Here is a 56469-nt window from a genome sequence, read left to right as displayed (position 1 = left end):
GTAGGATAGGCAGGGATGACATCGTCCATAACCAAATGGTCTTATTGACAGCAAAGCACAACAAAGCCAGGGGAAACTGTCTTTTATGTTAAGTCAGAGCCATCTTTTCCAACCTGAGTGCACAGAACAGAGAGATTAAAGGAAGCCCACTGCAGTCTGCTCCACTCAGACCCAGAGTCAAGTTTGAGTTCTGTACTCTGGGGCTTTCCCAAAAAAGCCACCCCCTCTTGGTCCTTTCCCACAGAGCCACCCACTCACTCCATCTATTTTCTCCCACCCCTTGTTTTTTTCTTTTTAAACACTTTGTTTCCTCCCACCAGGATTCCACCTTGGCTCAGCATCAGTCATCAGAAATATGCCTTTCTGTTTCTGCACTCAGAAAGTGGAAAAATAGGTAGAGTGGAAAACTCTTGGTAATCACCTGGCCTTAGAGAGGTTCTGTAAGAATGAACAGTGTCAATCACACCGCCGTGATCACTGTCGCCCTTAATGCCATGAAGTTAAAGTAGTGCCAAAGCGCTTCTTCACATGAAGTTCCTATTTATTAAAGGTACCCTTTGGGGGCTGGAGTGATAGTACAGCGGATAGGGCGCTTGCCTTGCACACGGCCGACCTGAGGTTCGATCCCCAGAATTCCATATCATCTTCCCAGAACTGCCAGGAGTAATTCCTGAGTGCAGAGCCAGGAGTAATCCCTGGGCATCTGGGTGTGACCCAAAAAGAAAAAAATAAAGCTACCCTTTGTGTTTCCTATGTGTGTATAAGGCCCTTGGCAGGAAAATCCCATGTCCCTAATGTTTACTTGGCATTTGCTGTGTCCCACAAAAGGTATGGAGGAAAAGAGGAGAAAATATCCAAGATGTTTAATGCTTTTGGTCCATATAAATAATTTCATAAGCTTTTCAAAAATCATGTATAATATGCCATGTTCACAGTTTAAGTCATTCTACTCATTATTTTCATATTTTCAGTTAAAATTCTTTTCTATAGGCAGGTACAGATATACAGGTATTCTTTACTCAAGCTGGTCAAATTTCCTTCTCTTCTAATTTGGTCCATCCTTTCCAGCCTTATGGTAATCAGATTGTGCTGAGATCATGCCATATACCAGGCAACACATATCCAAACCTCCCCACTCCTGCCAATCTCAGAAACTCAGGAAAATTGGTGTCTATTTTACGCTCATTAGTCTGCATGTCTGCTCTGTCTGCCCAATATTAGAGGGACTCACTCCCATGCCCATCCTCCACCCCACTGCAGGAACAGGCTCAACTCAGGCCAGGCCACCTTCAGGTCTGAAGCCCTCATAGAAAGAGCAACAGGTACCCAAAACACAGTCTTCTCCAGTCAGAGGAAGAAGCTTTCAGAGTCTAAACAGAAACTTCTACTTTTTTCTTAAGACAAGATTGACAAGTATTGTTATGTCACCTCCACCCACATTCCATTGGCCCAAGAAAGTGACAAGGCCCAACCCTGAGTCACTAAGTAGGAGGGAGTCTGCGATGCATGAGAAATTTGGGGATGAGATAAATAACTGCTGCACTGAGATCTAATCTACCACAAGCCTCTAATAGCTTTATATTTGTGATTTGGGGGCTGATATAACTTAACCATCTGCTAACTTGCCTGCTTCAATTAGGTTCATCCTTCAAATCCTAGTCCAAATATCACTATATCTATCACTGTCTGACGTCCAACACAAAAATCTGTAAAACCCCAATCACACTTACCACAGAAACAAGTCACCTCGTAGCCAGGAATCTGTGTGTGTTGCCTCCTGTAAAATTATTAACATACTTTTTAAAAAGGTATTATTAACAATTTTATAGCCAACCTTACAATGTCTTTCACCTAGTACTCAGAATATGTTATGCAAGGAAATGAATCCATACGGATACACATGAACACTTAACTGTGTGCACATAAAAGAGAAGATACACATGAAGGATTTCACGTCATAGCACCAGCGAGAACTTGATTGATTCAAATCCTCTTTCCTTCTCCTTGACTGTATGCACTCCGGGAAGGAACTTAACTGCCCCCCGGCCTCATCAGTTTCCTCAACTGTAAAAATAGAGGTCATCATCATTCATGTAAACTGTTGAGTACAAGGCAAATACTGAATAAGTGCTGCTATTTTATCATGACTATGTAGACTATGGTCAAACATTTTCTCTTATTACACACAATGTGATGAAAATATTTTTAAATAAGTACATAATGACAGGGACTGAAAGGGAACATGTGTTAGAGTAGTAGGGTTTTAACTAAAACATCCTCGTTTTTATTTCCTTCATGCAGAATATGGTTTTGTTTATGCAATTTTAAAAAATTAAACATTTATTTCCCTTGGTGTGTAGCCAACTCTGGGGTGGTGACACCCATATGGACCTACCGCTCCATTGAAATGACTCTTCGAACAGATGCTACATGCTAGACCCATTACAAATGCTTCTTGTGTATTTCTCATAAGAACCCTGCCAGCAAAGTATTAGTATGCCCATTTTATATATGAGAAAGATGAGGTTCTAAAAGGTTGGATTCTTTTTTCCAAGGAGTTCATCAGAGGGAGAGCTTTGTGATTCAGACTTCCCTCTCTACCCCACACTCCTGTTCAGCCGACATTTTATGAGTCATCAATAGTGTGAAGAATGATCCAGAGGCACACAGACAGGTGTTGGTTTCAATATCATCTTATAATAAAAGAAATTCAGGTGAATTAATTGGAGAATGCTGAATCAAGGACTAGCAAAAAATTGACAAGATGCACCTAAGGCACCTTGTATTTTCAGAAGTAAAAAAGTACTAAAAACTTACCAAAAAATGAAAAGCACACCTGAGGTGGTACCTTCAAGGGATGCAAGAGGTCCTTGAAAGAGCTTCCAGGAAAAGCTCAATGAATAGCAAGAAACTTAGTTTTAGGTGATAACCAAAAGTATATATCCATATTACTATGGATATAATATATGAATAAATGAGTAATGAAAGAAACATAGGAGGATAGAAACAGACAAATTCCCTGTGCAGAAGACACAAATAGTTTAAGTGGACAGCTGACCGTCATGAGGGTGGGGGTCGGGAAGAGCATAACTCCTCGCTCAGCTAAGTGAGAACTGCCTCCCAAAGAGCGGAGTATGGACAAGAGTTCAAAGAGTGACCTTGGCTCTTTCACGCCCAGGCTCTCTCTCGAACATGCATCTCTCTTTCTGCTTCTTCCACTCTGGAGAAGCCATGTTCTCTCTTGAACACATATTCCTCTTTTTTTTTTCCCCTCACATCTTTCGGAGTAAATTTTGTTCAATAAAAACTATCTTATTTCACTAAAAATAAAACAAACCAAAAAGGGGGGTGATCTTACAGTGAAATCTCTAACAAGCATTACTGCAAGGTTATCCTCAATAGTAATAAGACATGTTTAATGTAGGTACCCTTGACAAGGGCTGGAGCGATAGCACAGAGGTTGGGCTTCGCCTTTAACTTGGTCAACCCGTGTTCGATTCCTCTGCCCCTCTCGGAGAGCCCAGCAAGCTACCAAGAGTATCTCGCCCGCACGGCAGAGCCTGGTAAGCTACCCGTGCGTATTGGATATGCCAAAAACAGTAACAAATAATTCTTTCAATGAGAGACATTACTGGTGCCCGCTCGAACAAATCAATGAGCAACGGGATGACAGTGACCCTTGACATGATGTCAAGAAAGACACTTTACTCAGTGATACTCCACCACATTCTACCAGTAAGGTGCCCTACAAAATGCCCAAAACAACCCTACGAACAGTACTCCTCAAAACTGTCAATGCAATCACAAACAAGAAAATTTTAGAAACAGTCATGGCCAAAGAAACTGAAAAGACATAATCAATAAACTACATAAGACTAGCTGGAAGTCTAGAGCAAAAACAAATACAATTGTAAACTAAATAAATCTGAACCAAAGAACCTTAGATAATAGTAATATATCAATGCAGGTTTAGTAATTGGAATAAATATGAATATAAAATGTTAATAATACAGAAAAATGGGTGTGGATAATATAGAAACTCTCTGCCTGTCTTTAAGAATGTTCCGAAGCTATTCTAAACTTCAAAGTTTATTTTCAAATAATACAGAGTGAAGATGTGGGGGTACCTTACGTTTGTCCCCAGAAGCATCTGTAATTCAGGCAAAAACACTTATTTCCTTGGTAGTGCTTTAAGAATACTGCCCACTATTCACAATGGCCAAAATCTGGAAACAACTCAAGTGTCCAAACAGCTTGATAGAGAGCTTGTGTGTGGCCAAGGGTGGAAGGGAATCAGAGGGAGAACCCAAAGATTATGGTGCAGACAAGTATATACTCTGAGGGTAGGGTTGACAGTGAGGTATGGGGTTGGAACACTGCATGCACGCATGCACAGAACTTTAACATGAACAGTACTTTAAATCATGGTAAATAAATTGGTAGCACTGTAGCAGTCCCATTGTTCATCAATTAGTTCAAGTGGGCACCAATAACGTCTCCATTGTGAGACTTGTTGTTACTGTTTATTTGCATATCAAATATGCCACGGGTAGCTTGCCAAGCTCTGCCGTGCCTGCGTTATACTCTTGGTAGCTTGCCAGGCTATCCAAGAGGGAGGGAGGAAATGAACCCAGGTCGGCTGCATGCAAGGCAAATGCTCTACCCCCTCTGCTAATGCTCCAGTCCTTATCACCCCCATACTCTACTCTCATGTTAAATAAAATTTTTAAAAAATATTTTTACCCCGGAAAAATGTTTTTAAGGAATGAAACTGGTATATATACACAATAGAATACTACGCAGTCATAAGAAATAACAAAATCATGCGATTTGCCACTATGTGGATGGACCATGCTAAGTGAAATTAGTGAGAAAGAGAGGGACAGGCAGAATGAACTTCCTCATATTCTGGATATGAAAAAAAAAACATGATAAGAAAATGACAAATACCCAAAGGCAACAGAACCTGGGAACAGAACTACTAAAGTGAGCTTATCATGGTAGGGGGACAGGGGCAGGGGGAGGGTTTACATGTAGAGTGTGGGGGGATGCTGGCTCAATGGAGGAGGGAAGAGGTTACTCTGGTGGAGGGTATGATACTGGAGCAATACAGGACACCTCACCACTAACAGAACTGTAAATCACAGAGCTTAAGAGTTTTAAAATATTCTTTGAAAGACTGCCTGACCAAATTCTGGTTCAACACCACTTTGAAAACTGAGTTATCCAGTCAAGCAGATTATCGGTAGCTGTAAACGAGTGACCAATTTTTCAGATGAAAATGCAATTTATTCCATGGTTATCTGATGACATAAATCAAAATCCCCACTATTAATTTTTCTCATGGCACATATTGTGAATAATTATTTTGGCAATTGTGGTTCAATATCTTGCTTTCGTGAGTATATGAGAAAATATGAGCAGGAAGGACTTCTTGCATTGTGTATTTCCAGAATTCAGTAGGGCGGCACCTATGAGGTGTCCTGAATGGCATTATAATCTAGTGCACTTTCAGAGTGTGGGACATACTCTGTATGTGGGAACCCCCTGGGGGGTTCTGGAATAAGAGGAGGCAACAGTAAATTGGTTGCAATTGGAGCTCTCTCCCTGTTCGCTTGAAGAAGGTGGATTTCCAGGATGGCACTGATTAATTTTTTTCCTGAAAAGGTGGGTGGGTAGTAGGCCCACTCACCCTACCTTAGGTAGATTCCCCAAAGTAAGTTTGGGAATCTCTAGTTGGAAGAACAATAAATCAACTCTACTCTCTATAGCCCATGAAGAATGACAAATCTTGGCTTTCTACAAGAGGAAAAGCCAGTGGGATACCTGTTACCCCTTCTTCCAACCTTCCCAGTCTCTCGATTCACTCGCTAACAACTCCCCTCAAGAACTATTAGTTCAAACAAAATCCGAGTTACAAGTTTCACCTAATAGAATCAAAAGGAGTTCTGGAAAACAAAACGTTTCTGAAAATTCAAGAAAATAATCAGATCCACATCTTTTGTTGTATGTGGGCCATCTATCAGCCTCAGAACTGAGCCTATTCCAGGCATCACAAGAAAAACTTGAGCTTCTGAAAACCACAGGAAACAGGCAGCCAAAGGCACTGTGGGAGAAAACCATATGCATAAAACAGATTTCATGAGGGGTGCCTGGTATTAAGTCTCTCGGGTACATCAATCTTCATTATTGTTATTTTATTCTATCAGTGCATTCCAGGTCACAGCAAGTTAGTAATTTTGCCATATCTTTCACTGCCTGGCTTTATGTAAGTGCTGCTAAGAATAAAATTAAGCAGTGGGAGAAAAACATCAGTTTGCTGTCTAAATTTAGAAAACTTGATGAATAAATCTATTAAATTCATTGTGGGGAAGAGAGAAGAGCAAATCATTCCTTATTGGAAAGAAAAAATAAATAGAAAATAAAAGGTGTCTCTCTTTATAATTTAGAACAACAGCTTTAAATGTAAAGCGCCCCCACCCTCTTTTATTTACAAATGAATATATTGGTTGATTGTGTATTTTCATTCATGTAACCCTCAACTTGAATTTGAAAAAAAAAAACCACTAAAAATTAAACATTTATCCATGGTAAGAAAATCCCGCAGAAAATAGTTGTGTGAGTCCGAGATTCAGTGTGTCTCAGGGAGGGGCCAGACCTTTATGAGATCCTAGTCCTGTCATATAAATCATCTTCTGAAGAACATGGAAAGCAGGTGCCCCAACAGGCTGCCCTTCAGACATCTGGCAGGCTTTTATCCTCACACTCCGCCCTCCGCTCAACATCTGGCACCCTGCACCCCCCTTCCCAACTGCCTCCCAACATCTGCCACACACTTCTCTTAACCTCAGAAGCAAATCCAGTCAAAAGCTCAAAAGCACAATGTTCCAAGGGTGGTGACCTGGAGTCACAAGCTGGGTGGGGGTGGATCTGGGGTTGTTTTTATTTTTTATTTTTGCCCCCTAAACATTAAGTTAATACACAAGTATGCTTTCATGTATAACTGGTTCTCACTGAAAAGCTTGCTTAAACTTGAAACCCAAAGTTAACATTAAACTCTCAAAGTGGTGGTTGGGAAAATTGGAAATAATGGTGGTGGGAAGGTGCGATGGGTGGTGGGATTGGTGTTGCAATATTAAATGCAATAAATCATCCTGAACAACTTTATAAAAATAAATATTAAATTTAAGAAAATAAATAAACTCTCGGACTGAAGCGATAGCACAATGGGGAGGGTGTTTGCCTTGCATGCAGCCGACCCGGGTTCAATTCCTCTGTCCCTCTCAGAGAGCCCGGCAAGCTACCGAGAGTATACCGCCAGCTCAGTAGAGCCTGGCAAGCTACCCGTGGCATATTCGATACGCCAAAAACAGTAACAAGTCTCACAATGGAGATGTTACTGGTGCCCGCTTGAGCAAATCGATGAACAGTGCCGTGCAGTGCTAAATAAACTCTTAAAAAGTTTTCTGAATCTTTTTTGGGAATTGGAGGATACAGTTAAAAAATGATGGTGCAGGGGGGGGGAGGGGAATGTACTGCAAAGAGTGTGAGTTCTAAATGGGTGGGTGGGGAGAAATGGACAAAATACCTATGTCTTGACTGTTAGACACAAATCAATTACAGAAAGTGTCTTCAACCTTCTCCAAAAATATTTTCAACCCTTTCAAAGGAAATGAGAACTCTTCAAATTTCACAGTATTGTGGAAATTCCCTCTTAGAGTCTCTCACACCTTAGGTCACTTCCTGATTTGCAGGGACATCTTAAATCTAACATGTTGTCTCTTCTGGATCTAAAGGAGAAGATAGACTTCCTGGGTAGGCTCTTTCTGAAACATCTCTCCTCACTTCAAATAAATCATGTGACTTAGGTTTCCTACTCTGAATCTTGTCTTCTGGGCCAAAGCACTCTGGGTAGTTTGTTATTAACCATTTCATAGTATTTATCTTTGTGTTATGCCTGATTGAATTCCACCTCCAGTCATTTCCTTCTTGCAGCCTCCAGCCCTGTAAACACACACACACACACACACACACACACACACACACACACACACACACACATCCCTGCCCTCCCTCTTTAGGATCAATCTCTAATTCCTTTCCTCCAAATGAAGAGATGCCTAGTCTTTCTTTTTCAAGGCGAACATGGATAACGCCATGTAGCCCTTTTTGTTCTGGAACAGGTGAACTCCTGAGGCTGCAGATGAAATAGATGTTCCAAACTTGGAGCCATTCTGAGATCTGGATGGCCGCCAAGCTGCTGGATGTATCAGCAGAATCTGCAGGCCAGAGCCCAACGAAAGTATTTGATCATTTTATTACACAGTTAAATTAGTAATCACTTCTAGGACATTATTTAGATTCTATTGTGGTGTGCAATTTCTTGTTTAAAAGTTTAAATATAATTAGTGAGTGTTCATTAGTTGAAATTCCTTGCACATGTTTGCCTCCTTTATTTTCTGTTCATACTTTATTTTTGTCCCTTAAAAAGTGAAAAAGCAAAGATATATATACATATGTGTATATATATATCATATATATATATCTTGTTGCATCTATTGTGTTTATCTGTGGCCCGCACCTAGCAATGCTCAGAGTTTACTCCTGGCTCAGTGCTCAGGGATCACTCTTAGCAGTGCTAAGGGCACCGTATGTGATGCCAGGGATAGAACCTAGGTCAACTGAATGCAATGTAGTAACTTACCCACTGTTCTATCTTTTAATTGTTACCTGACATAGAAAAATCATTGTGTTTATTAAAATCACAGGAACATCCCATAAACTAAAATAGGTTGGCGGTAGACCAGAATCATAAATGGTCTTTGCCTGTCAAATATATCATTGGCAGGATGAAGATGTGAATAAACACTTCAGAGAGTATACGTCAAGCCAAAACAGACAGCATACTGGGAAGAGCATTTGCCTGGCGAGCACCTTCTAGTCCAAGCTCTCCACTTTCGTGTGGTAAAGCTTTGCCTCCCCACCTCTCTGGATCTTGGTTTTTCTCATCTCAATAAGTAGTTTTCTCAGCATAAAATTTTCTTGAATTTGTATTATGAAAAAACAGTACATCCACAAAAGTAGAGCGAATGGTATAATTAACCCAGCTTCAAATTTTTTCAATATATCTTGTTTCGTCTGTGCTGCCTTAATTTCCCCCATCCTTTCCTCTTAATGTTTTTGAAAGCAAATCCTAGACATCATAACATTTCATCTATAAATACTTGAGTATTTCTAGGAGATAATGGCTTTTTTCCCTTAACTACATTATCATTATTACATCAAAACAAATAAGCCAACAAAACCAAAAACAAAAGAACAAAAACATTTAGTAATAATTCCTTTAGTCCCTTTCAACTCTAACATATCAAAGTCCAAAGCCTTATTCAGTTACAATGACACACTCCTAACCCTGAAACGTTTTACTCCATTCTATAAATGAAGAAGAATGTTAGCATTTTTGCCTGATAGCTTCACTGATCTCCAATTCCAGGCTCCACACCAAAGAGAAAGATGAAAACCGGAGAGAGGAGTGAGTAAAGAGACAACTAAAGGTTCAGATGTTCAAAAAGAAGGCTGATTCCTTAGGAAACATTAGAGAACCAGAATTGTTCTGACAAAAAGGAGACCTGCTGATTGAGTAAATGAGAAGAATCATTCGTTCACATGTTTTTTTGGTCATTCATTCAGCACACACTAATTGAATACTTGCCTTGTGCCAATGACAGTGATTATTGATGGGATGCAGATCTGAATATGACCCAAAGGACAGCCCACAGTAAGTGTGCCAGTAAGCTGGTCTCTCTCTTCAATTAGGGAAAAATTAATAGCAATGGCACTAAATATGGGTTCGAGCATACTAGAAAAATATTAAAGTAAGTTTCTAAGAGATTCTGGAAATGTCTTTTAGAGGTAAGGGAATTTTGTTTTAATTTAGGCTTAAGATGCATAAGGGAAAAATTACGTTTTAAATGATCTTTGAATCCTAAGGTTTTATAAACCTTGATTTAATGCTTTGGCAAGGAAGTGAAAGTAAAATAGGTAAATGGTGTGGTGATCACTATTATCTGATGTTTTACATTTGTCTAATATTGGGGATATTCCTATACATAAAGAGCAAAAATCACCCTGATGATTGAGGTTTACTTTTCTCTGGTACTGAAAATATCAAATCGAGCCTAACCTCACCTCTCTAAGCAGAAGTCCTAGGTGAGTGAAACACAATTGAAGACACGGGGGTTAAAGTTCATTTCAATCTTCCTTCTGCCAGTGTTCCTGGAACGGGGATATCAGGCTCCATTATCTGATAACTACAGGATCTATAAGTTCCCTGCTCATCACAGCCATTCTGATATCAGCAGCTTGAAAGCCCCGGATTGAGAAAGACCACATGAGGTGACTCAGACACCTGCCACAGGAAAGCCTAAGCCAAACTGTGATAGAAGAAAGGTTTTCCCTGATTGACCCCTCTCACTCTTCACCCTCTCCTGCGCCCTGACCTCCACATTGATTAGCTGTAGAGACCCTCCCTTAGAGCTCTGGCTCCTGATTTTTTATTCTCTTCTTGCCTCCCCCTCCGTCCAACCAGAATACTGTCCCTGGCTCTGCCCCTTCACCTAGAGCCATCCTTTTTTACAAACACTAATACTTTCAGATAATGTAGCTATAACAAAAAACTGCATTTATTTTCTCCCCCACCTGCCTAGTACCATGTTTATGTGAACCCTAAAAATAAATCAACTGACTATTAAAGGAAACAGGACTGTGCACAGAATTGCATTTACAAAGAGCTCCCAAATACATTGTCCATTTGAGTCTGATTACAGTCACTCCTACAATTGTTAGCATTTAAGAGATTGAGAAACTGAGGTCCAAATTATATAGCTTGCCACCAGTACCCAACGGTATTTCTGATTTGAAGTCTTTTTTTTTTTGCTTTTTTTTTGGGGGGGGGGGTCATACCAGTGATGCACAGGGGTTACTCCTGGCTCTGCACTCAGAAATTACTCCTGATGGTGCTCCAGGGACCATATGGGATGCTGGGAATCAAACCCGGCTTGGCCACGTGCCAGGTAAAGGCCTTACTCACTGTGCTATCGCTCCAGCCCCCATTTGAAGTCTTATTTTAACATCTGAAAACTGGAGTGTTTATTATCTCACTGCCGGAGCAGAAGCAGAGCCCCGTGTTGCTTATTTGGGGGGAAGAGCTCACCCTCAAGTCTACCTCCTTGTTCTCAGACCCCAAGTGTCTATAGGATTGTTGGCATCATGGTTGCCCTTATTCATTTGTTCTGTTTTCACAATCTTAGTATCTCCATATAAGGACATGCCTTTGTCCTAAGAGATCCTTCATATGGATGTTTTGCGCTTTTGTGGTCCCCGAATGACATAGAGGCCTCCAAATGGCATCAAAACAAGCACCCAGACACTCAACCTAAACCCCAACAAGGGCTTCACAGATCAGTTGTTCTGTAAGAGGATGAAGTCAGCCATCGAAGAGGGAAAGGCTCTGCTGTGTACGAGGAGCGACTTGATTGGCTTGGTCAGAGACTCTGGAAGATTAAAGAAAATAAGTCACAGAGATGACAAATTGAAATGGGTCCTTTGGGATTAGCCAATTAAGACAAAAAGAGGTAGTCAGACCCTTTATATAACAGACAGTACAACACCAACCAGGGTCAACTGAGCTGCCTCTAACAGTGATATACATAGAGGTTAGGCCTGAGATAGTTTGATTCACATACGTTCAAATTAATATGTGCCTTAGACAATGATTCTGAGATACCCGTGGGTTATTTCTCAATCTTACTAGTTTTGTGATCCCAGATAAGTTATTTAAACTCACTGGGATTCAGTCCTTTAATCTGTAAAAGAGAAGTATGAAAAGGAACAGACATTTTTGTCTAAATCAAAGTTTTTAATTCTTTTACTGCACCAAAGGGCACTTGACTACATTTTCTGGAAGCTAGAACTTGACACAAGGAGACAAAATCGTACATGCACTGGAATTAGTCAACCTGGATAAGAATCTTGGTTCTGTCTCTGAGGAGCCGTATGTCTTTGAACAATGTACTAAGTTTTTCGAAAGTTTTGCTTGGCTCTTTTTAATTTGTAAATAATTATTAGAGAGGGAGGAAAAATAAAGTCCCATGTGCAAATTGATGAGCTGAGCTCCAGGCGTGCAGTAAGTGCTCAATACATGTTCACATTGGTTCCTATAACATCTACACATGCTTCAGTGTCCACAGATTCACGCATTGCTTCGGTATCTGCAGATTCACGCACGTCAGAATAGAAACAATTCATTTTGCTTTTTCAACTTTCCAGTTTCTGGGTAAACCTGCAAAGAAAAAAATGTTCTTTAGTTCATAAATTCAAAAAAGTCTGATTAAAAACTGTTTGCCTCGTTAGGGAAGCTCATTTGCTGTGATCCAGTATTCATGCGGCGACGAGCTGCTTGACTGAGCACCCACTATGTGTCAAAAAACGTCTGAAAGAAGGCCACTGAAAAAGAGCATCGAAGCAAAACCTATATAAAGAAACAGAAGCCTAATGACCTTATTTTCAACGCTGTTATTTTATATTATCGGCCCTTCGATACCGCCATTGAAATTAGTTCAGCAAGACGATATGTTGGCTTTTTGTTCATCATTTTCTCAAAAAATATTTATGACCACATATTCTATACATAAGGCTGTGCAGCAAGACAGATGCTGACGGTCTAATGCCCGACTGGGGAGCTTATAGTCTTTTAGGAGAGATGCTGCAGTCACAAATCCTTCCCACTACACAGGAGCCAGGTGCCCTAAAAGAGGGACACTGTTCTGAAAATAAGAAAATCTACTTCTGGCTGGAGGTAGAGGATAATTAGGGAGAACATGGTGACAATGGTCACATTTAAACTGCTCCTTGGGTGGAGAACAGGCTTCCATGGCAGAGTTTTAGGCAGGAGAGTCCTCGAGCCCATCCCAGGAAGAGTGACAGACCTGGACAAAGACTGAGGCACCCAATCCAGAGTCCCATCTGGTGTGAGATACAGCCGAGCAGGAGCACAGACGGGAAAGGCTCTCCAAGGGCGGGAAGGCTTTTGTCTCCACTCAATTTAGGCTTTATTTAGTAAACAACAGCCAACCACTGAAGATTTGAAGAGCCTGGGTGCTTTAGGAAGATCAATCTGGCAACAAAAAGAAAAACTTATTTTCCTTCGTCTAAATGCAGAGACAGGATCATGGAGGGTCTATAGTGCTCAAACGAAACCTGGAATGGCAAATGCTGTGTTTGGGAGCAGGACTATTGTAGTTTCCCTGAGAGAGTGCAGGGATACTGGCAGGGTTTGGGAATGATCTATAGGCGTATATTTGATGAGAGTAACATCAGCCATGAGCCACAATCTATTCCTCATTATGCCTGAGAAAAGCACCGCAGTGCATACCCTTCAGAAGAATTTATTTATTTTTAATGTCCCTTGAGTGTTCTAGGCATCCCTAAGAGCATATTAACTATTCAAATTAAAGCCTATAGCATATAAATCATATATGTGTATATATGTATACATATATGTATATGTATATGCATATGTATACATATATGTATATGTGTACATATATATGTGTGTATGTGTGTGTATATATATGTAGGTAGCACTGAAGGAGCAAGGTGTGCATCACAAACATTAAATAAATTCACAGGGCCTATGACCTCCAGAGTCCTGGCTTGAAATTTAGATTTCATCATAAGAGAAATGGGCTTCGTGGCCTCTTTCTCATCCCAAATGCAAAAGAGTTTTCTCACACGATATGTGAAAATTTCTTCTCTTCCCAAATGCAGAAGAGTCTCTGCCTGTCTCCAACACAACGGAGCCATTGACACCCTTAAAATAACTAGCATATTCACTGTTTGGTAGAATGTCCCCACAGGTAGAATTCAAATGCACTGAAGCTAGCCCTGATTTTTTTTTTTCTGTGCCCCTTTGCTCTGCCATTTCCCTCCCTCTTCTCCCTTCTTTCTACTCTCTCACTTTACTTCCAACAGCCACACATGCTGGAGACGTGGCAGACTAAGTCCCAGATATCCCAAATAGGCACCACCAACTCCAGGATCACACTGCATCCCGGGCTGTTGTGTGCAGCGAGCAGAGACGGCTGCATCTGCTCGGCTCCCCAGACCTCTTCACGCAACGCCCAATTACAGCGTGTTGGTTCCACATAAAGGATTTTCCGCAAGAGGCCCCATTTCATAGAGGGTGCTGAACATTTAACAGTGCTTTGCTAATAATCATTACAGTTAATGCCGTGACTTAAATAAATCCAGGCATAAATACACAGAAAACACTGTGGTAACGACTGCTCACAATATATGAAAATGTCCTCTCTTCCCAAGTGAAAAAGAGTTTTTCTGTACATTGTAAATCTGCTTAATTCCTGTTTTAGGGGAGCTTGTGACAGTCTTTCCAAAGTTAGATGCCAAAACTGTGACTATATTTAGTTGTTTATTACACACCAACTCAAGGTAATGTGTGCTGGTAGAAAAGCAAAGAAAATTGGAGCTCGTTAGCGAAGCAGGCCAGGAAAGCTTTTGGGAAAATTCTGAACTGGGAAATATTTGTTAGACAATTTCTGCTGTGTTATTTCCAATGACAAAAAAATATTAATGCTACAAAGAAGTATCATAAACAAGCACTATAACAATTTCATTTTAAAGTTATAATGAATAATGAGGAAATGACAATAAATAAAAAAGACTTCAAATCCTAAGACAAATGAATCAATTATTTGCTTTCTTGATCCTTTGGTTTAAGAGTATATCTTCCCTTGGTTCAAACCCTGAAAACTGCAAGAAAGAAAAATTCTCTAACCTAAGGTTACATGTTCCATCTTGTATCATCACAAGTTTCAGCTGGATGGCACTCAGATAAACGAGAGTTTCCTGGGAGCATGTGACAACTGAGCCTTGCAGGAAAGAGACCACAGCTGACCTGGGCAAGGAGCACCTCGATAAGGACCATATCCAAATGAACACACACTGCATCTGGCTTCTCTGCAGAAACTAATTTCAGTAACTCTTGAAGGCCCGAATTTAAGCTTAGCCTAAAAGCTGCTTCAACTGCTTATTAGTATTTTCTACCCTCACTGAGTATTGGTGAAGAGTCAGAGAAAAACCTAGATATTAAAAGGAATCCAAACTGGAACAATAGTAGAGTGGGTAGGGTGCTTGCCTTGCAGTCCAATGAAAGTTTAATCCCCAGCATCCCAAGTGGTCCCCCAAGCAGCACCAGGAGTAATTTCTGAGAGCATAGCGGGAGTAAACCCTGAGCACCACTGGGTGTGACCCAGAAACATAAATAAATAAATAAACTCCACATTCAAAGCCAAATCATTTTAGTTTTTTTCCTTAAGTTGGGTGAAGGCTTGGGAAGCATAGTTGTTCATCTTTTCCTTCATTCCTTAGAATGGAAAGGAAATGAACTGCTTATCGCTCTTAAAACAAATTTTTAAAAAATTGTTTGAAGTGAAACCATAAGGTCATCTATCCACAGATGACAACTTGTCCAAATTGTATCTCAAAAGTTGATCACTGATAGCTCCTTTATATTTTCTTTGCCGGTATACTTCCCCCTCATCCTTATCCTAAACAAAACATACTACTTTTGAAGATTGATGGAAAGACTAACCAGCAGCATAGATGAGTAAACAGTGTCACCTAGTGGACAGGGAACGCAGAAAATTAATACATTGACAAATGGAAATAGAGTCAGTCAGCTGTCAGCTCTGGGACACATTTTGCCTTCATTCTGGCCCTTCATTATCAATGATGAGAAAACAAGAAAGTTCTCAGTAAAATAAAATCCACATAGCCTTCCCTCTATAGTTCCATAATAAAGATATTTCCAAAGTGGAAATAACAACTCGCCTGTATTTAATATTTTACATGAGTCTTGCAGAGTGCTTTATCTGGGTCATCTCAGAGTCCTTCATACAGGTCAGGAGTCTGGGTAATTTTCCCAAGGGCATAGGAACTGTGATCATCTATGCAGTAATGCTCACTCTTCAGTCACACACACACACACACACACACACACACACACACACATACTGCCCAAGAGCAAACAAAGAAATTTTGTAGGGACAGATAGATAACCGCAATCAAATAATAATTATTTTATTATTTACTTGCTATGTATCTCTGCCCAAACAACTAGAGGATACTAAAATGAACCAATATGGAGTCTTCCCCCCAAGAATTTAGAGGCTAAAAAAAAAGATTATTTTGTGTTGTTTTGTTCAATGTGATTCAACTGACAGTTCATTCATTTTTTATTTTCTGAGTAGTATTTAATTGTAATGGAGTTGATATAATACTTTTCTAAATTCATGTCTTGATAGACATTTGGATAACTTCCATATTGGGGCTATTTAATAAAGTTGATATAAATATTCATGAAAAAAAGAATTTAAAGGCTAAAATAAGTGAAATTTGTAGAGTACATAAGAATTTACATCATTTCAACCTATCTCACAACTCTGTGAGGTAATTACAGTCCTGACTTTAGAAATGAGGTTTTATGACTCATCCAAGATCACAGAGATAAAAAGTGGCAATTCTTCAGATTTAAAAGCAAGTTCACACTCTACCTCATGCTGTGTCTTTCCCAAATGCAGCTGCAAAAGAGCTCTGGTTTATAACAAGGTAAGGAATAGCACTGACTCAGACACTTGTCATCAGAGAAACCACGGGAGATGTGACTCTCCCTCTACCACTTTCAAACCACCACTTCCCTAAAAGGAACCAACTGTAAATCAAATTTTTCAAAAGATCAGATTAGAAAAAATACATTCTGTGAGTCTCAAAATATGAGAACTATAAGGAAACTTTTGTAATCTAAGAAATGACAGAAGTAAAACCTACCATGAGGGGCTGGAGCAATAACACAGCAGTTAAGGCGTTTGCCTTACACTTGGCCAACCCAGTTCAATTCCCTGAATCCCATATGGTCCCCTGAGCACTAGTGGGGGTAATTCCTGAGTGCATGAGTCAGGAGTAACCCTGTGCATTGCTGGGTGTGACCCCCCCACCCAAAAAAAAGAAAAAACCCTACCACTAATACCATATTGAATGGTGAGGAAATACTTCCCTCTAAGATCAGTAACAAAAGATATGTTTTCTCTCAGCATTGCTATTTGAAATCATAATTAAAGCTATAGGATGAGAAAAAACAAATGAGTTTTGCCAGTTATAATGGAAGAAATAAAATTGTATTTGCAGATGAAATGATTGTTAATGTAGAGAATTTCAAATAATTTCCTGAAAACTCCTAGAATTATTCATTGATTATAAACAATTTTACAAATTTATAAATTTGTAAATTTTGTAGATTTCCAGAAAATAAAACCAATACACAAGAGAGGGATGTGAATCAGTGCACATTTCTCATTTTCAAAAAAAAATAATATACAAAATCATTATCTCTCATAGAAGCAATGAATAATTTGGTTATGAATTATACAACAATATCTTTCACAATATTACCAAAAAGAGAAATAACAATACACTATTCTGACTAGAGAAATAGTAAAGGAAGTAAGGCATGCTATTGACCCCTCTGTTTGAACCCTGGTGCCACATATGGTCCCCTAAGCATCTTCAGGAGTGATCCTTGAGCAGGGTCACCTAGCACCTTTGGGTGTGGCACCTGCCAAAAAATAATTAACTCCAATAAGGATAGAAAACCTTTCTAGTATGTAAAAATAGGTTTACACTGATCAGGAATCAGTGATATGCCTTATTATTTGGTAACAGTTGAGAAACTATTACATTGAAGTAAGAGTGTAAGATTCTAGATTTCAAGATCCCAGTAACCCATTTTGGCTATCTGGTGCCCTTTACACCTCTGTGCTCTTGTAGTGTAAGCAAATAATAGTCAGGTGTGGTATATCCAGAGTGTTCTTACTCTGTTAGGAAAATTAAGGGAAGCCTGTAAAAGTAAACTTCTTCATTTAAATGTTTAATATTATGAAATTGTAAAAAAAAAAAAATAGTTCGCTATCCGCCCAGATGAGATCCAGAGCAGCCGCACACCAAACAGCCCCTCTGTTCCTTAAAGACTATGATCCTGGAGGTCTACTAGCCCATTTTGGCACCCAGTGGCTTCTTATAGAAATGCACCTAGACTGTGAACTGAGCTAAAATATCAGAAACGCAAAACCGCGCGGCCACGAGCTCATATAATCTTCATTCTCAGCAATGGAAAACAAATTATCAAATGATGACTTTTCAGCAGGTTTGATTGTTGGGTGGAAATTCCAACTAATAATAGTGAGTTCTCTGTTGAAATATTGAATGTATTCAAAGTGTAAAGAGAATAAAGTGAAGATCATTAGCCACTCAGCTTGGGGGGTGGGAGTGGGAGGTGGGTATATTGGGGTTCTTGGTGGTGGAACAGGTACACTGGTGAAGGGATGGGGGTTTGATCATTATATGACTGAGACTTAACCCTGAAAGCTTTGTAACTTTTATCATGGTGATTCAATAAAATAAAATTTTTTTTAAAAGTAGTTTATTCTAGCTTTTCATGCAGCAGTTAAGAATGCTAAACTCTTTTAAGTATATTTTTAAATTAGAGAGGCCAGTATAGCTGGTTGAATGGAACTCAGAGTGGCAGCAAAGTTACCCATTTATTGCCCAAAAAACAAACAAAAAAAATTGTCTGTATGCATTGTTATCATAAGCCCAGAGTAGAGCATGGCCTTGATTTACGTGATACTAACTTTGTTACTGTCCCAGGAAGTGTTTGCATGTATTAGTTCTTTGAAGCCCTAGAACGACTCTACAGGGAGGGTGCTATTATTATCTCCATCTTACATAAGCGAATATGAACTAAATTTTTTAATATTGCAAAATCTCAGTTTCACTTTGAGTTTCTTTATCCTTTAACATTTGTCAGCTATATTCTTAAGAATAATATTCCTGGGGCTGGAGCAATAGCACAGCGGGTAGGGCGCTTGCCTTGCACGTGGCCAACCCAGGCTGACCCAGGTTCGAATCCCAGCATCCCATATGGTCCCCTGAGCACCGCCAGGGGTAATTCCTGAGTGTAGAACCAGGAGTAACCCCTGTGCATTGCTGGGTGTGACCCAAAAAGCAAAAAAAAAAAAAAAAAAAAAGAATAATATTCCTGTGCATATTTCAAGAAGTCATTGCTTATGAGAATAAAGTACTGATGCTCTTGGAGCCCTTGTGTGGTGACAGACAAGCAGAGCGAATGACTTGGTCTGCAGGCATTTCTATAAACTCAGGGGTGTGCTGCTTAGTATTTAACAACCAGTAGCCCATCTAAATAAAAGAGGTAACAGGGGCAAAAAAAAAGAACTTCAAAGAAAGCTTATTTGTAGTGTTTGCCTATTTCCATGTATAAATACCCTTACCACTGCTGATTACAAGACTCACATAGTTCCTGAAAATTTAACAATGGGCTTTCAATCAATCAGTAAGGCTCGTACTAGCACACCCCTGCAAAGTGCCAAAAAGACAAGACCAAGGATGGGATCTAGCACCAAACCTAAGAGCAGGAACTCCGGAAATATTTGCTGAAGCATAGACAGAGACAATGTCCAGTGCAAACAAACCTTAAGCTCTGACCACAGAATTGAAGTAAAAGGGAAAGTTGGTGGGGGGTGAGAGGGTCTAATAGACTGTAGTAAAGGGAGATCAGCACTTTGGTGGTAGGTGTGGGGTGGTTAACATTGTGCCCTTAAAACTTACAAATATTTAGAGTCTTGAAAACTAAGTTGCTGCAAGAAAAAATTAAATTTTTAAAAATGAATGAACGAGTGGAGTAAAGAGATGCAGTCAAGAGAATTAGAGAGAGGTAAGTATACTCTTCACCACTACTTGTAACGTAGCCAAGACCTTGCTGCTTTAATGGCATCACAGTCTCAATTTATCATGATGGTTGTGATTCGTGCTACAATTCTGTGAAGGGAAAGGGAATATTATCGCAATGTTGTTCTTTGTTCATCATAATGGGAGTGCTAAAGGGGATAAGACTCCTGAGTATGTGTTTTGAAGGAAGTAAAAGAGAGACATCAAATTTGTCTTTGTCTAATTTAATCAAACAGAATATACTTATAATTTTGCAATACTTAAAATTCTGTAAGTTTCATATTGTTTCTAAAACAATATGAAAACAAAGTTAGCCTCTAACTTCATTAAACAATAAATATGACAATTGTTTTGATAGCCAAAATGATTCTTAGGAGCTTAACTGTTTCATTAGATCAAAACAGATTCTCAACTACTAAGTATTTTTTTCCCATTTCTGGGAATAATTTTTATTTGCTGCTATTGTTTTTGTTGTTGTTCTTGTTGTTGTTGAGTGGGTTACCCCTTGCAGTTCTCAGGGGTAATTCCCTGTCCTATGCTCTAAGGTATTTCCTGGCAGTGCCAAAATGGAACCAGGCTTCCTGCATGCAAAGTATGTGCTCCAGCCCAATAAACTATCTTTTTGCCATGGATATTATATTCTTGTAGTTTATAGTGAATTCAGAATAGAGCAGAAATTTATTCATCACAAGTAAGTTACCTTATTTCAATTGTCAGGTATTGACCTTACACAAATATCATGATCTAGAAGACATAAATATAGATATTGTGTATTTACCTTGAGAAAAAAATCATCTTAGAACATCAGACTTCATCAAGAAAAGACTTAAAAGTTGACTTGAGAATAATGATGGTAGTTTCTATTTCTAACAATAAGTGAAAGTCTCAAATTGAACATGACCATGTCAACTGGTATACCAGAGAAATAAAAATGAACAGAAAGTGAGAATAACTCTTAAGTCTTTTGAGTGCAGGTAACAGCATTTCCCTGTGCTGACCTCTAGGACACCAGGAGCTAGGGCAATTTCATCAGATGCTGTTAGACATCTGATGTTAGACAGACCAGGTAGAATAGGTAAGCTTTTTGCTCCTTTCTGTACCGGGGACTATGGGGAAAATGGGACATGCCCAGACCTGCTGATGTTTGGGCATGACTCTGGAAATATCAAGTTATACCTGTTCTGACTATGGAAGTCTTGAAACCAACTTGTGTGCGAGAAAGGTTCACTCCTGAACGTTCAGGTCTATTCTAATCTGTGAGATGTCAAAACTTCTGTCCTGAGAGTTACTTTTTTGAGGATGCTGGTGAAGCCCAGGGCTCTCTCCCTGCAACCCGGAATGCTAGTAATCCAATCTTTTAGTCACCATTTTAGCCTGTCACCTCTCATGCTTAGGATGGGAACCTCAACATCATTGACTATGCAGTAGTGTATCAACTTTTTGTTTGTTTGTTTTTAGCTCTGATCTTTCCTTGTTGCTACTGTGGGATCAATTATTTTAGGAATACAGATGCTTCTTTAGTGTGGTTACCAGCCTACCCAAGAACTTCTGAGAAAATAAAAAAATAACAGCTACCACAATGTGACAACAGTACAGCAGCTAAATTTATGTCTTGCTGTGTGACAAAAGTCGTCAGACCTGTTCCAGTCATCTGATATTATTCTGTGGCTTCTCAGTTACTTCAGGGCAGCTGCCATGAGTTTATGACCTGTTCTACCCAAGTCATTCACTCTAGATCTCATTTTCCATGTCCATGCCCTCAACGCCAAAAGTGGTGAAGTCAAAGTAGGGTGACTTCTTATTTTCTGTCAATCTTCATGAGGATGTTGTGTCTTTTTTAGTACATTCTAAAGTGCCTAACTTATAAAATGTGTACTTAGCTCTCATTCCACTACTCCTACACTGTCTCATACGGTAATTAGAAGAAAACTCTTCTTTTCTCAGTATATTGCCCACTGATATCTCATTATAAAAAAATACACTATCTGTGTTCCAATACTTCATAAAAATCCTTATGAAAGCAACTCTAGTATTCTAATAGAAGTCCAATTAAGGCTCCCAGATGATGTTTTCTGGGAGGCAAAAAAATGAAAATCGGTTCTGTTAAAAATCTTTCTTTATCTTGCCTTATGTGTCTATGCCAAACTTGTTCTTACAAACTGTTGTCTTCTGTATATTGGAAAATATGTTTTTTGGAATCCTCCCCACTTTTTAAATAAACTAAACAGAATCTCATTACACAGTTACATGGCCACATCTAGCTGCATGAGAGGCTGAAAAATTGTGATATTTTATTTCATACATTAGTATATCTATATCCCAAATCAGAATTCTGTTTAAAAAATTAAAAGGTAGAGGATAATACCTTTGGACATAATATCTTCCACAAATTTTAACTCATTTTCCCCATTCTACTAACTGTGTCTTTCACAAATATTGTGTAGAAATCATCCAGTTTGTCATTGATCTGAATATGGTACACCATTTTTGTTTGCATGTTCCTATGCTCTTCCTGTTCTTCCTGTTCCATTATTTTAAATGCTTCTGAATCTTTCTTCTTACTCTGAATTCTCATCCTTCAAGTCTCAGTTGAAGCTTTCTTCTTGTATAAAATGTAGCCATTAAACTTCTTTCTAAATTTTTGTGTTCTTATCTTTCTAGATTTTTGTGTTCTTATCTTTATCATTCAACACAAATTTTACCTTTTAAATTTACACTATTTCCTTCCTTGTGAGCCTGTCAGTGTAAGGTTGGATTGGTTTTTAAAAGCAAAGAAGCTAGTGCAGTTTATTACTGACAGTTGGTGCTTGGTAAGTGATTATTTTTGTTGCTAATAATCTATGCTGAGGTGTGATGAGGCATGTAAAGGGTTAAGTAATAGTTCAAAATTGAGAACAGTTGAGTCAACTCATAGAGCTGTGTTAGTTCTATACCTCTCTTCCAAGGGCACACACAATCCTGGGAACCTAAATGAAGCAAATTATTTCATCACAGCGGAGTAAGGAGAGGGATTAAGTGGTTTAAAATTTATTGTCACATTGCAGCACTCAGAGCAACGTCTAAGATTTGGAATCAACCTAGATGTCCAACAACAGATCATGAAGATGTGGGGCATACATACACAATGGAATACTACACAGCTATGAGGAATGATGAAATTTGCTGCGGCAACATGGATGTAAGCTGGAAGACATATTAAATGAAGTAAGTCAGAAGAAGGACAAACATAGGATGATATCATTTATATGTAGTATTTAGAGTAACTGGATGAGGAATGCAGTGATTTAAAGGGAGGATGTCTAGATCACACTTGGTCCCAGAGTATAGGGAGGGGACTGAAAGAAATAGAGTGAAGGGGAAGCGGGGAGAGATAGATGAGAAGCAAGTTTTAAGAGGATTCAGGTATTTTGGTGGTGTTAAGAAATGATAGAACTAAATATTCAAACCACAGAGTCAAAAACACTGAAATCATGAGACCCAGACTTTAATAACCAAACTTAAAAGGTGCCTGTCGAGCTAGTAGTCTGGGGCTGAGGCAAGGTGGGGGTTTAGGAAAGGGAACCTGAACATTGTATGTAAAAAGCCCAATTATGGATAATATTGTAACTCATGGTGATTTAATAAAATGAAATTTTAAAAAATTTTAAATGAAATTTATCATCATTCTTCTTTGAGGCCCTGGGTTTTGCTCCTTAGCACCACTAGAAAACAAAATTATTGTAACCATAATCAAAACTTAAGGCCTCCTGGTTTGGATAATCATTAGCACTGTATCACTGTCTTCCCACTGTTCATCGATTTACTCAAGTGGGCACCAGGAACGTCTCCATTGTGAGACTTGTTATTACTGTTTTTGCATATCGAATACGCCACAGGGAGCTTGCCAGGCTCTGCCATGTGGGCGGGATACTCTCAGTAGCTTGCCGGGCTCTCTGAGAGGGATGGAGGAATCGAACCTGGGTCGGCTGCATGCAAGGCAAACGCCCTACCTGCTGTGCTATCGCTATCAGGATAAAAATAATACATTTATTTTCATTACAAATTTATAACACTTTTAAATGTTTTCACCAGAAAACACTTGACTATGTTATAAAAAATGTTTGCACCCTTAAACTGACTCTTTTTCTTTCCTAGTCTTCAACTACTACAGCGGCCTTGTAGATAACCACCGTTATGGATTTCTTACTAAATAAGTGATATTTCATTTTTATTTATTTAATTTTGCGGGAATTTTTGACCACTCCTGCCATTGCTCATGGTTTTCTCGTGGCAGCTATGTGCTCAGGAATCACTCCTAGCAGGGATTTGGGGACCTCATGGGATGCTGAGGATTGAACGTGGTTCAGCCATGTTCAAGGTAAGTACCCTAACCTCTCTCTCCACCCCTAATCAGTGATACTTTTTAAAGGAAAATAGAAGTTAATAGAAGTATCTATCCCCTTGTTTTATTTTACCCTCAAGAGTGAAATACGATATACAATGAGTTTTATTATGATTTATAATCTTTATATTAGTTCATAAATTATTTCTGTAGTTACATGTTGGTACATCATATGGATGTACCACAATTTATTTAGTTTGTTCTTAATGAACATTTAAATTTTTTCATTACATTAATGCTACGATTAGTAATCGATACCTAATCATTTTGATTTTGCTGTGGTAGAAATTCCTGGAAGTAGAATTGCTGGGTCAATACATCTGAAGCTTTGACAGAGAGCCCCATAATAGATCTTCCAATATCAACTTTTTTCAGCATCATGTAGAAATTCAATGTCTATAATTTACAGTTTTAGCAACATAGTTTATTGTCAAATTTCTTAATTTTTTTTGGCTTTTTGGATCACAGCCGACAATGCACAGAGGTGACTCCTGGCTCTGCACTCAGGAATTACCTCTGGTGGTGCTCAGGGGACCATATGGGATGCTGGGAATCAAACCTGGGTCAGCCTCGTGCAAGGCAAACACTACCTGCTGTACTATCGTTCCAGCCCCAAATTTCTTAATTTGTGCCTATCTATTAGGTGGAGGGGGAAAAGCCCAGCTTATCCAGACTGAGTTTGTGGTTTTATTCCCATGAGTAAGGTTGGCACCGATTTTTTCCATTTATTCAGAATCATATATGTTTTACCTTCTGTGAATGTTTTTTTTTATTTTATCTATATTTTGGTAAGTCTTTTTTTTATTTTATTAATTCTTTTATTGATTCACCATGTGGAAAGTTACAAAGCTTTCAGGTTAAAGTCTCAGTTATACAATGCTCAAACACCCATCCCTTCACCAGTGCACATATTCCACCACCAAGAATCACGATATACCTCCCCCCTTCCCCCCACCCTGTGAATGTTTTTTAATGTGAAGTTTTCAATTGGATAAATTACCTTTATTTTACTCTTTATATATACTCGTTGGATATGTGGTAGAATAACAATTTGTCTACATTTCTAGCAAATGATTTCGCTTAGTTGTCATTTTTTTAATTGACCTATGTCTTGTCCAGGGAAAGTTTTTTTTATTTGTTTGTTGGCTTGTTTGTTTGGGACCACGCCCTCAGGAGCTCAAGGAGGAATAATGTGCCAGAAATCAAAAATGGAATTCCAGCTTGGGTTCCTGCCCTTCAAGCCATTTCTCTTATGACAATGTGGGGTTTTTTTAATGAAGTAGATATTAACAATCTTTTATTCCATGGTTTCTGTCTTTTGTACCAGAAATCATTCAACAGTCAAGTTTTTTAATATTATCAAGATTTTCTTTCTTTATCTAGAATATTGAATCAATTTGGGGTCAGAGTGATAGTACAGAGGTCGGATTCTGGTTTGCACATGGCAAACCCAGGTTTGATCCCTGGCATCCCGTTTGGTCCCCTGAGTACCACCAGGAGTGATTCCTGAGTGCAGAGTTCAGAGTATCCCTTGAGCAGCAAGGAGTGTGGCCCAAAAATCAAAAAGAAAAATAAATATTGAATCAGTTTGAAAATTTGGGGTCTGTTTAATATTATCTCAAGAAAACATGCCATAGGAAGAGAGTTGCTGTATTTAATGGATAAAAATGCACTTGAATATAATATAAACCATGAATTTTATTTCATAGTATAAGTACATCCCACATAATATTGGGAGCCTTACTTGGAGCAAACTTATACAATAAATACTTTACAATTTGCCTGAAATTCAAATTTCACTAGGTACCTTGTTTGGTCTTTGTTTGCTTTTGTTTTTGTTTGTTTTCATACCTCTCAATGCTCAGGGGTTACTTCTGGTTCTGCACTCAGGAGTTACTCCTGGCACTGCTCAGAAGACCATATGGGATCCTGGGAATAGAACTCATGTTGGCCTCATGCAAGGCATGAGCCTACCCACTGTACTATGCCCAGCCCCACCTGTAATCATACTTGCCTCAACATTTTCTGCATTCAAAACAGAAGCTTTGACTAACCAGAGGCCATTGTTTATGCTTTTAGAATATCTAGACATATACAACCAGTCATTTACTAATCTCATAAAAATTCAGTAGGTCATATAGGTATCTAAACAAATGGAGTTGTTTCTACCATTTTTATGTCTAAACCTAGTAATTGAGATATCCTCAAGTAGTACACTACATTTACTTTGTTATATTCAACTGGATGGTAATTTTTCAGATTATTTCTCCCCTTAATTTACAGAATAATAATTGAGAACTTTTAATGTATTCAGTCATGTGCTGGCTTCATAGAATATAGATATAAGCAATATAAACGTAGTTCCTATGCTCTCTGACATGAAGGGGGAAATGCTATCTCTGGAAACCATTCATGAAATTGCTGACAATAAATTCATTCAATAACTTCAGAAACTAAGAACCATTATTTGAACTGGAGTATTGTTTTAGGCACAATAAAGTTTTCCCAAACCAAGGAATAAGAAAAAAACAACCCTGAAAGTTGAGAATCTAGCAGGAACAAGGGCAAAAAAGATAAAGATAGATTGTTGTATCAGGTTTATGGAGCAGTAAAAGACTAAAAAGTTTATTAGGATCCTTAACTCCCATAGTAAGGAGGTTTGCAAATGCATTCTAATCAAACAGGCACAGTTAGTATTGGCATTTCTTTCCTCTCTTCTTTGAGCTACTCAAGACTGAGGACGACAGTGTTAGCTTAAGAATAAGGCAAAGGTCCCAGAAAGGAATCTGGTCAGAGGAAAACAAGATAGGCTCTCGCAGCTATTTTGAAAACAAACACATCAAATTGCAAGTCCATTCAACAATCACCTACTAAAGTACCAAACTCTGAGCTTTCAATGCCAAGAATTCAAAAATAAACGAAATACATAGCACAGCGGGTAGGGCGCTTGCCTTGCACGCGGCTGACCCAGGTTTGATTCCTCCATCCCTGTCGGAGAGCCCGACAAGCTACCAAGAGTATCCCGCCCACATGGTAGAGCCTGGCAAGCTACCCATGGCATATTTGATATGTCAAAAACAGTAACAAGTCTCACAATAGAGTCATTACTGGTGCCTGTTCTAGCAAATTGATGAACAATAGGACAACAGTGCTACAGTGCTACCATGCATGTGAAAGTTCATAGTTTATTGGGATGGTGGGATTGTTAGTGAACAAAGAATATTAGTGATGTTAGTATTTGGGTCTGGGAAACATGAAGCATTATGGGTACAGTGAATTCTGGATCATCTGACTTTACATATTCAGTGACATGACCCTCCAGGGAAAATGCCTCCAAGACCAGGAACACAAGTGGAATTTAATTGAGTTTAGTCACATGTGCCAAGACATGGAGCTATGACAAAACAGAGCTTGGAAAGCTAAGAGAACTTTATTGTTTTAGGCACAATAAAGTTTTAGGCTCATGTGACACATGAGTGAAAAAAAAGAGTTGGTTTTATTCACTTTCTACATTTTGTGTTTATTTCTTCACCCCAATAGTCTTAAGTGAAGTAGAAGGCAAGAAGGTAGGGAATTTGATGGGGGAACATGGGTGGCAACAAATGGCAACAAAAATAAGGAGGAAATCAAAAAGATAAGAGGAAGTGGTTGAAGAGAGGATGGAAATGAAAGAAGGGAGTAAGGGAGAGGCTGGAGTGATAGCATAGCGGGTAGGACATTTGCCTTGCATGCGGCCAACCCGGGTTCGATTCCCAGAATCCCATATGGTCCCCTGAGCACTGCCAGGAGTAATGCCTGAGTGCAAAGCCAGGGGTAACACCTGAGCATCGCCAGGTGTGACCCCCCCCAAAAAAAGAAGAAGGGAGTAAGGGAGAAGAGTCAACAGAAAATGAGGTATTATACCCACAGATATTCCAAAATCCAGAGTTCTGCTGAAGATTTAATTTAATTGAGAACAGCAAAACCCAAAACACATTCTTGAAAAAAATGCTTAAAACACGAATCAGAAAGAAGAAAACAATCATCTGCTTTGCTTTTTAGCACATTCACAAGTGCTATCTCATATAATCTTCACAAAAGCCTATTGAAATGACTTACTATTATGTTACTTAGGTAAAACTAAGATTTTTGTAAGACTAAATAAGTGGCAAACTGTACCAAATTTGTTACATTAATACTTGAATCTACTTTAAAAATCTTAGTCATTTAAGACAGGAGAGCACAGACACTGAAAGGAAAAACATCAACCCACATCTTTCCATTTTGCCCTTTGAATCTGAAAAAGAAGTCATCTGAATTCTAACATAAAACCCTTGGGAATTATTCATTACTCATGCTTTTAAATATCTTTGCTTGAGGGGGTATGGTGACACCAGCAGGTCAACCTGTACCTGTGGGGTGAGTGCATCCACAATCTGATGGTGCCTTCAGACTTCATGATAGCCAAAAATTTCTGCTCTGCCTTTGGCCAGACCCAAGAACTTGGGACCAAGTTTACCAAGATATTCAATGGCCAAAAGTTAGGTATGTGGGAGACATACCCACAAACCACCTCTGGCTCAGCTATAGAAGCTCATTTACTGGTCTTATTTCAGAGACCCATAAATAAATCTCAAAAGTAATCAAAATCCTCAATTATTCCAGACCCACACACGTGGCTGAACAGACCAGGGTAAATTGGAGGTGAGTGGGTCAGCCTGGAGGCCATCCAAGCAGAGACCCTGGCCGCAGCTTGCTTCCACAATCCAAAATCGTCACCAGACTTCTAACCTGACTGTGCTGTCTCAGGATGGACCTCACCAAGATATAATCTGATGAAAATTAGCATATGTGGGTTTTGTGTCTGAAATCTCCAGGCTTTCTTGGAGTTGAGATGGACTACCTATCCCCACTTCCGAATATTCCTGGAAGCACTGGCAGTCAACCCCCATGAACTAACTCCAGCACCACCATGCTCTACTACCAGCCTTGCTTCAATCATTCTGAAAAGAAATCAAAAGCCGCATTTAATCTTGGGCCCACACAAGGCTGAACAGACTTGTGTGGATGGGGGCAGGTCAACCTGGCGCCCACCCAAGCAGAGCCCCCGGCAGCCACTTGCTCTCACAATCAAAAATCGCCATCGTACCCCTGGCCTGTCTCCACCATCTCAGGACAGACTTCACCAAGATATAATCTGCTGAAAATTCAGATATGCGGTTTTCGTAACTGAAATCTCCAGGCTTTCTCGGGGTCAGGATGGGCTACCTTCCCCCACTTCCCTGTACTTCTGGAAGCCTTGGCAATCAAATCCATACCCCAAAGCTGCCACCTAATTGAAAAGCTACTCCAGCCTTACCATCCTAATAAAAATATCGAATGCCCTAAATAAACACCATGACCTCTTGGCACCTGTATTACAAACTATTATGCACAAAAGAAAAAGGAGAGAGAGCACGACGAAAAGTGTCTCCCATAGAGGGAGGCTGGGGGTGGGGAGTTGGGTGTTGGGGGATGGTAGTAAGGAAAAAGAGGACATTTGTGGTGAGAAATGTAGGGATGGGTACTGGATCAATGTATGACTGAAACTCAATTACGAACAGCTTTATAATGATCTATCTCATGGACACTTAATTTAAAAATAAATTTTTAAAGTAATGTGGATTCATGCTTAATTCTTTTTTTTTCTTTTTGGGTCACACCCAGTAATGCACAGGGGTTACCCTGGCTTTGCACTCAGGAATTACTCCTGCCAGTGCGTGGCGGACCATATGGGATCCTGGAAATTGAACCCAGATTAGCTGCATGGAAGGCAAACTCCCTACCCACTGTACTATCGTTCTAGCCCCCTTGTGTCTCACTCTATCAGCTTAATCAATAGGTTGAATAAATAGTGTACTCCTACATTAAATAAATAAATATGTTTGCTCCACTCTTAACTGTACATGATTATCTACAAGCAGCGATTATGGGAAACAAAATAAATGCATGAACTCTGACACTAATCTACAGCCTTAGATTTATTAGTAGTTTTCCATTGATTTTAATTTTCACAGAAACATGCACACAGAAACATGCCATTGTGTAGAAAAGGGGAGTTGACACAAAGAATTGAAACTGTGGAGTTAATGTATCAGTATTTTATTTTGTCTTTCTATAAGACTCATGATCCACAATGGCAAAATAAAACAAAAGAATAAATATCAGAGCTATAATCAGTCAATTATATAATCATCTTATTCCATTTCCTTTTATCATGAGTATCCACTTCTATTTGACATATATTCTTTCAGATTTTATGCATGTACATACAAATTTGAAAACATAGGTAAGTAGAAGAAATTAGAACATACAGTGGCCAGAGAACTAGACTCAATGAATTGGAACTCATGCTTTGAATGCATGAGTCCCCAGTATAATCCCTGGCACTACATGGTCCCGCACTGCCAGGAGTAGCCCCTGAGCAATGCCAAGTGTGGGCCAAAATCTTATAAATCTTATAAATCTTAAAAAACATACAAATATACAAGTATTTGTGGATATTCTTCCATATCTTCCATATATATTTGCATACATACGTGTTAATATATAGGCTTATTTAACAGTATGGATACACTGCTTTAAAAATGCCAATTTTCAGTCCCTTACATATTGAGCAACTTGAATGATTTCTTTTACTTGATGAATAATATTCCATTGTATGGACATGTTTTAATTCATTGACAAACATCCCTATTAATGGACATAGGATAACTTCTGTTTTTCATCACTGTATCACTTTATCACTGTCATCCCATTGCTCATTGATTTGCTCGAGCAGGCACCAGTAACGTCTCCATTGTGAGACTTGTTGTTACTATTTTTGGCATATCAAATACGCCACGGGTAGCTTGTCAGGCTCTGCCACGTGGGCGAGATACTCTAGGTATCTTGCTGAGCTCTCTGAGAGGGGCGGAGGAATCAAACCTGGGTCAGCCTCATGCAAGGCAAATGCCCTACCCCTGTGCTATTACTCCAGCAAAAGACTAATTGAACCATCTAGTAGCTGGTTCCCTCCGAAATTTCCCTCAGGATAGCTGGTGCTCTCGCATGACCACCCACGCAGTTTTATCCGGTAAAGCGAATGATTAAAGGTCTTAGGGCCAAAACAATCTCAACCTGTTTTTCATAATCACAAATAATGTTGCATTAAGAATCTTTGCAATTATCCCCTGCACACACATATTTCTGTAAATTAAATGTCTCCAAATTATTACAAAACAAATTTCTTTATTATTTATTTATTTATTTATTGGACTGGAGCAATAGCACAGCGGGTAGGTCGTTTGCCTTGCACGTGGCGAGCCCAGGTTTGATTCCTCCATCCCTCTTGAAGAGCCCAGCAAGCTCCCAAGAGTATCCCACTCACACAGCAGAGGCTGGCAGGCTACCCATGGCATATTCGATATGCCAAAAACAGTAACAACAAGTTTCACAATGGAGACATTACTGGTGCCCACTCGAGCAAATCGATGAACAATGGGACAACAGTGCTACAGCGCTATTTTATTTTTTTTTATTTTTCTGTCAATTACCTCAAACTTAACTTCTTACTTCTTTAATCAGGGTTTATAGATTAAAATTTGGTTAAGCCATCATAGGCCTGTGGAGTCTTACAGTTATTACACAGTTATACAAATCACCATCTCATATATAGCTTTATAGAAGAGCCTTATTTTTCCAGAACAACTTGGGATTTTATTATAACTAAGTATAAAGCTGAGAACTTTTGAAACTGCCAACAACTTTGTATAAGCAACAAAAGTAAAAGACCAGGGCTGGTCCTCAAAGTCAGGTGAGAAGTAGGGAGGGGTTGTGACAGTGATGGGGAGCTAGCTCAGTGTATTCAGGAAGCCCAGGTTTGATTCCCAGCACTGCACTCACTATACCTCGGGCATGGTGGGAAATAAACCCCCAGCACTAAGCCAGGACTAGCCACCAGGCATCGCTGCATGTGGACCACTATACCCTCCCCCCAAAAAAAGTGGTGGAATGAGCAAAGAAAGGGGGGGAAAATCAGAAGTGGCAAGACTAGGAACACCATCAGCAGCATCAGCAATTTTGTCAGAAGGGAATCAAACCTAACGGCTCTCAGGAGTTCACTCCTGGCTCTGTTCCCAGGTGTGACTTCTGGCAGTGCTCAAGGAACCATATGTAGTACCAGGGATCAAACAAGAGAGAGACATACAAGGCAGGCATCTGAAACCCTGTACTCGTTTTCTAAGTGCCAGCATTTTTAGTTTATTTTTTCAAGCATCATATATGTCATTTAAACTTTGAGGAAATTCTTTTTGCTTTCTTTCCTTCTTTTCATCTTGAAACACCATGTGTTACAATACTATTCGTGATAGGGTTTCATGAATATAATGTTTCAACACCACAATCCCCGCCCATGCCCGCTTCCTTCCACCATTGTCTCGGGCTCTCTTCCCAGCCACCTCCAACCTTGGTAAGCTCAATTCTGTAGACCAGTTCTCAGGTTCTGTCATCTCTGATATTATGACATTAGGCTTCTTTATATCCCACATATGAGAGAGATCATTCTGTATCTGTCTTGCTCTTTCTGTCTGCCTTCACTCAGCAAGAAACTGTGATGTGTACACACACAAAGGAATACTAGTTGCTACAAGAAGAAATGAAATCATTCAGTTTGCCACTACCCAGAGGGAACTTGAGGGTATCACGATGAATATAATTTTAACTGTGGATGAGCTCGGTAGAGGAAATGACAGGGGATGTTACTACAGGTCCACCCCAGTTTGTTATCATTCCATCAATGGAGTACTTGTTGAGCAACTACCATTGTCCTCAGAACCATATAAGACTTGATAACTATACAGACAAATGAAATTACCTTTCTAACATTGCAGTCACTCACAGTCTGGAAGAAAGCCATTCCTTTCTTTTCAGGAATTTTTTAATGTTACCTAGTTCCAGTCCAGTCCAACTGGAACTAGGTAACATGGACTAGAGTGATAGCACAGCGGGTAGGATGTTTGCCTGCACACAGCTGACCCGGGTTCAATTCCTCTGTCCCTCTCACAGAGCCCAGCAAGCTACTGAGAGTATCCCACCTGCATGGCAGAACCTGGCAAGTTACCCATGGAGTATTCAATATGCCAAAAACAGTAACAACAAGTCTTACAATGGAGACGTTGCTGGTGCCCTTGGAGTAAATCAATGGTGAACAACAGGACAACAATGCTACAGTACTACCTAGTTCCAACTTTTGTTCTGAGCCACTAGCCCCACCTCCAGATCCCTTTCTTCTCTCTACACTGTATAACAACTTCCAATTGGGGTCAAGCTGAGGTAACATTGAGAATGCAAGAAGACATGAGATGAACATGAGATGACTTTCAACCCAGCCAAGGTTTTCAGCCAGGACAGCAGAAATCCTCCATCAGTCAGTTTAACTCACACTTATTTTTGGTTCATTTAACATGTTTAACATGTTGTACCTTCAAATATTTCCTGTTGTCCCAGGTGGATTAGGTCAGGCAATATGAGATTGCCATTCACAGTCAGATTCAGAAAATTAAAGGGCGCCAGTTGTGTTTGTACCCAAGGAGAGGGCTGGAGCCTGTGGGGTGGAGTTCACCCCTTGCGTGTAACAGGTAACCTAAGCATCTCTGGGAAGGACCTCACAAGGTGATGCTTCAAGCTTGTCAGAACACCTCCCTGTACTGTCACAGAACAATTTTTTTAAGAGGGGGAGAAGTCTTATTTTCTTAGATCATTCCTCTGAGCTTATAGAATGACTGGTTGCTCTATTTGAAAGCCATCACTGGTAACCATCTAAGGTGACCTCACTCTATAAACCAAAATCAGAGTTCAAGGCAGGCGGAGATCTAGATCCAAAATTAGTCTTTGGTGAAGTGATTTAGAAAGAGGAAAAGGGAAGAATCAGAACGTCTAGATTTTCTTCTTGTCCCTGAATCTTTCTGTATGACTTACGAGACAATTCCACATCCTTGTACCTAAAACAGGAGAAAATCAACCAACAGCCACCTGGCCTTCAAGGAACTGACATAATGACTGAATAAGACAACTCATGAGAAAATGCTATGCAAAATAAGTCAGAGGGAGAAGGACAGATACCATATGCCCTCATTTGCCTATGCTATACAGAGACTAGTAAGATAAAAGAAAGGAAAGAATAAGAGTCCCGAGGAGAGGGCATAAAGGGGGAAGGAAAGAAGAAGTGGGCTGGTGGTAACAGGGGGCCATTAGTCAGGGATCTTGGACACTCAAGCAGTATAGAGGTCTAACTGTACACATCAAAACCATAATAGCAAACACTATCATAAACATGTGATCCAACTACAATAATAAAGATTTTAAATGAGTTTGCTAAAGAGGTAGGCTGAGCCCAGGAGGGAAACTTTTGCCCGTTATATAGGGACACTGCACTGGTGGTGGATTTGAAATCAGAGCAATGTATGCCTGAATCTTTACATTTACAGCTTTGTAAATTATGGCACTAAAATTTTTTAAGTTAAAGAATGATTGATATGATGATGGTAGCAGACGACATAACTAACGTCCACCCACTGGATAAGATTGATCAGAAAAGGATTTTGTTTTTTGGGGTTTTTTTTTTTTTTGCTTTTGCTTTTTTGGGTCACACCCATCAATGTTCAGGGGTTATTCCTGGCTCTGCACTCAGGAATTACTCCTGGCGGTGCTTGGGGCGACCATATGGGATGCTGGGTGGGGATTGATCCCAGGTTAGCTGCGTGCAAAGCAAACACCCTACCCGCTGAACTATCGCTCTGGTCCAGAAAAGGATTTTATTTATCAGTATAAATAAAAATGGGAAAAGGGGCAAAAAGTATTCAGTTTTTCCAATGTAAGTGCATCAGCTATCAACTTAAAGACATTTCATTTTTTTCTCTAAGAACCAACTTTGGTCTTAAAAACTAAGGAGTAGGCCAAACACAGTGTATCACTCGCTTGGGTTCAGCTTGAAACATGCTGAGAAGCTAACAGTTATTAGTGAGGTCACTGGAGCCAGTGTGTGCCCACAGATATGCAAAAATAAAACTATGAAAGCTTCCAATTGGAGACTCCGGAGGCCACACAGGAAGCTTAATATTTCTGCTAAATGACTTTAATCCCCAGGGAGTGGCAAGAAGAAAAACAACTGCACATTATTGCCTGTGACCCAGCTGTGGAGGTATGTCTCTGTCCTGTGAATACCCACTTCTTTGGTAAATGGATTGGGAAGATCTAGAGATGCTAAAAAAAAAAAAAAAAAAAAAACTAGCCCTTTGTTACGGAGCTCTCATGTAAGACTTCTGTGGTCAATCTTTCTTTTTGTTAATTGAAAATATTCAACTCCTCTTGCCTCAATGCTATGATTTCCATGGCGAGCGCCCTAAGAGCGCTGAAAACAAAGCTCTGAGGCTTTCAAGGTCTAAGATCTTTAGAACTGGCTTGCTTTCCAAAACCTATGTCCCCATAGGGGATAGGGAATTAAGGAGATGAGGTTGTGAGTTGAAGGGCGCACAGATAGAATTCTCCTGTATAAAATGATTGCTAATGGAACATCTTGCAGATTATATAAGACATGAGAGCCATGACTCCAAATCCAGGCACTTTATTTGTCAAAGTAACCAAAATAGTTCCTTAACACGCACACACACACACACAAGCGCACGCACACAAACGTACTGTTTTCTGAAGCATGGTATTTTCTGCCTGAGTCTTTTCTTCTCCCTTGGCAGTCCTGTTGTGTACACGATCTCTACAGGAATGCAGGAAAACCACCTGAGGGAGAAAATTACTAATCACTAAAAATTACTAATCACTCTCTCACACTAAACAAATCCCACCAGGAGGTTTTTAGTTACACATGGGGATATCGTTCCTTTTTTTTCCCCCCTCTTGGGTTAATGATATAAAGGCATACAAACTAAATAAATAAATAAATAAGAAGGAGGCATGTCACATCTTAATATGCATTAGCAGGGATATTTTTACATGATAGCATCTAGGTCCCACTCCAAAATAAAGGCACAGTAGACTGAAAGTCTCTAATGCCCACCACTAGGTCTTGCAGTAAGAAAAGAGGTTGGGGAGAAATCATACTTCCCACAGCATTGAATTCAGCGCCTATCATCCTCCCGCTGTGCCCCTATCACTTACCCTAACATTCAACGACCTTATTCTCACATGATATTCAATTCACAAGCTCATTGGGTGTCTGTCTTTTATTGTTTCATTACACAGATTAGTGTTATTTATGGCAAGTCCCCACCAATTTATATCATATCTTCATACTGCTTATCTCATGCTTGTTTATCTTTTACTTTTATTTAGTCCATTGTAAATAGCCTTGGCCCATGTACCTACTTAGCTGATCAGAAGTTGAGTGTATCCAATTCAATGGTCATATTACAAATGAGAGAAATTAGTCGAAGCACTCAAATTCAGAATCTCTTTCATTCGAGTGTCCCCTGGGTTTCTTTTTCTCCTTTATTGCTTGACAGATTGTAAAAACATAACACCATGGAAAAAAATGTTTTAAACAAGTTAAAAAATGAGTAAAATGAAAGTGAAAATCCTTCCCCAATAACTCTTTTCCAAAATTATCATAAAAAATACATTCTTGATGTTTGGGGCTGGAGTGATAATACAGCAGGTTGGGCATTTGCCTTGCACACAGCCAACCGGGTTCAATCCCCAGCATCCCATATGGTCTCCTGAGCACCACTAGGAGTGATTCCTGAGTGCAGAGTCAGGATGACCCCAATATAAATACACATACACACACGTATACATACACACATTCTTCTTTTTTAAAGGAAGTTGTATTGTATCACTGTGAGATACAGTTACAAACTTGCATGATTGCATTTTAGTCAAACTATGCTCAAGCACCCATCCCTCCACCAGTTCACTTTTTCTACCACCATTGTTCCCCGTGTCACACCTGTCACCCCCACCCCACTCCTTGCTTCTATGGCAGGTACAATCCTTCTTACTCTCTTTCTAGTTTTGGGCATTGTGATTTGCTATACAGATGCTAAGAGATCATCGTGTTTGGTCCCTGGTTTACTTTCAGCACACATCTCCCATCCTGGGCGATCCCTCCAATCATCATTTAACTTAGTGTTTCCTTCTTTGTTCCAACTACCTTTTGTTCCAGCACATGGGGCCAGCTTCCAACCGTGGTGTGATCCTCCTGGCCATTATCTCTACTGTCCTTAGGGATACACACATTCTTGATGCTTAAAAGTGTAGATCTAGAGTGCATATAAGTATATCCATCCAAGTGGAATATTATTTAACATATAATTCTATGACCTCCACAACCCAACCACTGCCATGCTCCAGGCTGCTTTCCACATCCTGGGACTGAGCCTTATGCATGAGTGAAGTCCCATGGAACCCAGGTAATGAGAAATTTTGTAACCTTGGACTCTGGGCTCAATGGGACCTGGGAGCGGAGATCATCTGCCCGTTTCCTCCAGTCTCTGGTGACCCAGGAGTCACACCCATAAGCCACCTCTGGCAGGCCCCAGATCACCTTGTCATTGGCCACCATCCAGATCACATGGCTGCTTCTCCCGGAAGGGAGCATAACATGAGACCCCCATAGCCATGTCATTGGACTCCAAATCAGGCCGTTTCACTGGGTCCGCCCCAGAGGGGGCGGGTAAGAGCCCTCCCAGCCCCAAGGGACCCAACCACCACCATGCTTATTGGACTTGAAGTGACCACTCCCCACACACTTGGGCCGAGTGTCATACATGAATGAACATATTCCTGGACCGCGCGGCTGCAAAAGCAAAAGCATCATAAGACACTCCCTACCCATTCTCCATAATTACCACACCATATTGGATGGGGTTCAGATGGTAGATAACCAGTCAAAGAGGGAAACATATATATGAGGGAAATATATATATTCATCATATACACATATTTTCAGACATATATACCAAAGCTCACATCACCCAAACTTTAACAACATGTTAGTGATATCTTATAGAATGTCTTAACGGCTCCTGCCAAAATAGGACAATATTCACACTGTTTCCTATATGAACACTTTTCTGTAGCATGTTCAGCAGTTCTTCATAACAGACAATACAAAATATATTCTTTTATTTGTGTTTTGGGACAGGGATTGGGGCTTGAGATGGAAACATCTCGAATTTGATGGTGGAAAGGTGTAATGGTGGTGGGATTGGTGTTTGAATATTAAATGTAATCAAATATTGTGAACTAACTTATAAATTAAAAAAAATTTTAAATGGTAATAATTCTATGACTTACTTTTCATTTACCATTATACTCAAGATACTTATTGACATCAAAAAAAATATACAGTTGCAACCTCTTTTTGAATAGCCACTGAGTCTATTCCACTCAAGAATGAAGTGCATTTTATTTAAATAAATTTTACTAATGGTAATTTATTTTATAATTCATTTTTTATTGAACTTGTTTTTACAAGATTGTGAATATGTGTAAGCTTTAGAAGTATAATGTTCCCACTACATACCCCCACCACCAAACTGTCAACAGTCCTCTGCCATGGACCAATGGACTCTTCTAATCTACCTCCCTCCCTTGATAACCTCAGGGATGCAGTCTTTTTGGACATTGTCTATTTCTTTGCTTTGATTCTTTATGTGTGGGATAATTCAATACTTACTAATCTTCCTTTTATTGATTTTGCTTAGCATGATGCCTTCTAGTTTCATCCATGTGTCAGCAAGAGGCAAGATTTTATTTTTAAGATTTCTTTTCTTATATTGTGCGCACGTGTGTGTCTGTGTGTATCTTGCCACCTACTTTTTACTGACAAATAAAGCTGAGATTAACAGGCATAAATATATCTTATATTTCTAATCTTCAAAAGCAAATTTCTGGAGGAAATAAAAAAAATCACATCATCTAAAGTTAAGATCATTCTGTTTTGAACTCTATTGATAATATAACTTGAAGAAAACCCAACATTCATACAAATGCTGCACATGAGCAATGTTTTTGTCTTTTCTAATGTGATAGTCACATAATGTCATTTTTATTTCAAGTGGATTGATGTTAGTGAAACTCTTATTGTAATAAAATCATACTTAGGGAGCTGGAGCGATAGCACAGCGGGTAGGGCATTTGCCTTGCATGAGAATGACCTGGGTTCGATTCCCAGTGTCCCATATGGTCCTCTGAGCACTTTCAGGGGTAATTCCTGAGTGCAGGAGTGATCCCTGTGAATCGCCTGATGTGACCCAAAAAGCAAATAATAATAATAAAGAAATAAAATAAAATAAAATAAAATTGTACTTGGGAAATAACTCACGTGCCTAGAATATACTAGACTAGGCCCTGAAATAGATTCCCCAGCACCACATAAACCCCTAGCACCACCAAGTATAGCTTGATGGTTCCTGAGTATCACCAGGTTAAGAAGCATCATGAGATGATCCCCAAACACCACTGGGGTGACTCTTAGTTTTAAAAATATAATTCTTAGAGTTAAAGATTATTCAGACACTAGTTTAAAGTTTGAAATAAACTCCTTGCATTTCTTGGCTACAACCCATTTATCAAAATAATTTAAAAGTCATTCCGTTTTGTAGATAAATACACTGAGTCCAGTCCAGAATAGGCTAAGAAATAGTTAAAAGAAAGCAAATAGTTGGCAACTTCCTAATTCTAATGCTACTTTTGAAAAATAAAATGATTGGGGCATATCTGGGCCATAGATAGGAAGTAGCACTGTAGCTCTGTTGTCCCATTGTTCATCAATTTACTCGATCGGGCACCAGTAACGTCTGTATTATGAGACTTGTTACTGTTTTTGGCACATAGAATACACCACGGGTAGTTTGCCAGGCTCTGCCGTGTGGGCGGGATACTCTCAGTAGCTTGTTGGGCTCTCTGAGAGGGGCAGAGGAATCAAACCCGGGTCAGCCGCATGCAAAGCTGCTGTGGTATTGCTCCAGTCCAAACAGGAAGTAAAATGCAGAAATATTAAAGGATTCAGGCTAATTCTAATTCTAATCCAAGTCACTTCAAGTCCAATTGCATAGACACCCAAAAAAGTCCTAACAAAATATTTGCATTTCAAAATTCCCAAATCCAGGCCCCTTGTTTTTCCTACTGTCCTGGCACCTAAAATGTCGACTTGCTATATTTCACATTCAGTTCTTATTTAGAATGTGATGTAAAAATTAGAACGCCCACACTAGGTCTGAAGGGAAAAAAGAAAGCAGTTTAAATCTGTGAAAAATAAGCCACAAATGGGCCTGAAGAGATAGTTCGTGGCCTTAGGGCCTCGCCTTGCATGCAGCAGACAGACCTGGGTTTGTTTCCTGGCACCAGATAAGATCTCCCAGGCACCACCAGGAGTAATCCCTGAGTGCAGAACCAGGAATAAGCCCTGAGCACTGCAAGGTGTGGCCTCAAAGCCAAAATAGATCAAAATATCCACATCCAAGAGGCAATCTGCCTTTGATGACAGGCTCTAATACTGCAAGCAGTTAACTGACTGGTGTCTCCTAATCTTTCATTTTCTATCATGAGTCAAGGAAGAGGAATTACCTATGAGAGAAAATGTGGAAAAGGTGACACTTAAGAAAGAGCATGCATTTGAGAGATGGTGAGGAAAGGGTGTGTGTGTGTGTGTGTGTGTGTGTGTGTGTGTGTGTGTGTGTGTGTGTTTGACACATGCAGACAGTCTCAAAATCTTCCCCGTGGTATTTGGCTTTCTAGTTAAATTTTAGCCTGTAGAGGAATTAAGCACCATCTGCTAACTATCCCATCTAAGGTGTTTCATTACCCCGGGTTTCCTTCCACAACCACATACACTTGTTTTTTTCCCTCATTCCACTTTGTTGTCTCCTTGAGGCCTCCCAGTCCCCACCATCTGTGTGGCAAAATCAGCCTGCTTCATGGTCTGCTCTCTGCCACAGTGCATAGGTGTGCCCTGGAGCAATCTTGGCATTCTCGGGTTTCACTTAGGCAGAAAGAAAACACAAAGGGAAGAGATTAGGTTTTACCCAGGGACACGCAGAGCTTAGAGAATATTAGGGAAGCTATGTCAGCTAGAAGAACCACATTTAGATAAATATGCAGGACAACTCCTAGCAATGCAATTGAAACCAAACTTGAAAATGAAGAACGGTCACGAAGTTCCACCTTTTATATGACAGCACCAATATGCTTTAGTTGACATGGAAATGGCAACTCTGTGGTACATCTGAGTATGTTATTGGAAGGGAGAAAAGTAAAATTGACATGTATTAGGTACATCCTATCTGGCCCATAGAGTGCTTCCAAACTTTAGATGCTTTCCTTGAAACAATGTACTTTGTCCCTAAACCACAAAGTATTTGAATCTATAAAAAATATAATAAGGCTCGTTTATTTCTTTTCCTGCTCCTCACCAGTTTTTCTGGCAGTTCTATATCTCTATTTTCAATAAGAAGACATTTCTCTACTTTTGATTCACACACACACACACACACACACACATACACACACGCACGTTCGCATGCACACACCCCATACACAAATGTTGTGATAATAAATATGGAAATACTGCATGTAACATTATTTACACTAGTCAATACTTGAAAAATATCTTAGTATCCTTAACAGATGAATGAATGCAGAAGTTATAGTAGAGGGACCGTAAAGATAGTACTTGATGATTACACAGTCATGTAGGGGGGTATCCCAGCACCCCATACAGATCCAGAGCCAGATTCACCAGGAGTAATCTATGAGCACAGAGCCAGGAGTAAGCATTACTGGTTGTATCCCAACCAAAAAAAAAAAGTTAAATTAGATGAGTACATACAGTGGGCTATATGATTTATCTATATAAAATTTATAGAATAGGACATATTCCTATACAAATACAACTTTATACATACAATACAATATTATTCAGCCATGTGCAAGAGAAATTTGCATTAATACTGATGGACTTTGAGGGCATTTTAATGGGTAACTAAGTCAGATAAAGAGAAATAGGGAGAGAATACAGGAGGTGAGACAGTTGCCTTACATGAGGTTGACCCTGATTTGATCCCAACATCCCACATGGTCCCCTGAGAACTTCCAGGTGTGGTCAATACCTAACCCTGAAAATGCACGGTAGCACTGTTGTCCCGTTGTTCATCAATTTGCTTGAGCAGGCACCAGTAACATCTTCATTGTAAGACTTTTTGTTACTGTTTTTGGCATACTGAATATGCCACAGGTAGCTTGCCAGGCACTGCTGTGCAGGCAAGATACTCTCAGTAGCTTGCTGGGCTGTCCAAGAGGGATGGAAGAATCGAATCCGGGTCAGCTGCATGCAAGGCAAACACCCTATCCACTGTTCTATCACTCCAGTCCAGATAAATATCACTCCAGTCCATGTCTAAATACTACATGACCTCAATTACATGTAGAATCTAAAACATCAGCAACAAAAATCAAAGCTTGTAAGAAACTATGAACAGATTGGTAGTTTACAGAATTAGGGAGAGATAGTCAAAATGGTTAAAGAAATCAAAGGCATGAACTTCTAGCTATATGATAAATAGGTCATGGGGACAGTATGGCAAGTACAGTTGCTAAAAGGATATATCTTAAAAGTCTCTATCATACACATAAAACTTATAACTGTACGGGATTGGATGTTAACTGGATTGATTCTGGTTATCATTTTGCAGTATCTACAAATATTAAATCATTGTTAGACATCTGAAGCTCTATAATGATAGATGACTTGAGCAGCCCACAGCAGGCTAGAGCATTTGCCTTGCACGCAGCCGACCCAGGTTCGATTCTCCGTCCCTCTCAGAGAACCGAGCAAGCTACCAAGAGTATTCTGTCCACATGGCAGAGCTTGGAAAGCTACCTGTGGCATATTTGATACGCCAAAAACAGTAACAACAAGTCTCACAATGGAGACATTACTGGTGCTCGCTCGAGCAAATCTATAAACAACGGGACGACAATGCTACAGTGCTTTTAAATAAAAAGAAAAAACTGAGAGAAAAGGCTGCCTTCTTACACAACCTCCCAAGGATCATTGAGCCCTGTTGATATATTGTATAAATCCATGCAGATAATAACTATAATATTATGTAGTGTTGATGGAAAGAAATTTAAAATCCTTAAAGAAGGAAGGAATATTATTTTTCAGTAGAAGATTGCTGAATGACTTTCTCTTTTTTTGTCTTTTTCTTTTATTTTCCTTCCTTCTTTCCTTTTTATCTTTCTAAGGGGTTGACTCTTATAATGCATTTCCACAACCTTGGGCAATTGAAATGCCAGTGCTTTGCTAGAGTATTACTCATTCTGTGGGTTACATTTTCTCAGGCCTTGGCATGTCAAGATATTGAAACTCACAGAGAAAAGAGCAGAGCAATTAATTTTTCTTAGGTCTACATGAAGGGAAAAAATATTTTAAGTAAATAAACTCCGTCTACATGAATAATTAGTGATAATGTTTTCAAGAGACTTGGGGGAAACTCATGCTTGACTTTTTTTTTCCTGTCAACAGAGATGGTGATAGCAAAACTGGCAATAAAACCATTTCTGGCAGAAATTTTCTCTTGCTCTCTGAATGTTTGCTGGCTGCTTCAACAGGGCTAGCAAAGTATGGGGGGAGGGGGGCAGAGGAGGGGACGAGGGGACTTCTCTCAGTAGTGAACCGTGCATAGGTTTCCTAGATGTCATTTCTATACCGATGAGGAAAGGTCTGAAAGTGGTTATCCCCAGCCCTGAGAGCTGCTGCTGGACATTACAGACCATAGAAGCAGGCAGAACGGGTTCAAGGAGTACTGAGGCTAGGGGGTGGGTATTGCATCCCAGAAACACAGACCTCAGACCACTCGGGGTAAAAACCCATCTGAGCAACTTGAAAATGCAGTGAACAAGTTATTTAACTCACTGATCTACATCATCTTCATCTTATAATGAACACAGGACTAGGCAATTCCTCATGAGTTTGCTTTTATCATTCAAGTCTGAGACAAAGCCAGCTGTATGGGGTCCAAGCCGGTTCTTGACTTCTTGACGGGTGGCACTGTCTCCAGGGTCAGCCTCTGAGAGAGGACACAGGGCCTGTCTATGTGTCTCCTAGCTGGTTGACTATGACTCACTCAAGTCCACTTCCCCCATGTCCCTGCTAGCTGGCACTGCTGCTTCCCACCAGTTCTGCCCTCACCCAGCCCAACTCTTCCAGAGAAACAAGTCCGCTTCGCATCCAACCCAGCCCCACCTAAGTCTGCTTGCCTCACCTTTCCTGTGCCCATGCCCTGCCCTGCCCTGCCTTCCCCAGACACCCCCCAGGATGGCTTACAACTAGCCAGACCTGAGTACCAGTCTAACAAGCCAAAACCTTGGCCCACAAACCAAGGTTGGAAACTGCTGTGGTTGCTATCAAAAGGCTGGGCTTTCCAACTAGGAAAAAGAGCAATGGAAGCAAATATGTGATCCCTGATGAACTCATGCCAACCTGCAAAGTAAGAAACTTGGCAAGGTGCTCTCAAAAATAACAAGTATACCAACTTCCACATGCAGATAGACTGGAACTAAAGTGCCCAAGACACCAAATCTAGAGTTCCTGAGACCCAGAGGCTGCGGCTGAGAAAGTGGAAAGAAGCAAAGGGAACTTCAGCTTAAGAAAATTGGTGAACAAGAATAGTAGAAATAAGTACGAGGAGGTTGACTCCATGGCTTGGAGGCTGGTCTCTCATTCTGGGAAACTCAGAGAAAGGAACACCAAGTAAAATGTGGTCGGAAGTCATGCGGGGGAAGGGTGATGCGTGCCTAATGTATACTAGAGACTGAACACAATGGCCACTCAACACCTTTATTGCAAACCACAACACCTAATCAGAGAGAGAGAAAAAAAGGGAATACCCTGCCATAGTGGCAGTGTGTGGGGGGGAAGACAGGACTGGGGAGGGTGGGAGAGATGCTGGGTTTACTGGTGGTAGAGGATGGGCACTGGTGAAGGGATGGGTTCTCGAACTTTGTATGGGGGAAACATGAGCACAATAATGTATCATTCATTTCAATTCTTAATGTAATTTTATTAGATCAATAAAGTCCAGATAAAAAATTAAATAAATAAAACATGTAATGCATGAAAAAAAAAGAAAAGAAAATGGGTGAAAAAGATCACTTTTCTCTAATTCTGCCCCCTTTGGAGCTCACACGAGATTCTGTGTTCAATTTCCCAGTCCCTAGAGAAGAGAACAGACAGAAAACATCTGGAAGGGGCCCAGGAGACCCAAAACAGACTCACTGCAGGTGAGGCTCAGCACAGCAGGGAAGACCAATGGACACAAGACTTCATGATGATTATCAGGAAGGAGATATCTCAAATGCGATTAGGTGTCTCTAGATTGTAAAAGTTTTCTCATAAACTTGGTCTTTGGTCTCTGTGAGTCCAAAGGCAGACCAAATTTTGTTATATATGGAAGTTGCCAGGCAGGCAAATTTCAGCATAATACATAGTGTATCTTCAGGTCTGCTGTCCTAGTGGCAGAGGTAAGTCCTCCTGGTGGTTGCTAGGAGAAAGGAAGACAGTTCTGGCAGCTTTCCAGACCTGGGTAAGGGGATTTACAGTTAAGGGAGTTACCACCTTGACAGCCAAGACCCCTTTCCATTTTTGCCTTCCAAACTAGAGCATGTTTGAAAATCCATGCCAGACGCCCTGTCTTCAATTCCTGGCTCTGTCCCTTCACCCACCACATTTTTTTACTGAAATAAGTAAATGGAATATTGTTGCAACTTTCAAATTAAATGCTTTCAGAGATTGATTGCTAACTCAATAACAAGTTAAATCTTATTAATTTATTAACTGAAGAAAACACTTGACTCTGTCTCTCTCTCTCACTTGCTTGCTCTCTTCTTTCTCTCCTCTCATTCTAATGTTGGAAATGGAAAAGAAGAATGAATAAAAACCATATTTTTAACGCTAATGATTGAAAGATTCTAAGACATGCAATTTTTAAATTTTTCCGTATAATAACAAAACTAGGGCCAGAAGGATAGTACAATAGGTGCATGCACATAACCATGCATATAACCTACCAGAGTTTAATCTTTGGTACGTCTGATGACCCCTGGGCAAGAGAGCCAGGTGTCAGCTTGAGCAGATGTAACACAAAAAGCATATGCATGCACATGAGTGTGTGTGTGTGTGTGTGTGTGTGGTGGGGGTTAGGGAGGTCAGGTGGTGTGGTGGGTAGTTGAAAGGCAAAAGTACATAGAAATTTGTCAAATATACATGCTTATATATTTGAATCATATAATACATATGCATACATATAACAACATAGACAACAAACATATGGAAGATTCACAATACAAAATATCAGCTAAAACTATAATAAAATAATAGTTTTATAATGAAATATAACTTGACCCTATAATATGGATTTTGTATTTAATCAAATGGGACTGGAGCGATAGCACAGTGGGTAGGGCGTCTGCCTTGCACGCGGCTGACCCAGGTTTGATTCCTTCTTCCCTCTCGGAGAGCCCAGCAAGCTACTGAGAGTATTTCACCTGCACTGCAGAGCCTGGCAAGCTACCCGTGGCATATTCAATATTCTAAAAACAGTAACAACAAGTCTCATAATGGAGACGTTACTGGTGCCTGCTCAAGCAAATTGATGAGCAACAGGATGACAGTGGTACAGTGATTTAATCAAATATCCAAACAGATCTAGACCCCATCTTTCTATGGGACAGACACAATGCATTTTAAGCTCAGGATATTTGTTTCAGAGTGGAGGGACATTACAAACCCTTCTCTGGCCCCTCTTTAGACAGAAACTGTCAACTGTGAGAAAGTTCAATAACAACACTTATTCATCTGATGGGTTCAATGGCAGAACCTTTGCTCTTTCACTATAATATTAAAAAAAATAGCTGGCACAATCTTTGCTCAGAAATCTCATACAAGGACTGCATAAGCACTACCTGTTCTATTTGTTGAAACATAAAATTTGTATTCCTCACAAAGATACACATAATTCTGGGAAACATATTGGAAATTGGTAGACAAGAGCCACAACCTGCTAGTTTCAGATCTTTGAGGGAGAACAAAATAGCATTAATTGCACAGAACATGATAGAAAATTATAGGCCTATAAAAGGATACTGACCCAAAGTCTAAAAAAAGAAATCCCAAATGTCTAATTTCTCTAATATATTAATTGGTACATATTTTAAAACACTGAAATTTTATTTCCCTCCCTAAGGGTCACCAGGGCACTCTGGGTTGTGTTGTTTGTGCGGGGGGCACTCTGGGTTGTGTTGTGCAGGGGGGTGGGGGGGCGGGGGGGGTACATGTAGTGTGTGGGATCAAACTCAGGATCTCACACATGGTAAGTCTGTGCTCTACAACTTGAGCTTGATCCCCATTCCCTAAAATTCTACTTTGATGCCTGTAAAATCCTTCTACTTAGGAAAAAATTTAAGACTCTGCAGAAATGGGGAATCCCTGGATAGCATTGATTTTCTCTTGTTATTCTTTGTCATGTTTGAAGGCCACATCCAGCTGTGCTCAGGGTTTGCTTCTGACTGTGCTTACGGATCATTTCCAGAGGTACCCAGAAAACTATACTTGGACTGGGGATTGAACTGGTGTTGGCAGCATGCAAGGTCCACTGTACCCATTCTCTGTCCCCAAGCTTCAAATTTCAGTGTTAAATGCTTTCTTCTTCCTCATAGAAGAGGAAGAAAAATTCAGGAGTAACTGGGTGGAAAACAAAATGAAAAAAAAAAACTGAAATGAAGATATAGAAAGAAGGATGGATTATCCTTTGAAAGAAGTGTAAATACTAGAGGAATTGAATGTGAGAATTGTCAGATTGAAAAAGAAAAAGAGAACAAGTGAAAAGGGAACTAGGGGAAACCGGAAGGAAGATAAAAGTTGAGGAAACTTTCAGAGTAGCCAACCAAAGCGGAATCTTCTGAGGTCTGGATGGCTTAAAGGCAGAGCAAACTACCTCTGAATACTTGTCCATTTTAACCATCATTGCTTCTTGAATTTTGCTGATTGGAATTAAATTAGAAGAACACTGAGTTGTCCTTATTTTCATTTTTATATCTTATTTTTTTATTATTACAAAATGATATTTTGATATCTAATAGCCTAGTTTTCCCTCTTGGAAAACCTGACATGCTACCAAGAGTCTATTGCCCACACGGGAGAGCCTGGCAAGCTCCCTGTGGTGTATTCATATCCCAAATACAGTAAAAGATATATGCATACCTCTTGGAAAGCCCGGCAAGCTACGAGAGTCTCCCGCCCACACAGGCAGAGCCTGGCAAGCTACCTGTGGCGTATTCGATATGCCAAAAACAATAACGATAGGTCTCATCCCCCTGACCCTGAAAGAGCCTCCAATCATTGGGAAAGACAAGTAAGGAGAGGCTGCTAACATCTCAGGGCTGAGTGTAATAGAGATGTTACTGGTACCCGATCGAGTAAATGGGTGAACAACGGGATGACAGTGATACAGTGATACAAAATAATAAAATGCAATAAGGTATTGTTTCTGCTTAATTGCAGAAAATTTAGAGTATACAGAGGGAGTTAAGGAACAAGGTTAATTTATAGCTCTGATTTTCTCACAGATAACACTTGAGACTTAGATGTAAATCACTCTGTTTTTTCATTACAAAATGAGCACAGAGATACCAGAGTAATAGTACAACAGATAAGCATTTACCTTGCACATTGCTGACTCATGTTCAATTCCCAGAATCCCATATGGTTCTCCCAATCCTGCCAGGAGTGATCTCTAAGCATAGAGCCAGAATAATTCCTGAACACCACCAGGTGTAGCCCAAACACACCCCTGCAAAAAAAATACATAAATAAATAAAATGAGGGATTTTTTAATGAGCCTTGAAACCAGTGAGCAATATCAGAATTTGTACAGGACTTTATTTTAAGATAAATTATTTAAAAAAAATAGAAGTGATTTCACAGTTTCTAGGTTTTTCCAAACGCATGACATTTTCAACTCATTTTCTTTAAAAAATAAAAAAGAGTCAATCCTAATATTATGAAGAGCCAGATCAAGAAGATCAATAGTGAAGAAGAGAAAAGGGGAAACAAAGGAATTTGTGTAATTCAGACACTGAATACGGTATTTTGGAAAAGAAAAGAATAGAATGTGCAAATATCTTTCACCTGATATAAAAAATATACTATTTGGGAGCCAGCAGCCAGCCGAATGGTCACCAAGCAGTCCAAGTCATTCATCACCTCGGAAGGCAGCCAAGAACTGCAAACTCCACTTGAATGACCCCCTCATATGTGAGCCAGAAGATCATGTGGTGGTCCCAGGGACCTCGGTAGAAATACAACATCCTCTCCACGCCCACCCGCAAGGACAGCGAGGTCCAGGTGGCTCAAGGGCACTACAGAGGTCAGCAAATCGGAAAGGTGGTCCAAGTGTACAGAATGAAATATGTCACCTCCATCGAGCAGGTGCCCCGGGAGAAGAGCAGTGGTACCACTGTCCAGGCAAGATGATCATCACCAGGCAAAAACTGGACAAAGATCAGGAAAAAATTCGTGAACGCAAAGCCAAACCTCGACAAGTTGGAAGAGAAAGGCACTACAAGGAGGAACTGATTGGGGAAATGCAGGGAGTGACAAGGCTGGGGAGAGGCCTCCTGTGTCCGTGAACCTTTCCCAGCCTCTCTGAAACGTTGTGCTTCTTTCTTCCCTATTTCGTTTCTGACCCGTAGCTCTGGAAATAGACCTTTTGTGCTTCTTGTGGATTTGATGAATAAATATGGGGTTTGTTCCTGACTCAAAAAAAAAATCACCATTTATATAAAATAAATGTCCAATTGGTTAAGGAAATGCCATTATGTAACAGAATTTTCAGTGTTGCGGTTTTCATGTCAATAATTGTCAGAGACTACACATCATCCTGACAATTTTTCCCAACAAGTCTAAAGGCAGGAGAAGGAACTTCCCTGAGAAACGCAGCTAAACAGAGCCCTAAGGGACACACAGAAAGATGTGAGCAACTGATAGGTGGGTCTGGCGCTGTAGTAGCAAAAGAAAGAGCATTCCAAATAGGAGGAGTAGCGTGTTTGAGAGGAAAGAGAGCGTGTCCTATTCTAAGACCTAAAAGGTTCAGCATGAGCGCATATGGAGCTCCAAGATGACACAGCGTGAGATGGGCTTGAGGAAGTGAACCAAAGCAAGCAGGGTCTTATCTGCCCACTTCCTCACAAAGACAGGCAGGTACTTGATCCACAGAGAAAATGCTGGTCAGGGAACCCCGTGTGTGTGTGTGTGTGTGTGTGTGTGTGTGTGTGTGTGTGTGTGTGTGTAAAAGAGACAGAGACAGAGAGTCAGAGACAGGGACAGAGTCAAAGACAGAGATGGGGGGGGTCAGGAACAAAAGACAGGGACAAGAGAGCACACCATTTAAAAAAAAAAAAAAAACTCCTGCTTAAGGAAATCTGGATCTGGATTAATTCTGGAGCTTTCTGCATTGTAGCACTCTACCATGAAGTTTACCATTGCCACCAATTTGTGACTTCCCATTAATTCTACACAGGTTGTCAAAATGAACTAGCAAGTATACACCATGGACCCATATTCCAGGCCTTAGGTAAGACCTATGCATGCACGGACACACTTAATTCCATCATAACCATACTAGATACTAATACATGTGTGTATGTCTATATATATTTGGCTACAACTGGCAGGTTTCAAGGCTTACTCCAGGCTTTCCACTCAAAGATCACTCTTGGAAGGGCTCAGGAGACCAAATGAGATGCTGGGAATCAAACCCAAGTTGGCTGCATGCAAGGCAACAACAACACTATCTGCTATACTATCACTCTGGCACCTAGATACTATGATTAGCCCCATTTTACTGGTTAGAAAACAGAGACCCAAAGAGTTTAAGTAATGTGCCTAAAGCCACAAGGCTGGAAAGTGGCAGAGGGAAACAACTGGGCTCCAAGTAGCCTTGCTCTTGAGGATGACCGCACAGCCTCTCTTCATGGGCAGGAGCGACTATCAGCTGTTTGTGTCTGTGGGAAGCCAGCAAGCCAGGGTGGGGACTGTGCCCTGGCAACATGTGCTCTCAGCCAGTACTCTGTGGAGGAGACAAAACTACCCAACAGGTTCCCTAGCCAAATAGTTCAGTCATTCATCAGCAGGTGTGCCTCTCTCTGTGGCGAGGAAGTGCAGTGATCCCCACGGGTCTTCATCTCACACGCTGTCACTGAAGAACTTCCCCATGTGGTCCCACACTTGTGGTTGTCACAACAGCTCCTGGAGGCCAGAAAGACAGGATGATCCTGAGAATCAGACTCAGAGGAGGGAAAGATTACCAAGAGCACTAGCAGGGAAGTCCAGTTTCAAACCTCAGACTCCTGACTCACAGCTGAGCCCTCGGGAAGCTCAAGGCACTCTCCTGGCCCTGGGTTGGAACGTTGGCTTGGCTGGTGAGAGGATTCTTAGTTTTCTAATTGAGTTACCTGTGGGACTGGAGAAATAGCACAGCGGGTAAGACCCTTGCCTTGCACATAGTCAATTTAAGTTAGATCCCAGCATGGCATAAGATTTCCTGAGCACCACCTTTGATCCCTCAGCAAAGAGCCAGGAGTAAGCCTTGAGCATAGCAGAGTGTGGTATGCTCACATCAACAAACAATACAAAATATATTATTTCGGTTCTTCTTTGGCACAGGGTTTGGGGCTTGGGATGGAAACATCCCACATATGGTGGTGGGAAGGTGTAATGGTGATGGGATTGGTGTCTGAATGTTAAATGTAATCAAATATTGTGAACTACCTTATAAAATTTTTAAAAAATTGAAAAACAACAACAACAAAAAGTCACCTCTTTGCTTCCATTTCCTCACTATAAAATTGGCATGAAAGCTGGAGGAGAGAAGGGGACAGAAGCTGCTCAACAGATTCTCACCTACATTCATTTGCCCGTGAAAAAGGTATATGTCACATTTACTCTTAAAATTAAGTCAGATTTGAGATGTTGTTACATAAAGGAACAAACGTGGCAGCATGAATATTCAACACTCCCTTCTCTCCCCACCCTCATGATCAGAAATTCCAATTTTTCTGTTTGGGGTTTTCTTAAAATAGATCTCTTAGAGTGTCATGTGGGCGGGCACCACAGTTCTTTGCCACCATAGCGGGTGGCAAAGTGGTTGTGGCTGGCTCAGATTCAAACTCCCACGGCCAGAAAGAGCCAAAGCAGGGAGTGTTATACTCCTCCCAACACACACACACACACACACACACACACACACACACACACAGAATGAGAGAGAAAGAGAAAGAGAGAGAGAGAGAGAGAGAGAGAGAGAGAGGGAGAGAGAGGGAGAGAGGGAGAGAGAGAGAGGGAGAGAGAGAGAGAGAGGGAGAGAGGGAGAGAGAGAGAGAATCAGCACCTACTCCCAAACCTTGTCCTTCCAGAAGCCCAGCTAGCCTTCAGGTCATTGGCTCACACTCTGCTTTTCCGAGGCACCAGTCCCTCCACTGCCCTCAGAAGCAGGAAGGTCTTAGACACCAGATGTTTCACTCTTAAACCCCCAACACTAGCATCAGGCTCCTGCCTCCTTGGGCTGTGTGCTGGCAGCCTTGGCTACTGGCGTGTGTTCTGTGTCTCCCTGCAGAAGCAATCAACAGGAATGCTGGGAATTGTGGGAATTCACTGTTGCCCTTAAGGATATATAAGAAAGAAAACATATGTCCTGTTTTCTACGTGCAATAAATTTAGAAGCTGAAATGTCTGAGGGAGAAAATGGGTCTTTGAATAGAAGCCTGCAGTGGGGAGAGAATGCAAGGGAAAGGCCGAATTTCAATAATAACTACATTTCTTTTCTTTCTTTTAAACACTCCCTATTCAGGCACGAATAAGCAGTCGCCAACAGCATCCTGCCCTCCACTCTTCCTAGGGTCTCTAAATCCAGGGTGGAAGAAATGGTGCAGTTGCTTTGCTTTTGCATCTTTCAGCTGTATTTCTGTGGATCTAGTTTGCCCTGGTGGTGTTGACTTCCAAAAATATGGCCTAGTTTAGGCCAGAGGAGAAGCCAAGTCCATGAAAACAGCAATGGAAGGTGAAAAGGCTGGATGTCCAACAAGGAGGGACAACCTTTCAAGTTTGTTTTGCAGGAATTCATGTGTTTTTCATTTCTTTTATATATTTTTCTTTTATTTTTCGGTTTACATACCATTAATAATGGTTTCTCATGGACATAATTCCAAATCCTTTGTAAGCAAGCTGAGGTAGGGGTACTTTGAGGGGACACAAAGCTTGTCAGAGATAGAGACAGGCCACCCTTGCTTACAAGGATAACACCGGGTGGGCAGGACCAGAAGAGTTGACCTCCCCAGTCCCAGCCTCAACCGAACTCAAATCATCCCTTTAGTAGGGACCAACTGGGGGACTGATGGTTACTCCTCTCAAGTAGAAATTGGGAAGAAGGCAAATATTGGCCAAATAAGACTGATTTTACACCCAAGTGAAATGGAGACAGGCACAAGACCCAGGCTCAAGGAAGAGCTTCTGCCTGCCCTGTTAAGCAGGACAGACAAGGGATCCTTGTCCCCCGCCACCCCTGTCAAAGTACAAAGAGGCAGTGCCTTCTTCTGGCGCATGCCTAGAGTGGACTCATCTCCTGGCAGTGTACTGGGTATTTCATTCGGATGTCAAAGATCCAGTGTTGTGCATGATTTTTTTTGTATTTAAGTGAGGGGAGAAGTTAGTAGGGGGCTGGCACCAGGGTCCACGTTAGCACAAGCTTACTTAGTCCTGTTTCTTCTGTTGAATTACTCTCTCAGGTCACATCCTCCCCCTGTATTTCTCTGAGATATGCCGCCCAAGCACAGCCTTTTCTTTTGAGGAAACACAGACAACAGGTGCGGAGAGGTAAGAAGGGGTCCAAACACAGACCCTGTTCTGGTGACTATCTCGATTCTGGGTTCCCCCTTAACTAGCAATCTTCGGGTCAAGAGCTCCTCCAGGACTCCCACTGGCTTCAACCCTATTTTCAATGAACAGAAGAGCGAACGTCCTGGAAGGTGTGTAATGAACCATCATGCTCCCTCTTCCAGGTCCTCTTGTCCTATAGTCTTCTTTATATCTTTGCTTTACACCTCATCTTTCCTCGGAAACCTTTGTGGATCCCCCAGAGTCATGCCTCCTTCTTGGTCTCTTGGCAAGAATTCCACTTTGTCATTGCTACTTGGTTCTCTATCTTGTCTCATCTCCTGGTCTCTAACTTCCATAAAGACATGAATAGAATAGGCTTATTCACTATTGTATCCTTATTCCACATTATTGGCACACAGTAATTATTGCCGAAATTTTGAAATTTGGAAGAGAAAGCTAGGGTTAGGGAGTTGAAGAGATAGAGCATTTACCTGCATGCTGTTGACCTAGGTTTAATCTTCATGTTCCCTCTGGACCCCTAAGCCTCACCTGTGATCCCTGAACACAGAAACAGGAGCAATCACTGAGCAACACCCGCAACTCAAAACTAATAATAATAATAATCACTGTATCATTGTAATCCCACTGCTCATCAATTTGCTCGAGCAGGCACCAGTAACATCTCCGTTGTGAGACTTGTTGTTACTGTTTTTGGCATATCAAATATGCCATGGGTAGCTTACCAGGCTCTGCTGTGTGGGCAGGATACTCTCGGTAGCTTGCCAGGCTCTCCAAGAGGGAGGGAGGAATTGAACCCAGGTCGGCCGCGTGCAAGGCAAACACCGTACCCTCTGTGCTATTGCTCCAGCCATACCACCCTGAACGCACCCGATCTCAAATAAGAATAAGAATAAGAATAATAAAACAAGGTTTAAATGCATTGTAATGTGGTGGAGACTTTCCATAATTCCCACCAACAACCCAGGCTCATTCATTGCTTTTCCTGGAATACTTTAGGTAATTTACTTGCAAGAATTCTGTTAGTAATATGTGTTTTCTTCACTGTCATTGTCACTGTCATCCTGTTGTTAGTCGATTTGATCGAGCGGACACCAGTAACTGTCTCTCATTGAGAGATTTATTGTTACTGTTTTTGGCATATTCAATACACATGGGTGGCTTGCCAGGCTCTGCCAAGCAGGCTCGATACTCTCGGTAGCTTGCCGGGCTCTCCGAGAGGGGCAGAGGAATGAAACTCGGGTCGGCCGCGTGAAAGGTGAAAGCCCAACCGCTGTGCTATCGCTCCAGCCCTATGTGTTTTCTTATTAGCTATAACAGACAGAACACAGACTTTGGCGTCAGAAGAGATCTGGTTTTGATTCCTGGTTCTACCAATACTGATTGTATAGACAGAACATTTTTTGGCTACTTCTCTGAACTAATTTTCTCAATTCTAAAATAATGATAAGAAGAGAGAGACTCATAGAAAACAATAGAAATAGCAAATGAATCATGTGTTCGGTGGTATAATGTCAGCCCATGTTTTCTTGGTTTTCTACTCCTTTATTCTTTTACCCTGACCTGCCCAGTGGTCTATTGCTCTCTTCCTAGTGCATAGAAACAAAAAAATTCTTATTTTATTTTTTCAAAGCCTCAGTTACTTCAATGTTGAATAGCAAATTTAGCTGGAGAGATAGTAAGTACAGCTGGTAAGACACTTGCTTCCACATGGTCAACACATGTTCAATCCCTTGCATGACACACGGTCCTCCAAGCACTGTCAGGAGTGACCTCTGAGCATAAAGCCAGGAGTAAGCCCTGAGAACAACCCGGTATGGGCCAGAAAAATTTTAAATAGCAGATTTAGGAAGGCTACAATATGAGTGAATCTCTTTTCCACATCCTTGACAGATGGATCTTCAGACAAGAGCCATTTGTTTCTGGGAGAAGCTGGAAGAAGAGAACAACTTAGCTGCTAACGCAGAGGGCAATATCCTATATTCTAAGGCAACTTCTCGTGAGAAGAGGAACTGTTCAGGAGGGAAACGATATAATGTTTGTAGGCTTGAGCATCCCTGAAGAGAGGGAACTTGAACCCCACTTTCTCTGAGAAGGTCCCCTGGGAGACTACAAGGAGTGCCAGCCTGAATAAGGAGATAATGGAGGAAGCACAGTATGGATGCTCCCTCTCGATGAGCTAATGAGAAGGTAAGAGCTAAGCGGGGAGAAGAAGCAGCACCCAGGTAAGAGGTGTAGGGGATAAAGCCTA

General features: G+C 40.5%; 1 pseudogene; it reads left to right on the top strand.

Moving 5' to 3' along the window:
- The first annotated feature begins 23050 nt into the window (after positions 1 to 23050).
- On the top strand, positions 23051 to 49957 carry LOC101549076 (60S ribosomal protein L26-like; annotated as a pseudogene).
- The last annotated feature ends 6512 nt before the right edge of the window (positions 49958 to 56469 follow it).

The sequence above is a fragment of the Sorex araneus genome, chromosome 2 (genome assembly GCF_027595985.1).
Source record: "Sorex araneus isolate mSorAra2 chromosome 2, mSorAra2.pri, whole genome shotgun sequence".
Lineage (NCBI taxonomy): Eukaryota > Metazoa > Chordata > Mammalia > Eulipotyphla > Soricidae > Sorex > Sorex araneus.
Note: the sequence above shows the minus strand (reverse complement) of the source record. Positions and strands in the feature narration are given on the sequence as shown.